This window comes from Passer domesticus, chromosome 3, assembly GCF_036417665.1.
Source record: "Passer domesticus isolate bPasDom1 chromosome 3, bPasDom1.hap1, whole genome shotgun sequence".
In the NCBI taxonomy this organism is placed as follows: domain Eukaryota; kingdom Metazoa; phylum Chordata; class Aves; order Passeriformes; family Passeridae; genus Passer; species Passer domesticus.
The window spans coordinates 106,144,122-106,216,210 of NC_087476.1; the positions used below are offsets into that span (position 1 = coordinate 106,144,122).

The 72,089-nt window shown below is 40.0% G+C and overlaps 3 long non-coding RNA genes across 4 annotated transcripts; 1 reads left to right on the forward strand and 2 right to left on the reverse strand.

The window, feature by feature from the left end:
* Window positions 1-2,383: 2,383 nt before the first annotated feature.
* On the reverse strand, window positions 2,384-33,486 carry LOC135297387 (uncharacterized). Of its 2 annotated transcripts, XR_010359399.1 has the most exons (5): window positions 32,914-33,486; window positions 19,601-19,707; window positions 9,957-14,878; window positions 6,095-6,246; window positions 2,384-2,513 (listed from the first exon to the last, which is right to left on the reverse strand). It is a non-coding gene; the product is annotated as an uncharacterized LOC135297387 (long non-coding RNA). The 2 variants fall into 2 exon arrangements; XR_010359398.1 differs by lacking the exons at window positions 2,384-2,513; window positions 6,095-6,246 and having other exon boundaries at window positions 6,457-14,878; window positions 32,914-33,467.
* A 4,448-nt stretch (window positions 33,487-37,934) lies between these two features.
* Window positions 37,935-48,061, reverse strand: LOC135298222 (uncharacterized). Its single transcript, XR_010360234.1, has 4 exons — window positions 47,995-48,061; window positions 46,685-46,869; window positions 45,479-45,801; window positions 37,935-40,040 (listed from the first exon to the last, which is right to left on the reverse strand). It is a non-coding gene; the product is annotated as an uncharacterized LOC135298222 (long non-coding RNA).
* LOC135298223 (uncharacterized) lies at window positions 46,860-48,804 on the forward strand. Its single transcript, XR_010360235.1, has 3 exons — window positions 46,860-46,904; window positions 48,062-48,109; window positions 48,676-48,804. It is a non-coding gene; the product is annotated as an uncharacterized LOC135298223 (long non-coding RNA).
* The last annotated feature ends 23,285 nt before the right edge of the window (window positions 48,805-72,089 follow it).

Sequence of the window (72,089 nt, forward strand, 5' to 3'; positions counted from 1 at the left end):
TTTGTCTGATGATAACAGGTATGATAAGAAACGTCCTTAAGCTGGTCACATCAAAAAACTTCATGGCCCGTATGTGGCATCTGATCTATGCACTTCATCAGCTTGGGACTTTCTACACATCCAACTCAGATACATTTTCACATTGCACTCAGCATGCCTTTTATGCAGCAAAAAGCTGTGAGGGCATCTCAGAGGTAGGAAAAGGGCTAGAAAAATGGTGCTGTGCTTGCACTGTCCTCTGGTTCCCAGTTTCACTCATGCCTCTCAAGTTTGCTTCTGCAGACAGCAGTGTCACGGTTTCACAGTGATCTCCCTTGAAAGTTCTCACATAGTTAAACTTTATAAATCCTGCCCTTAGATATTGAAGACACTGAATATTTACCTGGGTTCAAAGAGAGACATGCAGATGAGTATCTTTAAATTTATACAAACCATGGACACATTAGGAAGTCCACGTGATATATAACTACTGGTAGGTGAAAAACTAAGTGAGGAAGAAAATTTAGATATGAATGTCCTGCTCTTCTGCTCTTCCCCAAGCATCTGCTGTTGGCTTTGTCAAAGGCAGAGTGGTGACTTAGCTGGCTCTTTAGACTGACCCATTATGTCTGCGTTCATGCTAAAGAGCTTCATTTATTCAAGATATTCCTTACTCATGCACTTTGAATTGTTCCCCAGTGAATATGTAGAGGACCTCAGTGCCTGTATTAGTTGACTCAAGTTTGGAAGTGTGTCTCTTCTGCAGGAGCCTTGGGAAATGAAGAGCCATCACAGCAGAGGAACAGATCTGCTCATTTTGGCCTGTCAGCTGGATGAAAGTACAAAGGAAATCATTTATCCTGGCTTTTAATTGGCGGCATGAGCTATTCCTTCCCTTTTTAAGTAGACTCATCCTCCTCTCTTTGGACCTGCTGTCAAGGAGTATGAGATGGGGCCTGAGCCCTGAGTGTGTTTCTGTGACTCAAAGCTGCAGAATCATTACCCATCAGAGCATCACCCAGAGCAGGGCTGTGATGTGTCTTGCCTGTAGCCAGTATGTCACTCCCACACCCAGGTCAGGAACAGGTTCCCTCAGTGATGTCAACTGATAAATGTCATCTCCTGTCTTTGAGGCTACACCACAATGAGCCAAAGTTTTCCAGCACTGGAAATTCAGATTTAGATAGCTGAATTTGAATGTTTGTGACTCAGTCCTTTAGAGGAACTATCTGTAAGCAAATTAATTAAATATTTATTAAAAAGTTAACATCTGAAGACAATGAATAGGAAAAATTTAACCAAGATGACTTAGATGACATTATTCTGAAAATAAAAGTCTGCTCAATTGTGATTTGTGTGTTTAAATAGAAAGACCTTTAAATCATGGTTAATCTGATATAAATTATATTGGCTATCCAAGCTCCACAAAATGTCGAGGCAGGCTGCAAACATCCCTGATGTAGTTTGAACTATGGATTGCTATTTTTTTTTCCCTTAAGGAAAGGCATATTTTTTAAATTTGCTTCCCCTTTGATTGTTTTTAGCTACAGAGATCATGTTTTCATGTCCTTTTCTGAATAAAGTGAAATAAAGAGGGCCAAATTCTCATATTGGTAACTGGGATTTCTTGGGGGAATAAAAAATAAAAAAGAAAAAGAAAGGTAGATTTCTCATAAATGTTGAAGAGGGTAAAGCATTAATGGAAATCTGACAGTACAGTCCTCTGAAATAGAAAACTTCATTTTCTAATGCTAGTGTAAATTCTCTGAGGGGGTGAGGCATTTGTTTTTGCATTACAAAAAATATTCACAAGTAGTCCCAAGAGGAAGGGAGGGAGGGAGGGAGGGAGGGAGGGAGGGAGGAAGGGAGGGAGGGAGGGAGGGAGGAAGGAAGGAAGGAAGGAAGGAAGGAAGGAAGGAAGGAAGGAAGGAAGGAAGGAAGGAAGGAAGGAAGGAAGGAAGGAAGGAAGGAAGGAAGGAAGGAAGGAAGGAAGGAAGGAAGGAAGGAAGGAAGGAAGGAAGGAAGGAAGGAAGGAAGGAAGGAAGGAAGGAAGGAAGGAAGGAAGGAAGGAAGGAAGGAAGGAAGGAAGGAAGGAAGGAAGGAAGGAAGGAAGGAAGGAAGGAAGGAAGGAAGGAAGGAAGGAAGGAAGGAAGGAAGGAAGGAAGGAAGGAAGGAAGGAAGGAAGGAAGGAAGGAAGGAAGGAAGGAAGGAAGGAAGGAAGGAAGGAAGGAAGGAAGGAAGGAAGGAAGGAAGGAAGGAAGGAAGGAAGGAAGGAAGGAAGGAAGGAAGGAAGGAAGGAAGGAAGGAAGGAAGGAAGGAAGGAAAATGTTTCTGTTTCTAATTTAGATATGTGAAGAGCAAAGGACAAATCTGTCAAGTTCCTGGTCTTGACAGATCATAACATGGGAAGAGAGGAAGAAAGTGGAAAACAGCTCTTCAGCTCTCCTGGAAACAGCTATAATCAGGCTGCAGCATGAGACATGGAGACTTTTCCTTCTCTCTCTCTTGCTGGACACACCAAGCAAACCAATTGCCTGGAGGGAAAGATAACATGTGTCACCTCAATAAACTCTGAGCTTTATACCCATACTTATTTAGTTTATTCAGTTACATAGAGTAATGCTTATTGTTAAGTCATCTGCAGAATATTTAAGCACAGCCACAGCTCTGCACAGTCTTAGATCTCATGCTACCTCTGTATAAGCTGGAAAATAAGAACAATGAGCTATTTTAATATATGTAAAAGGAAGAGGAAGATGAAGGTGTCTGTTTCTGTGGCTTCTTGGAGATAGCCCTGCCACAACCGTGACTCTGCAGGGGAGACGATGGCTTGATTTCAGCACAGAGTGGGTGATTCCTGCTGAGATTACTGCTGTGGCCAGTCCAGCAATAAATGTCACTGAGGTCAGGAAGCAGGCATGAGGTGGTAATCACTTTCAGTTGCTACTGACCTGCCTGGATCCTAGCCAGAGACCTAGAAATTGAAATTTTTGCAGGCTGCTAGCAGTCCCTTTAGCTGCCTTTTACTTAACATATTTCAAGCTGTGGAACAACAGAAGATGAAAAAATCAAAGCCAAGCAGATGTTGTAGGGATGATAAAGAAAGAGGCAAGAGCAATGGGAAATTGGGTTGGCAAGTAAAAGATGTGGAGAAATATAAATCTCGAAAGGAGTAATTTCAGATGTTTGTCAGTCACAGTTTTTGGTTGTGCATCCATCCCACATAGTTTTAATATCAAAAGACCATGAGTAGTGCTTGGTTCTCAAATATATAGCTTTTTATTTAAATGCATCTGATTTTCTGATTTGCAAAGCAAAAGACTTTTTTTTGGTTGGTAATTAGTAGTGCTGTGGTGAGTCACTGCTCTACTGGTGCTTCACTCGCTCCCTTTCTTCCATAAATGCTTCTAAGAATAACTGCTATAGAAATAACTTTCATCTAGGGGAATAGCCCAAAATAGCAAATTCTATCCCTAAAAGTTATCAGACTGATTAGTCATTAGGAGAATATTAGACTGGAAAAAATAAAAGCCTGAAATTAGATAACAAATGTGTTTCTTATCAGTTTATTTTTCACTATGATTTATGCTTTAAAAGTGCAACAATTTCAGTAAGTTTATGTTCCCATAGAAAGGAAGTAGAAGGAGATTGATTTCCTTAAAATCATTTAACACCTTGCTAAAATCACATGTTGGCAACATTGTGCTTACAAGCAAATCATTCTGTCAGAAATAAAAGACTTAAATTTCATTATGTCCTAACCTTACTAACCCTGCTGGTTTGTTTTTTGTACTTTTGGCTTTGTTGGATTTTTGTTGTTGTTTGGTTTTTTAATTTTTCTTTTTTGTTTTGTTTTGTTTTTGTTTTTTGCTTGAAAAGCAGTACATCGGCCAGTACATGTATCTTCTTTGTGCCAAATTTTACAGACAGCTATAGTGCTTTAATAAGTCATGTCACTCCAGTGACACCAGCAGAACTGGCAGAAAACTTTTGCCTGAAAATCTCAACACACAAACCCCTTTTCAGTATAGTATCAATGAAAGGAGGACAGAAAGTGCTTTGTGCAGCTGAGAGAATAATGCCCAATGGACCAAACTTCTGGACTCAGCTCATCTACATGTAGTTTTGCATGGTCCTGTGCAGCTCAGTGGGATGGTCAGTCTCTAGATTCTGTGCTTTAGATATCAGAGTTGATTTGCTATTGTGACATTTGGCAACCGGCTAATCTACATGGATTTAAATTTTATGTGGCACTTTTGCTACTTTACATAGCCACTTCAGAAAGCTTGAAGGAATATAATAGGCATAGATTATTTATTTAGTCAACCAATAACTTCAGAGTTCTCTCCTCTTCCTTTGGGCTCCCACAATTAAGAAGCCCAGGTTATGCCCTCACGCGCACTGGGGTCTCAGTTCACTTGCGTGTGAGTTCAACTGTCCCTTCTTTTACAAATAGCTTCTCAAATCCAGACACAGTGTAGAAATAGCCCCATCCTCATCTTAAAAAAACAAAAGAAAACAAAACAAAACAAAAAAAACACACCCCAAAACAAACAAATAAAAAACCCAAAATAAAAAACCCAAAACAAACAAAAAAACCACCAAAAAACAAGCTGTGTAGGTCATAAAAAAATGAGTCAAAGCAGCTATCAGCTGCCATGAAAAAAGCCTCTTGGACCAGAGGAGATAGAGAAGGGGCAAATGAACAAACATGGGCAAACGTACAGTGAAGGATAGGGAGTGGTCTGTGCCATTTTTCCCTGCCACCTATGATCTACAAAATGTATGTTATGCTCCCAGGAACTGGGCAGAGGGGAAATCACAGTGAAGAGAAAGATACCCTTCTGAGTTATCTTTCTGTCTGTCTCTTCTCTGAACATACTCTGTACTGTTGACCTGCTTAGGGTGGCTGAGGGTGCCAGCACAAGTTGTCATGAATTGCTGAGTTCACCATCCCGCAGCTTGCTGTCCCCTCAGGCACACTTCAGACATGGGCTGGCACCATCCCAGGCAAGCTGAAAGCTGAGTTTAATTTCTAACATGATGATTTATTCATTGTAGCATTGGACAGTGGCGCAGACTGACAAGCCTGAAGTTCGCGCCTTGTGGTGTTTTTCAAGGCAGGTTTACAGTTCTGTGCTCCTTCAGCTTGGCAGCCTTGCTCACTGGCTTATATGCTCAGCCAGGCTAGCTGGTGATGTGATTGCATCAGTTTGGTGCTTTGCCTCTTGATTCCTAAATCACAGTGCCTGCTCCTATGGCACATTCTGATAGGGTGTCTCCTCACAGACTAAACAGGATGCTGTCCTCACAGTTTCTTCTGTGTAAGTTCCTGATACAGGAATGTATGGAATTTTGAAAATTAAGAACTAGTAGGACTGTGGGTAGTAGTTGATGATTCCCTCCAGAAAACTGAAGGACTGGTCATGGCAAGGGCACATAAGAGCAGCAGATATGCTGTGATGCTAAAAAAAATTATGATGGGACAAATAACATTTGTTTGAGGCACCAGTGGCATCTATCCCAATTAGGATAGATGGGTTATATCTAGGGAGTGAAGGGAAGTACAGTCAAGGTCACTCATTCCATCAGATTTTGTATACTGGCTGTATAAAATAGACTTAATAGGACCGTGAAGCGCTGTATCACTGTTACTATTTCATCACAGTTCAACATCTGAAAACTGGAAATTAAGACCTGTCTGCATTATCCCTGGGGTCAGCACTGACATATTTATTCTCTTTTAATTAGTCACAGCCAACTCCAGACTGGGTCAGGGGAGGCTGGAAGGGAGAATCTCAGAATGAGCATTTAAATCTTGTCTTACTGCAAGGGGATAAACAGAAGGGTATCTTTGACTCTCTGACCTCCAACAGTGTGTGGACTCTCCTAAGCATTAATTCCCACTACAGCATTTGCTGCAAATGGATACACACTCTATTAAATCTCAAACTGAGAAGGGCAGTCTGGGAGTGACAACAGAACATGTATGTAATTTTATTTTTGGTTTCAGAAAAGCTAGGCCAATCCACATGTGGATCCATTGCCCCTTCCCATTCCCACTTTTTTCATGGGAGATTCCCATGGGAGATTCATGCAGTTTCACTCCACTCACAGATTTGTACTGGTTCAGAGGTCCTGGGGCTCCTCTCAGTCAGTGGTAGACAGAGGCCACACAGCTCTCCCATCTCACCATGCCTGCAGTGAAGAACCACAGCACCAGCAGGCCATGAAGGGCAGCAGTCTCTGCAGTTGGCACAGCAGGTGCTGGAAAGGTCATTTTGCTTATTGCAATTATTGCATTCATTATAAGCTCATCCCTAATAATGATGTCATATGCAGACTCTTCACACTCTGCAGGGGAAAGGACAGGGGAGCACATAAAAGATATTGAAGTCCTCTGTGAATTTCTGTTAGGTGTGGCAAGGAGGGGACCAAGTGGACTATTCCCTGTCTCCTTTCCTCTGCATAGAGGGAAATTCTTAAGAAAAAAAATTAAGCACTACAGTGATTTGCAAAGGCAATTAGAACATAGTTTTGGTTTACGTCATCAAAAACCAACTAGAATAGGAATTTTTCACCACTTGGAAGAAGAAGATAATGAACTATTGCAGCTATCTGAAAAGAACTGGCAAAGTTGTTTTTTTTTAATTTTTTTTTAAATTTACGTGTTTCTGTTCATTTTATGTTTGCTTCCTATAAATATTCTGGCAGAAAAAAATTACTGTCAAAAATGTACTTCAGAACAGTCAATATTTAAGATTTTTACTGATAGCAGGTTTGGAATCCTTTAAATTTCTACCAAACACTTTCACAGACACATACTTATTCAGTAGTGTCACAGAAATAACATGTGAATAACATGTGAATAACATAATCCAAACTTGTTTGATTGAGGTTTTTTGGATTTTTTTGAAAACCTACAGAAAGATGATCACAAACAACCAACAGTTTTTGGAAATTATCCTTAGAGTAAGTTAAAATGAAAAGGAAGGAATATTCAAGCAGATTTGTGGACAGGAAAGAAATGGACTACATGCTCATATTAACTATTTAAATGTTCGTTGCTGGAAATTCAGATACTAAATTACTGGCAACTATAAATCTATGAAGTATCCATGTCTCAATATGTTATGTATTTTGAAATTATTCTTCCTAGTGTTTAGCAGAGAGATTTTTACTTATAAAGAAATGTTATAAATGAATGCAGGGGAAAAAAAAATTCACCCCCATAACTATTTTAGTGACACTACTTTTTCATAAATTTAAACAGTGACTTCTAAGCTACACTTTTTCTGTAGTTGTGTTACCATTAAACCACCTAATCACTGCTATTGCACATGGCACACTGGACAGCCCGCACTCTCTGTGGGTTTTCTCTGACCTTATGTGGCTTCTAGTGGTGAAGTTCTATCATTCTCTCTTATCTCATAACTGAGTGCAGACCTCACAGCAGCAGTGCTTCCTTCGGCAAACTATTGATCATGCCAGCCTCTTCTCCCTTGCTCCCTGTTCCCTTCATCTTTCCAACCTTTTTATCAATTTACTTGTTCTTTTTTTCTACTGTATTAAAACACGACTATAGGCTGAGCCGTTTATTCTTTCTTATTTTGAAACTCTTCCTGTTGAGTAGGAAAGTCTTGACAATACATGAAAAGCTACTTCAGGTGAAGAGAGGTTTCTGTACATAATAGCACATCATGCCATTTATGCCACAAAGGATCTTTGGAGCCCTCTGCAATGTAGCTTCTGACAGATTATGCAAAACAAGTGAGACAAACAACTTACACAATTCTAAAACACATGTGGCTTGCACCTAAGTCAAATTAATTCAACTAAGTAAATTAATTGAAGTTGCCAATTTCAATAAATATGTAGAGATTTGAAAAAAACAAAAAATCAGTTCTATTTTGCCACACTCATGTTTCATAAATGCAGGCACTTTCACACTTTATCATATGTATTGCCTGTTACTTTCTAGCAAATAGCCTGGAATTTAAAATAATATATGAGTTGCTAATTTATTTTAGGGTCTGTAGATCCATTTAGGGGACTGGCTACTGAAACAGTCTTATCCAGCCAGTCTGTAACTAAACTGATTAGCTGTGTACAGTGCAGACAATGACAGCACTGAATACTGTGAATTTAAAGAAGCAGCCTACTTCATAGCAAAAATTGTGGGAGTGAGCTAATACAACTTTGGGATGGATAGCAGAAATTTATTGATGTGATTTCTGGTCTAAAAATTTTTCTGACTATTGAAGTTTTTTGAGTTTTCTGCAGGTTGCCAAAAGGACAAAAACTTTAAACAAAAGTGCAAGTTCAATCTCTGTTTGACTTCCTCTCTTAAAACAAGAAAACCAAACCTTTTTTCCAGTTTCACATTGTACTTCACACTTTGTTGTGAATTTCCCCTCTCCATATTCCTGTAATTTTCTCTGTGTGATTTGGCCTGGGGGTGGAGGGGTTAGAGAAACCACTTGAAAAGAAAACCTTAGGTAAGCCGGACAACATTGTACTGCCCCAAATAAATCCTGTGCCCCCTCTCCACAGGGCAACATTGAAGGTCAGAAAAGAAGTTTCTACTGCTTTCATGGAAAAGGATCATAGAATAATTTAGGTTAGAAAATACCTTTGATAACATTGAGTCCAACCACAAATGTAACACTGTCAAGTCTATCACTAAACCATGTCTCAAAGAACCACATCTACATGTCCTTTAAATACATCCAGAGATGGTGACTTAACCACTTCCCAGGGCAGCCTGTTCCACTGCTTGACAACCATTTTAGTGAAGATTTTTTCCTAATATCAAATCTAAATCTCCCCTGGTGTAACTTGAGGCTATTTCTTCTCATCCTTTCATCTGTCACTTGGCAGAAGAGGTCGGCCCTGAGCTGACTACAGCTTCCCTTCAGGCAGCTGGTATGGTAAAACTTCCCTAAGCCTTCTTTCCTTCAGGCTAAACAACCTTAGATTCCTCAGCCACCCCTAAAAAAGAAAAAAACAAACAAACAAAACTGTGCTCCAGATGCTTCTCCAGCTATGCTGCCCTCCTCTAGGCTCCAGCACCTCAATGTCTTTCTTGTAATGAGGCATCCAAAACTGAACACAAGATTAAAGGTGTGGCCTCATCAGTGCTGAGTACAGGGGGATGATCACTGCCCTGGTCCTGCTATTCCTGTCCACACTATTCTTGATGCAGGCCAGGATGCCATTGGCCACCTGAACACCTTCTGGCTTGCAGTAAGGGGATGTCAATCACCTCCTCCAGGTCCTTTTCAGCCAGGCAGCTTTCCAGCCACTCTTCCTGTATTGCTGCACAGGGTTGTGATGACCTAAGTGCCTCATCTAGTTGGACTTCATACAATTGGCTTTGGCCCATTGATCCAGCCTCTCTGCAGAGCCTTGCTGCCCTCCAGTAGATCAGCACTGTTAACATCATCTGCAAATTGACTGAGGGTGCACCTGATCCCCTTGCCCAAATCATGGATAAAAACCTTAAACAGTAATGGCTCCAGAACAGAGTCCTAGGGAATACCACCAGTGACCAGCTGGATTTAACTCCATTCATCATAATTCTCTGGGCCAGGCCATCCAGACAGGCTTTTACCCAGAGTATACCCATCTCAGCTGTCAGCAGCCAGCTTTTCTAGGAGAATACTGTAGGAAACAGTGTCAAAATCTTTGCTAAAATCCAGGGAAACAACAGCCACAAGTCTTTCCCTCATCCGACTGGGTTACCTTCTCATAGAAGGAGATCAAGTTATCCAAACAGGATCTGGCTTTTCTCTTCCTCTCCAAAGTGACTTATTGCTTTATGGCTTTTTGACCATAAAATTAATTAATTCAGAGCCTGACTTACGACATTTCAGGTAGGAATGAGAGCTCAAATACTTCCTAATTGTCCTCAATTTATCTCTGTCTGTCTTGTTGGAAGGCTTTTATTTCCATAGATAATGTTATGGTTGACTTACTCCTGCCTTTATTCCAAGGCTTCCACAATCTCTCGTGCCATTGAAGTCAATAGGAGCTTTGCTATCAAATGAGTTGCAAGCCGGAGGCAATCCATAATTATTTAACTCCGATTTCTACATGGAACTTGCTCTGTAATGGCCACTGAATTATTATTCTCTGATAATCTGTAGCTGACTAAAGACTTGGATAGAGTATTCCTGAGCACTCCCTGTTCCCAGGGAGGTTAATCACATCACAATTGCTGCTCTTTTATGTCAGACACAGGGGATGAGATAACAAAAACCCCACAAAATTTAAGCTAAATAACAGGTCCAAAAGAGACAAAACCATAGATGGGTGTCTGCTGTGGCCAGCACAGTCAGTAGCACCAAGACTATGCACACATTTAGCATGAGGAGCAGCAGCAGCTCAGAACTCCTCCACCACCCCCCGCTGGCACAGCACTGTCTGATCACCTCCTGCCTGCATCGTGCCTGACGAACAGCCAGCTGCCTCACCCTGCGCTCAGAAACACTCGCCAAAAATTCATTTAAACCAAATGGGCCCTCATTACTCTTAGAGTCCTCTCACTGCAGCACAGCATGACGCTGGGACTAGGTATTATTTTGTTTTAATCAGTGGTGCTGATATTTGAGAGAGAAAGGGAGAGAGAGTGAGAGGATTTCACTGCAGTCTTTAATGTGGCTCTAGTGAGATGCTGTTATATATTGGGCTGTGTCTCAGTATAGGGGCTTGCTTGACAGGCCCTGTCATCATCTACCTCCAAGATTATCATTCATGCTGCTGGAAAGACAACTTTATTGGACTAAATATTGGCATGTGTCTGTGTGGCCCACACAGGTAAAGACTCTCCCTGGGCTGTGTGTCTGAGTCACTGTGCGTGGGTGTAACAACTGCACTAGTTATTATTAATCTCTCTGAAACCTCTTTACAGTGATTAAGGGAGTACTGTGTGAAAGCAATCTGCTTAGTGGGCTCTCGCCAAGGAAGACCCACTAAGCAGATTTTGTTGGATCCTCCAGCCAAACTGCTCTTTTCTTGGCAACTGAAATGTGCATAAACATAGATGTAATGTCAATTTCCAGCATTTTTGTAATGTACTTTATTCAGAGTATTTGGATGCTACACAAACCACTAATTCAAATCACAGTATTTAACATTGCCAGTCACTTTTCTGATGTGCCAATGTACATAAACAAACCTGAGCAGGAGACAAAAGGTCACATTTAAAAGATATCTAGAAGGGAAAAATAATATGATCTTTTTTGCTTCCAACCCCCTTTTTGTGAATAAGAGACTTGAGTGAGGGATTAATATAAGATGAATGGCAGGCATATGTCAGCAGGTGATGGACTCTCTGCAAATCATGGCCAGAACAACTCAGCAAATTGCCAGGGATCTGCTCAGCTTTTCTCCAGAAGGGGTAGTTGGGGATGAGAAGAGCCAAACTCTCACTGAGAAAGCCATGAAACTGACATCATGTGACAATGGCCTGTAGCTACATGGAAGTTGTGGTAACCCTGGTTTTGGAAGAAAATAATGATCACACAGAAAGTTTTAACCTATGTCTAACACTAAACAGGGCTGGTAGCTAGTTTGCCTAAGTCAGAGGAAAACTAGTAAGTTTCACCTGACCCATTTTTCTTGAGCTGTGGTACCTTTAACTTCTGTTTACTCCTGTAAAGAGTCCTTGATATAAATATATAAATCTATCCTTTAGAAAAGATCAACCTTTTCCTCTCTTCCTACATCCATTTCTAACAATAGATCAAAACTTCGGTGTACTATACTACTATGTGCCTCATAACATCTTGTCCTCACATACCAGAAAGTGACTGTCTCTGAAGCAAGTAAGCAACTTTAAGAGGCTAAATGAAGCAGAATGAAATAACAGCTAACTGAAGTTTTTCTATCTTTGTCTGTCCCAGGAGGGTTAGGCTGGAGAAAACGAAGATATCTGAAGGAAGCAAAAAACAAGAATGAAAAAGAAATCATCTCAAGAAGGGAGAAAAAAAAAAGAAGAATATTACCTCTGGCAGAATGTCAAATATATGTTTGGAGTTCAGTGTTACACTAGCCTGACTATACTCAGCTTTGAGCACCTACAGCAGTTTCTATATCATCAGTTTTGTGTCATTAAGTAATTAATGTTGAGGTGATGTGCCATTTTCTTCATATAACTTGCATTCACTACTCATCATATGGTCATCATTTCAGTTTCTATTGCATTAAAGTATTTAACAGAAGTTAGTTCCTTTCCAACTTCATATATTTAGTGTACGTGGGTTGCGGTTTGGGTTTGTTTTTTTTTTGTATTTCCAGAGAGGAAGTGATCCAAAATACCTAGAATCACAGAATGATTTGGGTTTGAAGAGACCTTGACAATCATCCTGCTCCAACCCTCCTCTCACGGGCAGGGACATCTTTCACTAGACCAGGTTGCTCAGAGCCTATTCCAGCCTGGCCTTGAGCTTCCTGGGACATTAACAACTTCTCTGGGAAAACCGTTGTCTCAGTTTGAAAAGACAGGTGTCTGCTAAGGAAGGCAGGAGCTTCTCTTGAAATGAAAAATATAAACCTCCTCCCTCTGAATGATTATAATTTTGAAATTAAAGGGCTCTCATGCAAAAAAATATGGGAGTAGGAATAACAGTTCTTTCTTACAAAAAATAAAGGTAAAAACAAAAATGCAGTAATACAAAACAACACTGACAGTCAGAATATGACCTGAGACCCTGTGGGTCAGGGTGGTGGTAACAGTCCAGTTGGATGGTGGCTGCAGTGCTCCTGCAGTGACAGATGTGGTTCTGTTGGAGCAATGATCCTGTAGAAGGGTGTAGTTTTCTTCTGAAGGCCCAGTGGTGGTGTAGATGGGCCTGGTCTTCTTCTGGGACCACAGTGAAGAAAAGGCTGCTTCTCTGGGAATCCAGTGTGAGAAGACTGGTGTTCTAAATGTCAGATTATATCCAGGTAAGAATGTTTGGCTCCTCCCCCTGGGTGGAGCATCTCACAATGAGATGATGTAATTTTGTCAGTCATGCAGTGACACTCAATGGCCCATTAACAGAAGATGTCTTCCTGGAGGGAGGATGGGTTGTGGAGGAGATAAAGAAAACTGCCCCACCTGGTTCTGACAGTTTGCAATAGCATACACACCCCCAGCCACATCTTGCATTTGCAACCTAAGACACCCGTTCAGTGCCTCACCACCCTTAGACAACTTCTTTTAATCTAAACCTACTCTCTGTCAGTTTGAAGCCATGTCCTGTCATGCTCTTGTAGACAGCCTCTCTCCACCAGTCTTGTGGTCTCCCTTCAGGTACCGGAAGGCCACAGACACATCACCCTGAAGTCTTCTCTTCTGCAGGAATTCTTTTCCCCTTTTCTCACAGGAGAGGTACTCTTTTCCTTTCATCTTCTTAGTGGCTGTCTTCTGGACTCACTCCAAAAAGTCAAAGTGTGTCCTGTCCTAAGGGCCTCAAAGCTGGATGCAGAACTGCAGATGGGGACTCATGAGAGCAGAGCAGAGAGGCAAAATCCCCTCCCTGCTTTGGATGCAGCCCAGGGTATGATTGGTTTACTGGGATGCAAGTGCACACTGCCAGGCCATGCCCAGCCTCTTATCCACCAGCACCCCCAAGCTCTTCTTGGCTGGCTCTTGATCTGTTCATCCCCAGTCTGTATTGATAGTACAGGTTGCTCTGATCCAGGTGCAGCACCATGTACTTGGTCTTCTTAAATCTCATGAGATGCCCATGCAACCACTTTTTGCACTTGTCCAGGTCCCTCTGGATGGCATCCCTTCCTTCAGGTGTGGCAACCATACCCCTCCACTTGGTGTCTGAGGGTGCACTTAGTGATGCCATATTCTTCTGCCTTCACATACATAACCATAAAATGACACTGACTAAATACATTTACATAGAGAGGGGTATTTGGCTGTATAAAACTGTGCATCCTTGAGTGACTTTCAAAAAAAGATATGTAGGCAGGTATCAGCCTGCCACTACAGCAGGCAGAGGAGCTATCCTTGCTTTACCATGTTTGATATGGTGCCAGTTACCCCATTGTAGTTTCATCTGTTTTGTCAATCTGCAACAAGAGGCTGCCTAGTGATGATCTTGCCCCTCTCTACTGCTCACAGAGGCACGTGCATTGGTGCAACAGGGTGAAACGTCTTCTCCATTGTGGCTCTGGTCCTTGCAGTAGTAAGCAAAACAATTTTGGGCAAGCCTCCTTTCTTCCTCCTAGAACATCTGCAACGTCTAAAAACAGTAAGGTCTGTTATTGGAGCCTTGAGCTGATGGTATTTAAATTAAAGACAACTTCTAAACTTCAAATAATATTAAAGAAATAGGATGATGAGAACTTGGCTGAAGGAAAAAAAGCCAAATACAGGTATGTGCAGTAATGAAATAACACTATCCAACACCAGTCCTTGATGAGTTTGCCTGTTATTGGTGGAGGAGCAGAGGAAGTGTTAATGACCCCTCGACCTCCCCAGTAAATCCACACTTGAAAAGGAGAGGATTAAAACATCTTAAAAATCATGTGCTAGAAACTGAGAAAGCTTAACATTTTCCTTATGCTGATGTCAGATGACTTTCTCAACCCCTACATCAATTATACATAACTCTATCAGGTTAAAACTGAAGGACATGAGTTCTGGTATGTTAAAGTAAGAGTTCTTGGAAAAAACTTTAGGTCTCTTGACTTAGCATGGCTCCACCTTACTGCCTTTGTCCAGGGGACTGTTATGAAACATCTGAATTGTCTACACAGATTATCAAAATCCTCTTCTCTGTTTTCACAATTTTATATTTTGTGAGTGTGGGAGTACACAAACATGTGATCATCCCAGTGGAGAAGGCCCCTTCCAGCTTTACAGACCACTTGTGCTGGGCTCAGTCATTTCTTCTTCCTGAAAATACGGTAAGAATTCATCCAAATTACTAGGTCTGCTTAGCAGTAAGAAAACAAAATAAAAAAGAATAAATACAAGCATAACTATAATCTACCTGGTGAAAGAGAAGAAATATAAAACTCTACCAAAAAGTATAAAGAAAAAAAAATTCAGTATGGTAAAAAGGAGAAGATATAATAATAAACATGCTAAATTGATGTGTGTTAACAATTATAAGGAAATATTTTCTAAGATCCAACAAAAATAAAAAAATAGATGTTCAAATTATCTAACTCAGAATCTTTCAAGAAGATTTTTGAGAGAATTCTCCAAACCCTTTTGCATGTTAATAGCAAATATCTGCATGACACCAGTAAAACCTTGTCTGATATTACAATAAATATGAAGAGGAAAAAGCATTATCCCAAAACAGCAGCAATCTGCCTCTATTCCAGTAATAAAGTTATTACTTCTGTGACTAACACAAATGACTGAGATTTTTACAGCCACTCTGTCTGCACAACACTCAGCTGCAATGAAACTGCCTTCTTACTCCAGAGAGACACAAAATTTAACTTGTAGCCATCTGAGAGCTGCTTGCACAGTGCCACATTTGTACTGGGGAGAAAACGAAAGAACAAAAACAGCCTCACATTTTTTGTTCACATGCTTTCAATTCTTGTAAAATTATATCCACTGGAGCATGGAAATGTAATTTACTATTTTACATTACTATATATATATATATATATATATATATAAAAAAAAATTGTAGCTATTATATAGATATAAATAAGTGATAAATTTGATTCCTGGGGGAAGTTCTCCATTGCCATCCACTGAGTCTGAAACCAGATGCTGCTTTCTTACCAAATTGGAGGCAGATTCAAATCTTGGTTGCCCTAAACATATTTCTGAAGTAGCATCAACTATTCCAAAGCCTTTTGGGGAATTCATATTTTCAATAGAAAAGTTATCGTCCAAACAGAAAAGTTATTTATCCCTTTGCTATTCTTTATCTATAAGATGTTTGTATTTCTAAATAAGGCACTATAATATACAAGATGTCAGAAGCAGTACACATATCTCAGTAAGGCTTCAGGACAGCAGGTGGATGAATTCTTCAAATCAACCTAGAGATTTTTTTAGGATGCTAAATATTTTTCCAGTTTGAAAACTCATTATGTTTTGCCATATGTGCAAGGTAGATGAGGGACTGAAAATGGCTTAATAGCCACATTTTTGACAAATAGCCTTTATCAACAACAGGAAAAAAACCCTAAACTATACAACATCTTAAAGACTAGCACTATTGTAAATTGTACATTGAACAAAATGGAAAGTAATTGTGTCTGTGTTTGACAGCCATCCATCTCCAGTATTTATGAGTCTCAAAAAGTCATACAGGAGTGGTTTATCTGAAATTCCTTTGAACAGCTTCTCTACTGTCTTCCAACATAAGACGACTTGGCCCAGTCCACTATGCAAGCATAGAGGAAATTGTTATTGCTTTCATTTCTTTGTGTGCTGACATCATTGTCCAGTGATATTCTTCCCTTTACACAAGGGCTTATACATCTCACCTCCACAAAAAATCATATTACAACAGGACCTTACACATAATTTAAACAAAACAATATACCCTCTTTAACTGAGCAGGATGAAGCCCCATTTCGACATTTGGAAGGCACTCAAATGTCCAAAGGTTTGGGAAGTGACTCCTGCAGATTGTGTGCAGCTGAAAGAGTGTCTTAGGGCAGCTGTTCTGAAAGAAGGATGGGGACAGCCCTGGGGCACTGGGCTGTGTGCAGCCCAGAGGGCACCAGCTCCATTGCTTCGCCTGCTGCCTGGTGAGGAAGGAACAAGAGCACCCCATAGGTACAGCAAAACTTGACAGAGGTGATGTTTTAATACTGTGAGCACAGAAAAAGTACAAAGAGCCTCTTTATGCCCCATACTCTGCTCTACACCAGTGACCAGATTCAGATCCCTTTCACTTCTCACTCTTGCAATGCAGAGTAGCTATGAGAAAGAGTGTAGGATCCTGCAGTCTGGGTTATGAAAGCAGCCAGGAGTTGTTCTTTCCAACCGGAGGGAGATACAGCACTATAGCAGAAAATAATTATAGGAAGACCCTTCCAGCTACAAAATGGTTAAAACCCCTAGGGCTTCAAACAGTTTGTTTTGTTATTTTGGAATTTCTGGGTTGTTTTTCTTTCAATTTCTAGCTTTGTTCTCAGACCATTGCTATAATCCTATATAATAGACTCTGTTCAAGTCTCTTGCTGTGTTTCATTTGCAGCTGTGTGGTGTACATAGCAATTAGCTGCTGATGTACTCTTATCTGGTCTCTAGTCTTTAGCTTGTTTTATTGTACTTTTCATTCTCCGTATGCCATAAAAAGTCAGTCAAAGTCCTAATCCCCTTACACAAAAACCAGCTTTGAATTGTGGGGCCTAACACATACTGAAATGCCTGATGAACTTTCTGTGCACTTGCCCTGGTGCGTTTGTGCATGTGTACACACGTATGTGTGTGTGCCCCTGAGAGGCCAAGAGAGGAAAAGCACTCTTTCAGACCCACCTGAGCAATACAGGAGAACATACTGTTAGAGATTTTGGCAAATGCACTAAAATGTTCAAGAAATGTTGAACATTTTGCAGATACAAATCAAATTTGTTTCTTGAACAAATGTTCAAATTTGTTCAAGAAACAAATTTGATTTGTATCTGCAAGCAATTATATTTTTCTGCAGGTGAGTTTTCATAGTAGGTATGCATATTCTTCCACAGCAATGTAAGCAAACACCAGCAGAACACCAGCCTTGCCTTAATTATTGTGATACATTTTTGTGCCTTGTAAACAATTATTTATTGACATGTTTGGATCAAGAAAGTAGTAACACAGAGTTGTGACGGATTAAAAGTTTCAAAAATTAGGAAAAAAGTAAGACTAAAATCTTAATAATGAAGAATATGGTCAACAGAATGGTTTTCATGAATGAGGTTCTAGAGAAAAATATAATATTCAAACGTACCCATGCTCAGTAATTTGGATGAACTCCTGATCTTGCTAAAGCAAGTAGTAAAATTAATTTCCTAAAGTGAGATGTGAAAAAAAGATATATTTTAGTGCAGCTTCCTTGTATTTGGGCAAGAAATATTTTTGGGGTTTTTTTAAAGGGTTTCAGTAAACCCATTGCTTTTTGGCAAAATTAAACCTGCTCTCTTACAGCACAAACTGAAAAAAATATAGTTTTTCTGGAATCCTAGATATGTTTGTGTGTGTGTGTGTGTGTGATAGAGAGAAATGTAAACAAAGTAAAGGAATTTCAAGAAAAAGGAATTAAAAAGACATTTTACATCAAGCTCTCTTTCCATTGTCTCCCTTGACAATAATTTCACAGTATCTTTGCTTTCTGCTAATGTATGGCTGTAACTTATCTTGGGGAACTTCAGCATCCGTATAGGCTGAGGTTTCAGTGTTGCCTTTCCTGCAACAAAGCATCTACCTCATAAGCTGCCCATGTTACTAACAACTCATGATGAAGATGAGGCAATGGAGGTGACTCCCTGTGTTCCTCATGGACAGAGGTGCCAGTGCCAGAGGAGCTCCTCTCTGTCAGCCTTTGGAGGGCAGCTCATCATGCTCATGTTTAATAAGCATTAGCACACTGCTCTCACCTCCCCACGTAGATGACATGCAAGCATTTAAGTTTCACAACATCTCTGCAAAAGGAAAATGTCTGTGCCACCTTTGATTATCAAGGGTAAACTTTAAGAGAGGAGTGGCTGCAGTACAATTTATTTGGCTAAAGGGGAGCTATCCATAATGGAGATACCTACTACAAACATGGGCTCCCTGAGGAGGCCAGAAAGAAACAGTTCCCTCTGAGAGATATTTATCTCAACCTAAAACCAGAATGAAGGAATGAAGTACTTCTGGTGCACTGTGCTCTATACATATTTCCTTCTCTTAATTTCTGGCTTCTTGAGGGAGACAGACATGACAGTCTCAGATATAGAGTAGAATCATCTGTGGGGAAGTAACCCTCACATAATTTCCACCCTACATACCAAACTCATAGAAAGCTGGTACTCCAAGTGAGGTTTGCATCAAGATCATCCAGGTGCCAGACACAAGCTAACCAGAAATAAATCTCTGTCCAGTAATACAGGGCACATGTGTGAACAGAGCTCTGTATATGCAGTGTGGCATACTAGGAAAAAGAAGGACAATGGGAAGAGGGGAAAGAGAAGGATGGTATTTTAGCAGTAGGACATCCCTCAGAAGCTCTTGGAAGGCTTCACCGGGGGAAATTGAGTCTCCTCTTTCAGCCTCACGCACAGCAGAATTCTATGTGTGCAATCTGGAAGCTAGGGTAAATTTATAATAAAACTTTCTACAAAGGAGGAGAGATTTAAACCCCTCCTTGCTGTTATCACAGCAGCCGAGTTTCAAAAACAGAGAGTGGAAGAAAATCAGGGAACCAATATTTAAAGGTCCTTGAGACTGTCTACTGTCCCTGCAGCCCTCAAAACAAAATAGCTGGAGAGATTTTGTGTCAGGGAGTTTGTGCTGGGCACAGCCTGGCCACTTCTCTCAGCACAACCAGGCAATAGGGATGGTCCTGGGCTGGTCCATCCATGTCTAAAACCAGGCACAAGTTGGCACTGTTTTCAGCAGATGATCCATGTACCCAAAGTAATTTCTCAGCTCTTAATCATCTCTTAATCTCACCTCAGAATCCTGGGATTCAGCTGAGCTGTTAGCAGAAGATTGCCACGCTGCTTCCTCCACCAGTGGTGTCCAATGCCAGCAGTGCACAGGTGCCCTCAGGAGTATTACTGTTTCCATAAGCAATGAGAGGAGAGGGTGAGCTTTATGAGCTGGATATTTTGTTATTTTGTGACGGTAAGAACTCAGGTGAGACAAACACAAGGTGTTCCTTAGCTATATGTCACAACATATCAACACAAGCTAAACAAGACCCAGCTTTGCCTTCATTGCCACCCCTCCATCCCTTTACCTTCTGATAATTTTTATGTAGATGAACATTAATATTTTTTTCAGCCACTTTACCTTGTTTCCTATGATTTTTTTTCTTCTTGCCTTCCCTGTTGCCAAAAGAATGTACAGTTTTGCAGATGGTTAAAACCAATTTCCAGTTTCAGACAAGTGCAGAAAAAAACTGCACGGACTTATCTTTCTCCTTCCCAGCCAAGGAGAGCTGACAGAAAGTAGGAATCATCCCACATATTTGTGTGGCCATGTACCTGGCTTTGAGGCACGGTGCAGAGTTTGTGCTCTGTTCTGATATTTGCTGGGCAAAGAGGCAAAAGGCAGTTAGACAGCTTGGTCCTCATCTCACAGCCAGACTGACAGACCATGCCTCCTGGGAGATATCAGCCTCACTCTGTCCCAGTAATGTCCCTTGCTATTCCATCCCAGTAATGTTCATTTGGAAGCAAGAGAAAGGTTGAGAAGACACCAAGGGCCACCCACCTCTGAGCCTTAGGTCCTTCCAGGCACTCTAATTCCTCCTGATTCCTTCAGACTTTTCCTATCATCATATCTGCCTGCCTTCCTGCCCTGTTTTTTCTTCTCTGCTCCTTTTCTTTCTCTCCTCATGCACCCTTCCAGCACCTCCTTCCTGGTAAAATGCAGCACAAGGAGGCAGAACAGTCTGGCACTGGCCTTTCAATATATTTAAATACCAGCAATTCACTGAGCTGGAAAATTGTAAATCTGCAATTTTATTGAAAAAGGTGGTCACCCTGTTCTTTGGAGCCATGTTCAGAGACAGCAGCATAATTAATGGACCTTTATGCAACGCAGAAGCAAAGAATGGCAAATTTATTAAGGCTGGTAAGATTATATTTTTAATTTCCAAGAAATCAACTTTCCATATCTAGTTTTGCTTATTGCTATATAAAAAGAAAGGCTGTTTAAACCATCCTGTGCAGGTGAAAACACTGTCACATAATTTATATTTTTTTCCCTTTGAACTAACACAGATGAGGACAGCAACTGACACTGAGGGATTACTAATGTCTTCTAACAGTGTGCATGAGGTGCCTACTCTGCAGTGTGTCTAGACACCTTCCTAGCATTTCATGTAACGGTGTTTCAAACCAAACCAGAGGCAGACCAGTGCTGTCAGTACAGCTCATTTTAGTTATAAAGGGCATGCTTACTTGATGTGCTGCTGGGAAAGTTAAGCAAGGCACTCAAGCCATAAAAAAACTTTCAGTTGGGCAATATAAAAGGGAAGACACAAGCCACCAAAGTGGAAAATAAAGTGAAAGGTTTCAAAGATAGAATAGAAGTCTTTCACATAGAGGGGGAGCATAAATGAAATGAAATTAAACAAAATAAAGTTTGTCATCATCCTTTTTACAAAATGTGGGTGGACTGAATTATGTAGTGAATTATGACAGTGCTGTGACTTATGTGTGCAAAGAGCTACTAGGAAGATGACATAACCCCAGTCTGGAGGATTAAAAGGCCACAGAGCTGTACAACTGGCCACAGAAATATGGAAGATGTGATGAAAGATGAAGCACCATCTTCTTAGGGGGAACTCTTCTGAATTGGACATGCTATGAACTTAGAGTGGAGCACCTCCTCCAGAATAACTAAAAGTGCATATCTCATTATTCTGACTAAGAATACTTTCTCCAAATTAGCAAAGCCACTTTCACAGGAACATGTCTTCAAGAATAAGTCCTTAAGCAACTAAGCCCTGTAAGGAAATAAGTACTCTACAGAGAGGATAGGGAATATAGCAGCTCTAGATCAAGCTCTTGGTTGTTGTTGGCTGCTTCCCTTTTCTAGATAATTAAGACTTCCCGACACCCAATTGAAATGGTTGGCTGGGGCCTGACACTTCAGTGCTCTAGGAAAGAGTTCTGCTGAATAAACATAACTGAAATGCCAGGAAAAAAGCAGACTTTCACCCTTTCTGTTCTCTTTATTCTGGCAGTTCTGTCATTCAGTCTCCATCATTCTGTCACCCATCATTCAGGGCCTGAGTCATGCGCTTAGTCCCTCATTTACACAGCAAGCCCTTCAAATATTGAGCATAGCTGAAAGGGCGTGAGCTAATGGTATCTGTAAAGAGAAACTATTAATTCAACCCCATGATATTTAAAAATATCTAGATATTTAAAAGAAGAAGAGCATCTCAATTCATTTCCCTACCTATATTAAGCTGCATAATTTATGAATATAGTCTGTGGACTAAAACAAGATCATCTGCTGTGAGCTTGAGATACCAAATTATTATTGCCTGTTATGGTCTTTACATAAATATTTGGGAAATTTTTATAATTATGCTATGTTTTGTCAAGGATTCTCTGTCCTGTTAACCCCACAGCCTCTTCAGATTATTATTTTCTGTACTCTCAGTAGTTGCATATGGTCATAGCAAACCAGGCCTGATGAACCACAGGCATTTGCACACTTGTTTCCATATCTGGGTGCAGCACTCAGTGACAGGAGCCACTCAGGCATATGGCTTGTAATAAGCTGAGCTCCAGTGAGTTGGAACCTCCTGCTTCAACAGCTATTTGGTCATTTGTTTTCTTGCTGCAGCACTTTGATTGTTTTCCTCCCTTTGACAGAATGATGAAAGGAGCCGTAGGGTTTATGTACCACCTCTACCAAATGTTACCCATATTCCAGTAGTCAGGTAGAAAATGGGGAGATGATATGGGAAAAGGTGCCCACTGACTCTAGAAGTCCTGAGGATTAAAAGTTTATATCCTGCTGGAAGAGAGACTAATGTACATGCAGTCAAAACTTCCTAAACCAGCTGTGGTGGCTTTTGTTGATCTTTCAGCCAAGGTTGTCCATGCAGCAACTGGCAGTCTCAGTTTTCTCTCTTACACCAAAACTGGGATAATTATTTTTTACAGTATATATCTTTGGTAATTATTACAGAATGTAGTTTAGAAGCACATCAGTGTAAAGGTATTTGAGTAGTTTAATCCACCTCAGTGAAAAATATCATTTACAGCAAACAGGAGACAAAGCTAGTGCAATGGCAGGATCAGAAATAAGGCTGGAATTTTTCAAACAAATATGTAGAAAAAATGTAGGCCTTCAAGCAATGCAAACATACAACAGAAACAAGCAAGAAAAAGCTAAGCCTTATCCCTGGCCTGAAGAATGCCAAGTCATATAATTTCTGAGGAGAATTCATGGGGACTTCCAGTAAATTTGGCCTTGTTTCCTTCCTCTCATGCCTATATCTTAAGCATACAAGCTGATCAAATGTTTATTGCTACTGAAGATACAGGACAACAGCTGTGTTGCCTTTTGAGCCCCAGGACAGCACAGAGAGAGTTCTACATTTGTCCTAATTGCAAGAAACTGAAAAGTTTTACATCAAACTGTTTTGCAACAGAGAGGCGAGCTTTCAGTTGCAGTGAATTATTCATGAAATGGTTCTGCTTCCCACAGAACATTTCAATTTTTCATTGAAAACCTGAGCAGGCAAACCAAGAAACTGCATGAAATACTTGAATTCTGAAAAGTCATCACCGCACTCCAGAGATCCCATTCTGTTTCTTGTTGGGGACTTTGCCTCTCCCCCAAATTTCATTTCCCAGATACACTGGCCAGGCATCAGTACTGATGAATATGTCCCCAGCTACATGAGAAAGGAATACTGTTAATTATGAAAGATGAAAAGAAGTCAAGGAATCATAACTATGTGTTTATTTGTTAGGACTTGAAAACTTTTACCACCTAATTCTGTCATTGTTTCCACTGGATAGGGAGGAAAAATGCATGAAGAGAGGGCAATGTGGAAGAAAAATGGGCATGAAACCTTTCAGCCTGCTTAACTGCAGCAGCTAGTTTGTGCAGGAAGTGAAGTGGAGCTACAAGGCCTCCAAAAATGAACAGGAGAGTCACTGAAGTATGAGAAACCAATGAGCAGAAAAAGAGGCCACTCAGTCTTGCTCAGTGACAGCCAGGATATGTCAGACAACTCTCATAGACATGTCAGCTCAGCATCTAAAAGCAAGATGCAAGTGAAAGTGAACATGTAGTGTGAAAGTGAACTTACACCCAAATAGGACCACAAAAAAGTACAAAGATTCAGAAGAAAACTCTGACATCCTCAAGCCAAAGGTATGCATTGACAAGAAATGCAACTTAAAGTCAATTGCTTAACTGTACATTCTTTCTAGAACAAATTGCCTTTGATTTCGCCAACCAGAATCTCAGCTGGTCTAACTGAGATAGCTGATTTCTGTAAAATTCATGCCCATTTGAGCCTCTTGCCCTTAGTGAAGTGGCATATTATCTAAGGTGAAAGATACATCCTTTTTCTAAAGGATGCTTAAACTTGTGTTCAAGCAGAAAATACCATGAGCTGGAAGCTTCAAAAGTGACAATGCTTCCTCTCAGCTATTGAAAAAACAGAGGTAAGAAGTCAGTTTCGTTCCTGAGATCAAAATAAAACTGACATTTAGTTTTGAAAAGACAAAGGAATCATCTGAAACAAGTGAAGACTAGGGATGTTAATGTAGGGGAGCTCTTAAATGTATCTGTAAAGAGGATCAGAGATAAACATCCAAAGGGAGTTTGACATATTTCTTGGAGGGAGAAGTTATGAATGACTGGATATGTTTGAAACTTGGTGTGATGACTTTCAGAACCAAAAGATCAAGAGATTCTTGATCAAGGGAATCTAGGAGAGGCAGAAAGAGAAGCATGGGTGAAAGAATATAAGCCCATAGCAAAATACCTTTCTCTCGGTGTTTCAAGCCCTTTTTCTCTGTGGTGGGAAGGAAAGGTCAGAAATATATGAGCACCTGTCTTTGAAACCTGGGTAGGTACCACTAATAGCATCACATAAAGTTTGATTTGGGCTCTTTTTGAGGAACAAGTCCAGATCAATTCTCATCTGAGTGGTCCTTATGTACTCATCCTTCTGTAAAAGGGAAAGTAATTGTTTGTCTGATCAGATAAGGAAATGCCAAACAGGATATACCTGATTATAGCAGAAAGCTGATCTATGGAATTAATTAGCTTCATGATTCTCTGAGTCACATAGAAAAATGGAGAAAGAAAATTATCAGATGCTGACAAGGAATATATGGGATGGTTTTGACTGCTCCAAGTGATTCCCAAGGCACAAAGTTCAGCAGTGCTTCTAGGGCTGCTCCATAAAAGCCTGGCATATGGTCTCTGCCTGGCTTAGTGGGCAAGTTTGTCTGCAGAAAACATGGATGACTTGGTCACTGATAAGAGCTCAGTGACAATACACAGTTAGAGATGCACAACTACCCTGCCTTTAAGCATTCCTTTTCCCTCAGTACTGCTCATGCAGAAACTAGCTGTAACAGCAGAGACGTGCCTAACATAGCTGGAAGGGCATGCACCACCTCCATGTCCTCCTGAGGTCTTATACAAGGCTGATGCTGTGCATGGGTGCTGCCTGCCTGGCTGACACCTGTTGGCTCTGTCCCTGTGCCAGGGCTCACTGGCTCAGCTGCTGCAGCTGCCCACGGCCACTGCTGTGCTCATCTTTGGGCAGCTGACCACAAAATGCCAATTGCTATTGAGGCAGGCAGCAAGATTTCTTTCTCTAAGACCTGAGTGCGGGCAACTGTTTCAAAATTCCATGTTGAATATTCCCCTGTGCGTGTGTGTCATTCTGTTACTTGCAGTATCTGCTTAGAAGTATTAAAACAAAATGTCTTTGTCAGTTTTGTCTTTTTGTATTTGAAAATTGCTGATGTCATTTTACTTTTGTTTGTAAATGGAAACCTGTTTGCTGCTGAGTCACAGAAGAAGGCAAGACATAATAAACATATCTCCTAATCAACCCAGAAAGTTGTGGATCACTGGAATAACAATCAGAAAGGGAGTCTTTTGTAACCAGTAATAGCAGAACAGAAGGACCCTGTTTCCTGTGCAGAATTCCTTGTCACTCACATGCTTTGACTGATGTGAGTTGCATTCCCCAAAACACAAATGTGAGAAATATCAAGAGCCAGTAGCAGATACTGCCCTTTATATGGAAACAGGAATAGAGGAAGCCAAACATTCCCCATATAGGCCCCCTAATGCAGCTGTCTGCTGGAAGAAATTCTAAAATGCAAACTGGGAAGCTGAAGCACAGAAGGATGACTTTCATATCCATGCTCTGATTTCCAGAGTGTTTATCCCTCAGTGTCAGTATTCCTAAGTCCTTCAAATGGGTTGACCAAGGCATGAAGTATTTGAACACTTGTCTGCATTTTTAAGTTTTAGGAAACTTTAGGAAAGTTTTGCTATCACTGAGACCAGCACATTTCCAATCCAGTGGGAGACAGCAGCATCACAGGAGCTGACTGTGTATCCACATGAGGTTGAGTCATTGCTATGTGATTCTCTGAGACTGAGAGGACATGTCCACTCAGTGTGTGATGGTAGAATTCTTAGAAAATTGGCAAGCTACAAAGTCCACTGAGGCATATGCCATCCTTGCAATGAGTTAATAACTATAATCAGGGCATTGAGCTAATGAATAAAAAAACCTGAGGGTAGGACCCTACTACACTGTCATTGTGGAGATTACAGGTTTGTCCAGTGGTAGCTTGAGGGAAGGAATAAGAAAACAATATATCTCTTCCTCAATATGAATTGAAGGCTTTCTTGGAACTCTAGAATGAGAGAACAATATTACCAGGTGATCTCAGCCTTTTTAGAGACCCAAGTAAACCTTCCAATGTTCTTCACCAGCACAGTACAAAATATTTTCCTCAATTTTAATGGCTTAGAAAAAGCTGCCACAAAGTCTTGCTTGTTTTCATGAGAGAAGTGGTGTTGCTGAAGTTCTGTGGAGATTAGCAAGAAGGATCATGGTGTGCTTATGGAAAAGGCTGGTCTCAACAACCCTAGCGGTGGATCAAAGCACAACAGGTGCTCAAAATGATCCCTGGAATTAAACTCTCACTACCAAGAGAAGTGTCTTCATGGGTGTTCTGGCTTGCAAATATTTTCTGTTTCTTATGGCCAGGTTTATTTTGCTGTAAAGGATTCACTGAAGCAGACAGCAAGGAAATTCACAGAGACTTCCCAAAGAGAAGAAAGTATCATTTCCAAAAGTGTAGTTGGCCACTCACCATGGCAGAAGGCTGTAGTGCTAATGTAGACTCTTTTCCATGCACAACTAGCAATGTAGTGCCTTTGAGAGGCTTACAACACCAACTATTCTCAGCTTTCTCCTTTCCTCTCTTTTTGAAGTTGCCTCACATCCAATTCAGTGCTGCTACTTCCAAAGTCCATTCCCCTGAGGAAGACCAGAAAGTCATTCTGGTTTTCCCCATTTTATTAGTAATTATTCAGGCAGTAATTGAAGGGACTTTGAATATTTGTTAAAAATACATCAAAGGTGTAGCACTGTTTTTTCTTTCTATATAACCTGCAAGGAAACAAAAACGCCCCAGATAATTGCATTCAAGTTCAGGTTATTTAGTCCCATAGCTTCCATCTGGGTATTTTTTTCTGAAGTGGTGATAGACAGGGTTTTGTTGTTCATGGCTAATTTAGTTCTCTGCATGTGTTTCAAACATTTTGCTAAGAAGCTACATTGTTTGTAATGACATTGATGGTGAAGTTTCTTCACCAACAGCCCCTCTCTGAGGTCCTACACTGTCTGAGGGGAATGGTCCCAGACTCACAATTTCATTGCAGGCCAAAAGGTACACTATAGCTCATTATCTCAGAGAAGAACTCCAGAAGGACTGAAATCTGCAAGTTTGCTCAATGCAAGCAGCAAAGAGAAGCTGATCCCCTGCCAAGCAAGAAAGTTAAAGCTATGAGAACATCAGCCTGCTCAGCCACTTGATTGCAGACTAAGCAGGAATAAACACATTTCATTCACTGCAACCTGATAGCTTCAAATAGATATTCAAAATATACGTCTGAAATAATTTTTTTTACTCACTCTAAAAAGATGTCATTGCCTTAGTGCCAGGGGAACATATTGCAATATATACATACCTTTTTCATGGCTATGACATAAATGGAAGAATAAGCACAGTATTGACAGCTGACTTATCTATTTATTTAAGAAAAATTCATGCATTGATTAGACAATCATTACCATCAACTTCTCTCAGGCCTTTCTAGCTGTTGGTAATTCTTAAAAATATGCATATATTCTTTCAAAAAAATAAATGGAAGTATGGTTTTGTTGTTCAGCGTGATTTTCCTTTGTTACAGGTTATGGCAGCAAACTGAAATAGATGCCATTCTGAACTCAAAAGAGAACTAAAATTCCAGTAATTTAAAATTTTTCTGGTGTCTGGTGCATCAAGGACCTCAGTCTACCTTGTCTGGGGCTTGATATTTTGGTTATAGTTGTATGGTTAAAACTCTTTTAGCATTTATGGCATAGAATGGGAGTTTAGGGGAAATGCCTACCACAGTCTGTCTACATCTTTCACAGTGCCTGGTGTTGGAGTATTTTAAGAATTTATTTCCTTCCAACCCAACCACACATGAAAAACAGAGGATTTTGGCTGTTCCAGCATGTCTGTTGTGTTAGGGTACTGTTCTTTTCTTACGAGCATCAGCCTGAGTCATAAATGGGGTTGATTTCATTTTTGCGCAGAAGTGGAAAAAGTAAGGAGTTTTTATCCTTGGTGTTTGGTTTTGCTTCTTTGAGAGGACAGATATTTCTGGTTTAAGATGTTTTCCAAATAGTTGGGATTCATTAACCTCTGGAGCTGTCTTTTGTGCTGGTGCCTCACCAGCCTCTAGAGCATAAAGGATTAGATTTGACTAGACATTTAACTTTCTTGACAGCTGTGACTAGTGGAGCTGAATCCCACTGTAGGTAACATCTTCTGCTGGTTTTATTAGTCAGGGCTGGGTACAACTCACTTTAGCACACTGTTCTTGCTTACCCTGCTGCGTGTTCTGTACACTTGCCACAACCAGTTAACTCTGTATGAGGCACTTTCTTTCTGTATTTTCATAAGTTTTGCTGCCTGCATCAACTGAAAACTATTAAAACCATAAAGTGCTTCAAAACAAGTGGATGTCAAAAAGAAATCTCTCTTCTAAGTGTCCCAATTGCTCCTGGCAACTATTACTTGCAGTTACAAGGCAGATAATTTAAACTTTTTCTAGATATCTCCCACATTTCCTCCTTCCTGATGGAGCTGTAGCTTCTGCTGTCCTGTTCTTCCACTCAGGGTACTTTTTTTCACAATACCCCTGTTAGCATATCTTGTTGAGTAATTTACTCAGGACCAAGGCATCTGGCAGAGGTTTGCTGCTGTCAGTGCCTATGTCCCAGCTGACTGGCACTTAGTTACAGAGGTTGCACAGGGCCAAACTGCTCTGTCTGCATTGGTTCTTGCTTATCTGGATTGGAGAATGTATTGGTTTTGTTTTTCTTTTTACTTTAGTTTTGGCTGGTTTTTTTTGTCTTTTTAAAAGAGCTAATAACAGGATGGCAAGTACTCAGATCTTGTCATGATTTCAGAGAGCAATCAGACTTCAACCTAAAAATGGGGTATTCAGGTGAAAAGGTACCTGTCCTATGGCATAGAAAACACCATTGCTGGGAGTAAAAATTCAGACTGATATCAAGAGTCTTGATATCAGTCTGAATTTTAATAATACAATTCTTACAATTTCAATACAATTTCAATAATACAAAACTTTTGATTTTCTGATTTGTGTAATGTAATGCAAATCCAAAAGGATTCTGTTGATGTAATTTCTGATGGGTCATTATTAGATGCTGATTTTAAATACAGTTGTGTTTTGACAACTTAGAGATAAATCCTATGCTTACAGAAATGATGGATTTACACAGAGTAATGTAAATTATTTTGATGTGCAGCAAACCTTAATTGTTATTCTAGTCAGGTTGCAGCACGTTTGATGTATAACTCCAGTCCTTCATTTAAATCAAAATGTGCATGTGTGTGTGCATATTTATACTTATAAATACACATGTACCCAAACTATACATAGAGGTGTGCATATTTATATGCACACCAAAACTTTACTTTTTACACACAAGTATATATGAAAATATATACACAGAAGCAGATGTATATACATCTGTGACCACTACTGATCTATAATAAAGAACTAAATATAGTAAGGGGACAAATACAATTTTTTTGTTGTTGTTGTTCTTTTTTTTTGTTTGGAAGGGTTACACACCCTGTGAATGGAGCTAAAGAAAATCAAAATTTACAGCACAGAAAGGAGATGGTTTTGATGTTTATGAATCACTACTGTCAAATTTCTGCATGTAAAATACAATAGACTGGGTATATATACACAGCAGCCCCCTTCATGTTTAAAACATTCTAGAGAGCTTAACAAGTGATAACCTAAGATAAAGCTGCTGTTGGGTCAAAGAATGAATTAAACAAGTGTTGCCTTTAGTCTTGACATGAAAGCATTTACAGAGGCAATGTTCTAAATCTCTGCTGGCAGAATATTCAGAGGTAGAAAACGATAGAGCACTTAAGATGCACAGGCCCTTTCAGCTATGGATTTATAATGATATTTCTGTAGACCATTTGTAGAACACAAAACCTGACTTGGGCAGTAAGGAAGCAATACCTCAGCTGGATATGTAGGGCCTGGAAATTAGATATGCAGCTGGAATTTTAAGAGCTAATGAAAACCTGAGAACAGTTCATCTTCTGGGGGATGGACAGAAACAGCTTCTGACTTTGTGAACCTTCCCCCCGCCCCTTGCTGCTTTCTTAAATTCATGTGACTTGAGGCTTTTTCTTGCTTATACTTTTTGCAGGTACACTTCATAATTATAGAACTGCCAGGCTGAAAGCTCCTAAATGGGTGTCACTGGTGCAATGGTTCAGTCATAGTTCATCCAAGAAACCACTTCCTTTTATCCTTAGTGAATCAGCCCAAAGCAGGGAAGAGGGGAATTTCTCTCTGTTCCCAGTCACAGAATGTAGCTGAGTAGTTTATTGTGTGGCTGTCATTGTGTGGATGGACATCTGTTAGCCAAGATTTAGAAAACTGGAAAGATCTGGGTGGATGCCCCTTCCTACACAGCATCAAAAATCTGAAGGATGGTTATGGCTTGCAGCCATAACTTCCTGCCTTGACTGATACCAACAATCAATCCAGCTCTTTGGTATGGGCCATACTCTGTTATAGTCTTGGTCTTACATTATATAAGAATGTAATTAATTAGAATTTCTCTCTTCTTGAAACTCAAATGTGTTTTTAAATAAATTGCATTCGCTTTCAAAAACTCTGTTTCAAGTGTGAAAAGCCTCCAGGAAAACCAGAGTGGATAAGAACAAAGAGAAAACTCTGAGAATGCTTAGAATTAGCCAAGACTCTGGTCCCAGGCAGAAGCCTTTCATCACTACAAATTTTTCATGTAGAATGTAGAGCTATAGACTAAATTGTCCTCGACCTGAATTTGATTTTCTGAACAATGTGTTTTAGGATCATCCCAATAAAGAGTGACTGTGGATGAATGTGAAAGAAAGTAGATTTTAACTGCTTAACTCCAGACTTGTTATCTGAATCTCCTTGGTTGACTACATTGCATCAGTGTCCTGATTTTGTTTTTCTTTCTGCAAGCTCTACAGTGCCCAGTATTCCTGTATTCCTGACTGCACACAAAACCTCTTTCTGAGCATCTACAATCCAATGAGATTCTAAAAACTACGTGAACAAACACTTGTTACAGAGTACAGCTGACCCATAGGGACAGGATCAGACACCAAACAAAACAGACAAGCACCTGTATTTCCTATGAGATACAGCTGGTTAGGAAGGGGCATGCAGGAGGCTGTGCCCTTGGCATCCTGCCAGAGACCAAGAACATCACTCCATGCTGTGCAAGGGGCCCTGACCTTGGCAGGACATGCTAGCCTAAGCACAAGGTCTCTCCCCTGGGCTTACTATACCTGCACAGAAAAATGCTGTATGAGACTAACAAAAACAGAAGAGGGCTCAAGCAGTAAGAGCACTCCTCTGCAGAGTTCAGGCCCTCTCACACACAAAAGACAACCTTTGGGCAAAAAATTGAACTTTACAAATCCATTCCCTTGTGTAGATCCCATTTGTATCCCCAAGACCTATGAAAGGTGTGGCAGCACCTTTATTCAATGCACCATTTCATTTTACGTTTATAAATGGCTTCAAGGAAGTTCACCTAAAGCACTTCCTAAGGATTGGCAGCTGATGGCAATAATTCATTAGCACTGTAGGTGAAGCAGCTGCACCACACACTTCCTGCCATGGAGATCACTTCTACACAGTATAGAGCAAACCATTCCAAGATCATGCTGCCCAGTATCACTAGATGTAAAAACTGCTCAAAAGGCTGCTGCTAATATGTACTGGAGGTTAATTGCAGGAGTTGGGAAAGCTGATGTTTGCCTGAAAACAAACATAATATACATTTGTAGTGGGAAGTTGTAAACAAGGAGGCATGCTGGGTAGGTAGCCTCAAGCTAACAGAATTTTTAAAAAATCTTGAGACTTGTCTTTACATTATTTATAGACTGGAGAAGATTCATTGTTTGTGAAACAACAGGAAGCCTTTGTGCTACATCTATTGACAAACTGAAACCTTCTTGGAGTGAAATTTGCTTTGATATCCTGTAGAGATTTCCTCCTAAATTCTGAGTTTCTTAAATATGCTGCTCTCAAGACTGCTCCTTCTCTCACATGCACATTCTCTTGCTATGCCTCGTATGGTGCGTGAAACATTTCACAGTGAACTAAACCCCATGTGGTGGGAGAGAATTATCAAGGGTGCATGGTATCTTTAAAGAGAAAATTAGTAAAACATTGATTCTTATTGACTCAAATAAAAACAAATTTCATTAAAGCACTAGCAAAGAGTGAAAAAACTGTTACGTACACAAAGTTGTGTTCTCTGCAGAACCCAGCATAAGCTACAGATGTTACTTTTATAATATTATCAGAAAGCAGGGAACAAAGCAAGAAAGAGAACTGAAAGGCTAATCCCTCCCCTAGGAAAACAAGACAAAACACTGTGTCCTAACAGAATATTCTGTACTCACTGTGATTCTTTATCCTTCGTGGCAATGCGAGAGCAGTCAGCAAAGGCTCAGTGGGCAATATTCCATTGAATGTAACTCTTCTGAAGTCCAAGATAGCACACCAGAGATTAACACAGCCCATATCAGACTCAAAACTGGGTTTGCATTTTATATATTGTGATTTATTGAACTGCAGTAGCCCCTAGAGGCTCTTAGTAGGACTGCTGTCCCATTGCATTCCATGTGTTAACAGGAAAGGACAAGGATGGAGCACATGGGCCCTCACTTGGACTTCACTGGGGTCTGGCACAAGCTCAGAAGATTTCTGTGCTTCCTTTCCAGAGATCAGTTTCTTATCCTCTTTTGTATGAGTCGCTGAGTGAGGTTCTGTGATAAAGACCCTCAAATTTGGTGGAGTTACTATTACACAAGGCTTGCTGTTTGCACCAACTCATCCTCACCTGTTGCAAACAAAAACTCCTTTGCCAGAGGGAAAAAATGACCCTGCCATGTTGTAGATGGGCTTCACAGCAGAGATCTTCTATTAGCCAATCCCAAGAGCTAAGGAAAAACAACAACAACAACAAAGAAAAGAAGGCAAAGCTAGCATACAGCTGTCAGAAAAGTACTGGGATAGTCAGACCAGAGCTTCAGTCATTCCCTCTGGACTGGGAAGAGAGATATCTTGTCATATGGAGGTGTTAAGAGAAAATTAATTAAAAACCAAGGAAAAAAATTAAAAGGAGACCAGCAGGAGTAACCCCTTTAGAACAGATGTTTTAAATTGATAGACTTCTTTTTCTTTTTATGGGGGAATTTTTTTTTTTTTTTTTTTTTTTTTTTTTTTTTTGTATTTGGAGGGGTGTGCTTGTTTCTTCTTTTGCTTTGTCTAAGTCTTGAAGCTATTCAGTTACTCAGGAGAGGATATTCATTACTAAATAGACTTTATACAATACAAAAATACCACTACATACTGCAGGGACAGGCAAAGGATGGAAGTAGCTATGACAGTAATGCTGGATCCTTGCCCATTAAATATATCTGAAAACAGCCTCTGGTGCAGCTGGCACTGGCTAATAGGCAGTTTAACTTTCTCAGCATACTGTTGAGTCCTAAATCCGCTTTGAGCACAGTAAATGGCTCTTCCCTACATGGCATCCTTATGTGTTTTATATAAGAAACATTTTCTTGTTATACTAGGTTTCTTCAAAGTATATTAAATAGTTTAGAAAACTTTCCAAAGCTTATTAGAATCTTGAAAAATCAGTAAATATATTTTTAAATTATGTTCAATACAATCATTGAAAGAAGCAATTTCTTCTATCACAGAGATTCATCCCAAGGTGGATTTACTGTAGTATATTTAAAATCCATAGGTCTGAAATTCTAAAATAACACTACTCAATCAGTTGGGAAAGGATGTGCATGACAAAATCACATGCATCAAAAGGACAGCAAAGAAGGCTCTTGTTTTCAGGAGATAATCATAAAAAGTAAGAATGACCTGGAAAAACAAGTCTTTCTGATGAATCTAATTTGTCTGAAACAATCAAGGAATTTCAGCAAGAATCATAATTTTCTCCATGAACCGAAGACTGATCCTTTCAGCACTTGACTGTGTCCTGATCCAAAGGGATTAGGGCTTCCTAGTCACCTGCCAACATCAGCTCTGCAGAGCTTTCCTCAGTGACTTCTTCTAATTCAAGTCTTTGCCTATCAACACTTACTGAAGCTCAATGGAGCTCACACCTCAATATTTTCAGTTATGGAAATTTAATGCCAATTCTGCTGCTGCCTGTGACATGAGGTCCTCAGAGGGAGATGTAGAAGGCACCTTTGTATGTGTTTTCCAAGAAGCAAGCCAAGACTGGTTTCTGCTCCTCAAAGATAGGTACTCGAAGAGGACAGAACAAACAGGAATGAGGAAGAAAAATCATCCAAGCACATCCATGGAAAGGTTGTAGTTAATGAATAGAAAGTGTGAAGAGCTTGAAGAGTAAAATCTGACTTACCACTGTGTGTTAGTGTGCCACTGCTGCAGACCTGGTACAGACATAGGAGATCGAGGTCTTAATCCAACCACAACCACTTTTTCTGTAGCAATCTTTTCTTTCAGTTAAAGAAATCCAAATAAATTCACTTTTCAACATTTTAGCCTCTAGCAGAGGCTCAGCAGTAGAGGGGAGGCAGGAACCCCTGTCAGTCTGCTGGTGTCAGACACTTTGCTAGTTGTGGAAGGGAGCACACACACTGCCTGGCAAAGATGCTCCTTGAGTATATGTTGTACAAAGCCCACTCTATGCTCCTGGACCAAATTTCATACCTTGAACCATGGGTTCAGCCAGACATTTGTTCTTGCTGGGAATATGTTATTCAGCTTTTCTTTGGGTTTGATCTACAGACCGCATGCACAAAGGTACGAGCTCAAGGCAGGAATGCTTAGAGGTTTCACTTATATGAAAACTGGGATATAATATAAAATTTCGCGTAAGGTAAGCAGTACAAATAATCATTTCTCACATCAACATGTGAAATGGGTGGTATTAATATACCACATCGAATATTTTTCTTAACTGAGAAAAGATGCCTTGGAGTGGTATTACTAATGTCAACACTGCATTGTTATGCAGATGAAGCTTTGAGCCAAAAAGTGGAGTGGTACTGTTCATACTACATTTTCGTGAAACACAGACAAATAGCCTTGCTTTTAGCATCTCTATAGGACTAACTTTTTTATCCCTAAGATCCAGAACAGCTGGAGCTATCCTTCTGATGGGTATGACCAATACAAATTTAGCAAGAGCAGTTGCAATGTACTTAGAGATGTGGGGATGACGTTAGGGTCAAGCCTCTCTGGATCCATTCTTATCTGCCTAGCACAGAAGGAAATCTAGCCTGACATAGTTTTTCAATAAACTGAGCAAATCCTAAATATTACAGTTGTACCCCCACTGCTACCCTAGTGCCTCTACTAAATTCCTTAAATACAGTTCTTTCAGAGAAATGTTTACAATAGGAGCAGAAACCATTTCCTGCAATGTGCACTTAGAACTAGCCCAGAGATAACCAAAATATCCCCAGCACCTGGTGAGCACTTCAGCCCTGCATGGTTTCCAACTCAGAGGGAATTCACAGAGCTCCAAGATTGTGCCAGTTGATTTGGTGGGACACTGCAACTTGAAATTGAGAGCAGCCTGCAATATGTAATATAATAATGTGTTTTCCTTGGGAGTTTAAATTTTCCTTCAGCCCAGGCTCTGTAGCTAGTTTGCACAATGCAATTAGCAAAATTTGTTGCTGCAATTGGAGTTTGCAGTAGTGCTTCAATCAGGATATGTGAAGCACAATCGAATCTAATTCATTTTGTCCTGACTGTATGGACTCCTCAATGCTAGTGCAAGTAAAGTATTATAAAAATCAATTTTTTTTGTCACCATAGTAAAAGCTTTACCTATGAATACATACACAAAGCATGCCAGTGTAAAAACAGCAGCCGTTTTACATGGTCATTTCTAGAAAAGCATTTAACTTCACAGAGTAAGAGAAGGCAACATGGGACAGTTGTGGATTTAATTCAGGCAAATATCTTCTGTGATAAAGTAGAGGGTGTAATCCTTAGAGAAGGGTTCTACCATTTTAGTCACAGCAGTAGAGTGGTAGGACTCTGTGTGTAGGCAAGCGATAAATTCTGAGAGCCTATTCTGAGCTATCACATTCCTATGTTCTCACTTTATACTTCTTTTTTCAGCCCTCCATGAATTAGGATGAGCTATAACATAATGTTAACTTAGATGAAGGCAGAATTTGCAGGCGGGGCATGCTGAGAGAGGTTTGTGTATTTTGGGTGGGTGCTCTGTAGCTCAAATCTATTCCTTCACTTCTGACTTGTAAATGCAAAAACATTTGTTATTCAGTTTTCAAAGACAGCATAATGTGTTGGTCTATCACACTCTGTAAGTTGGCTGTCAATAAGAACTTCTGAAACAGCCCACCCCTTCATGGCTGGAAAACACTAAATAGCAACTACCAAAATGTAAATGCTTGCCTTTTGTGTTTTTCAGGAAACAAGAAAGCAAAATTTGAACATTGCTTTTTCCAATAGAGATTCTTTTATGTGCTGACACTTACAAACTTTTTAAATATCACCACCTTCTAGTTTCATTCACTATATCACCATTAGCTTTGTGCTTTGAATAGCATGGTTAAATCATTGTGAATGCCATAGTTAAATTATTAATGTTGCCTTGGTTGCTAATCCAGTGCTGACTGCTTGTTACTTTGGATTGTGTGGCTGGCTACAGCTCATTGCCTTTTGTCCCTGTCTTCCCAGGGTACCATCTCTAACCAATTACCTAGTCTGATGCTTTCTTCTTATTCTAGCTAGCTTTTCCTTTGGCATCACACCAATAGTGCTAATAAAACCTGGACTGGACCTGGAACAGGGAAGCTGCATTTTTATCCATGGAGCAAGCCCAGCTCAGTCTGAAGCACAATAGGCTTCTCTACTTTGCCGTGTCAGACCTTGGCTGAGATACTGAAGTAGACTAAATAAAGATATTTCTGTTACTGTCACCTACACCCAGGTAGGTAAACTCATACCACATGGCCAAGGTCATGCCATCAACAATTCCTTGTAACCATGCAGGCTCTCTGGATTTGAACCAGCAACCCACAACTGAGTCTATAGCCTGCACAAATTCCTGGAGCTATCTAATGGCTTTGCCATGGATTGTTTCAGCAGTGTTCAAAATAAGTCACTTTAACCAGTGAAGTCAGTAATGGATAATTTTAATTTTCCTCTGAACCATTTAATTTTGGTTTTTATGACATTCAGTGTTGTATTGGTACATTTTTAGTATACCCAGTATTATACACAGATAATAGATAAGAACTGTTTACAATACTTTAAACAACTCATCAAAATTAAATGTCTCAGCATTGTATTTTGAATTTCCTCTGAAAAAAATAAAAAATTGGACTTCTGCAAAATACTCTGATTTATGTAAAACCATATGTTTAATGGAGAGTTGGTATTCATCGACTGCTCCAATAGCTAGAGGCACTAGTGTGATACATTTATTTGGCATACCATAATATACTTGGATGTTGTTTTATTAAGAAATATCAATTAATTAATTAGTGAATTTACATTCGAAGGTTAACCTGACATACCCAGAGCATAAAAGGCTACTTACTTTGTGAATCTGGATCTTCTCTCTTTTCTAGGGTATCCTTGGGCTTCATTTGCCTGTTCTCTGGCTGTGCTGAATCACAGAATCACAGAATATTTAGGGGTTAGAATGGCCCTTAGAGATTATCTAGTCCCAACCCCCCTTCCGTGGGCAGGAGCACCTCCCTAGACCAGGCTGCTCAAGGCCCCATCCAATCTGGCTGTGACCACTGCATCCACAACCTCCCTGGACAACCTGTTCCAGTGTCTAACCACCCTCACAGTAAAGAATTTCTTCCTAATAGCTAAGCTAAATTTCCCCCATTTCAGCTTGCAGCCATTATTCCTTGTCCTTTCACTAGAATTCCTGAGGAAGAGCCCCTCTCTGGCTCCCCTGTAGGCCCCCTTCAGACACTAGAAGGCTGCTGTGAGATCTCCACACAACCTTCTCCAGGCTGAACAGCCCCAACCCTGAGATTAGCTCAGCTGGTTAGAGCATGGCACTAACAGTGTCAAGACTGGGGGTTTAAACCCTGTTCAGGCAATGCACTTGGGAGTTTGACTCAAAGGTCCATGTGAGTCCTTTTTAATTCAGAATATTTTGTGATTCTTTCCCAGCCTGTCATTCGACATGCTCCAGACCTCTTATCAACTTTATGGCCCTCCTCTGGATTTGCTCCATGTCCTTCTGTTGGTGGCAGCAGAACTGTGTGCATTACTCCAGGTGGGGTCTCACAAGAGCAGAGCAGAGGGGCAGAATCATCTCCTTGTAGCCATACTGCTTTTGATGCAGCCCAGGACGTGGCTGACTTTCTGGGCTGTGAGCACACTGCTGGCTCATATTGGATTTTTCATCAACCATCACCAAGCCTTTCTGCTTAGGGCTGCTCTCAATCACTTCTCTGCCCACCTGTAGGTGTGTCTGTGATTACACCAGGGACACCAGGTAGGAACCTGCATGTCTCTTTGTTGAACCTCATGAGGTTTTCATGGGCCCATCTCTGAAGCATGTCCAGGTCCCTCTGGATGGCATCCCTTGTCTCAACGTGGTGACTGCACCACAGAGCATGATGTCTTCAGCAAACTTCCTGAGGACACACTTGATCCTGCTGTCCATGCCACCAGCAAAGATGTTGGACATTTCTGGCTCCAGTACTGACCCAAAGTACACCACTTGTCACTGGTCTCCATGTAGAAATGAGCTGTTGACCACAACTCTGGATATCATGGTCCATGCCTGCTTTTCAGGCCTTGGGAAGCAGAAGCACAGATGTGCCCATTGCAGTGGCCTAGATGGGAGCCTGTCACCCATGGGGCACTGGAGTCCAGGAGAGCCTAGCAATGAGAGCTCACCGCAGTGATCTCCTCCTTGCAAGGAAGTCCCCATGCTAAGAGGGTTGCTTGTGTTTCATGGCCCCATGTAATGCCTGCTTGTTCTTTTCAGGTGTCAGAAACTTGTGATCTAAGTGGAAGAGGCCTGTGTTGAAGTGATTTTCTATATATGTACTAAATATGTATTACTTTATTTATGCATACCTATATAAATGTATTTATATAAAATCCTCATTGTATTTAGACGGTTTTGCCCAACTTTGAGGGAAAAGATGTTATAGTGAAACACTAAACAGTCTTATTTGCTTTCCTAGATAATGTTGTTCCTTGGTATAACTGGGAAATAAAAATTACCAGCCTTTGTCAAACTGAGGGCAGCTAAAGTGCCAGGAAGGAGGAGAAGCCACACATTCCAGAGCAAAGAACACAAGGCTGCCTATCACCACCATCTGTGCTGCAGTAGAAAGCCACCCCAAAGCAGCCCATACCAGCCCAGCAGAGGCAGCACCCTCTCCTCACCAGCCTACTTGCAATCCCTCTGGGAAGGTTTTTCTCCTGTCCACTCTTGGCAGGAACCTCAGCAGAGGAAGCTTTACTACCAAGCTCTGTGTCGGGCAAGCCAGGCTGCTCAATTTCTGAGTTTGACCTAAAAAGAAAATTAGCAAAAGGCAGGAGACAGATGTATTGCCTTCAGCTACCACCAAAGATCCCCTGCTTGACATCTGTGTCCATACAAAGGTCTTTGCTGTAGACACTGAAGCAGATGCCAGGCCTTCTTGAATCTTTTGCAAGACAGAAGACCTTTAAAGTTGACTGCCTGCTATGTCTTAGATATACCTCTTTATCATCTTGTCTCTGTAAGAACCTGCTACTTATAAAGTATGATAGCACCAGTAAGTCAAGTGGCTCTTTGCTTTGGCTTCCTTGTGGAACATCTGTCATGGGAAGCCCATTGCTTTCAGCAGTCTTGTCAGAACAGCTTTTTTGGGAGAGAGTGAGGACAGCATTTACTTGCAAAGAGGCAGGAGCTGGGATTCATCCCAGAGGGAATATTTGTTTTGCCTACACCGCAGAAAAAGTCATTCCTGAAAAAAATGGCTTACAAGGAATAGTTGAATTAATGGTGAACTAAGTTTTCCTCAGTGACAGACAAAAGCAAAAGATTTTTGCTATATCTCAGTCAATGTTATTTGCCATCTGGTAGTAAAGAGTTCATTCCCATCTGTACCGAGAGTCCAAGTCCAAGAGTCATCCTGATCTCTGCAGTAAAAGCCATGAAGAGCCTCTCACTGGTGCCAAAGAGAGCTCTGAACTGAGGCTCCTCAGTGGCCCATTATATGCCAGGTCAGCTCAGGACAGGCCAAACGAAAGATTTGCTTTGGGACCAGAGGAGGGAGGGACATTTCTTTGACTCACTGTTTCTTAAAAAGGAGCAGATAGAACTTCATGACAGAAGGAAAGAAGAAAAAAAAATTAAAGAATTCATTAGTACATAGGATTCACTTATATTTTGGCTAAATTTTACAAGAAATCTGAAGCAAAACTATAACACTGAGTACCATCAATGAAAAAGAAGTTATAATGATAACTCATTATTTAAAGCATCATGAGTGCTCCTTGCATACCAATTTGTGCCTTGCTTTCTCAAATTTGTATCTCTTGCCTAAGTGAAATATACAGAATCCTCAGAAATAATGAAGGCTGTGCATATTTCTTAGCTATCATCAGAACAAACTTTGGAAGGCTGAGCAGAAAGAGTGAGACCCTGTCAATGGCTCTGTGGAGAAGAGACAGCAATATACGTTCACCCATTTACACATCAAAGAGTTCATGCAAGAAATAAACACTTTAAAATGTTCCAGCACTTAGGGATTTTCCATCAGAGCTCTAAACAACCACAAATTCAAATCCATAGGAAAACCAACAACACACTATAGCAACAGCTTACAAAACAGCTTTTCCTGTTTTCATCACACCTTTTTTCTTTCCACCCCTAAATGTATTACAAAAATGAAATGCATATAATGCCCCATTTTTCCCAATTCTTTCTTTTTCTTTCTTTCTTTCTTTCTGCTTGCTTGCCTCCTTCCTTCCTTTCTTTCTCTACTCAGAGTTTTTCAAAACTCAGCCCAGGTGCAAATGAAAAAAAGATCATGAAAGTCCGTCGCTGGTACTGGCTAATTTTTCTGAAAGCAAAGATTGCCGTGACAAGGAAGAATTAATAAAAACTGAGATTTGACATACAGGGAATCTTTTGTAGAATAGGAAAAAGATAAAATTTCTAAGAGAAATATGAAAATAAAATTGCTTTATTTCCAAAACATTCATATTAATTCCCTGACACAAAACTAATTGATAATTTCTATGTTTTGATGTTTCAGGCAACGTGACTGAAAGGTCCAAGAAACTTGGTCATTAAGTGAAGGTCTCATTTCATATTCAAATGCAAAAACAAACCCCTACACTATAGTTCCTGTGATAGCTTGCTCTTTTTACACATACAGTTATCAGTGACACCTGAAATATGTGACTACAGCTTTCAGTCCCTGAAGGGAGCTTGTTACAAGTATGCATGTTGATAATGGCTAACAGGTATTTATATCTTACTTCCCAGTGCCCAAAAGGGCACCTTGGTCTTTTCCTCTAAACAGCATTCAAATACAGTTAATGGATGCTAGCAGCTGCTTTGCCATTAACTTCTCTTGGGCCAAGAAGGCAATGCAGACTTTAATTATGCAGGTCATTGTGGAAAGCATTCCCAGAGCCTGGTGAGATATGTCTTGCTTATTGGAAATTTTGTGTTTTCACCTATCTGAATATGAGCCAGGGCTTTTTCCCTCTGCTATGAGGATAGGTAATTCACATTTGGGTCAAGGCATGGACTGGGGCATTTAATTAGCAGTATACCCAACTCCTGTTTAACTGTTCTTCTGAGTATTTTTTCTTCCTTCCTTTTTTTCTTCTCCTTAGGGAATAAGAATGTCTCTTGACTTAAAAATAACCTCAGTTTTTCAAGACCAACTAATCTGTGTAGCTTGGTGAGTTTATTTTCTAGGAAACAACAAAATGCAGAGCACAAATTGAATTGCTTTAACAGCTAGCAGGACAGAATCTGTGTGAAATTTCCCCCACTGTCTCAGCTGTTCTTACTGTATGCCAAATCACAGTTTCAGATGGCTGAAATAGATTAATCTCTCCAGTCTTTGATTTGGTTGCTACAGAGCCCCGTACTTCACAAAAACAAAAGCTTCTTCCACAGTCTTATATAAATTCCAGAGGATTTGGATTTACAGATTAAAAGTATACAAAATTTCAGAAAACAAAGGTATATATAATAAAAAAAAAAACATAGTCCTGTGCCAACTAACATGGCTCCTGCTACGAAGTATTTTTTGGGAAGGTAGACAGTATGATCCTATGGTTGATTCAGAAGTCCCTTTACTCTGATTTTGCACTGATAGAGAAAAAAAAAAAAGTATAGATTTGAATCCCTTAGTGTCAGGTATAAGTTCACCTGTCCAATCTGTGTATATTTCAGCCTTACAGATTTTATTTCTAAAGTACCTCTTCCTGTAGCCTGCCAAAGTTCTGACTAGCATGTGATGTCCTCTGTGTGCCTTTCCACTCACAATGCCTCCTCTGCACCCCTCCTTTGGGATAATTTAAATGCTACAAACCACAGGCACACTGGGACCTCCCAGTTCCCTCCTGTAGTCTGAAACTCTAGACGTGATGGCCAACATTAGTCCTCACACCACTGCATGGTGCCAATCCTGACACTCAGGAAGCCCACAGGATAAAGCATGCCCTGTCTTTACCAGCTTGGGAGGATAGCTGGGCATTAGAGAGCTCCCAGAGCCTGGGACTTTAACAACCTCCTCAAGATGAGCGAGGAGGAGTGGTGTTCCATGGAGCACCAGGCAAGAGCTGTAATTGCAGGGGAGTAGTACGGACTTCCCAGTAATGTGTAACCTTTGGTTCAGGAAGCATCACCAGTGCCTGTCTCTGCCCCCTGTCTTTCACAAGCTCAGGTGTGTGTCCCTTGATTGATGGACGTGTATCAGTTTCACATCAACAACCACAAGCAGCCCACACCCAGCTCCAGTAAGTCTCTGACCTTTGTCTACTGGCTATGAAGCATGTGATTTTTCCCCATATTCTAGTTTTTGGGGTGGTTTGTTTTGCAGTGTCCCTTCACCAGTTCCATTTCAAAAGGTTCATCTCAGAGCCCTCAAACAACAGTGACTTCTAATTACTATCTATCCATATTGGATTTGAACCAGTGACCCAGAGATTTGACTTGAACCAGTGACAAAGAGATTAAAGGAACCATTCCTGATCCCCATGACCCATCTCCTGAGTCCAGCAGTCCCTGAAGAATGTGATTCATTAACTGAACTGCTTCTGCTGACTGTATTTTTCCAGTGCCTCATAACCTACATGAAATTACAATATTTTTCCCATTCTCAGATACTTACTTACCCCAGTTATTTTTCTAGCTAGCCTCATAGGAGTTGTGTAAATGGCATTATCAAAATTGCATCTCCCCGATTCATTATTTCCAATTTTATAAAATAGCTGAGTTAGTAAAGACACTATCAAAGGGGTTTTTAAATAAACATGCTTAATCTTCTGGAGATTAAAAGAGATAGTATGGGTGACATATAATGATTATCTTACCCCAAAGCCATCAGAAATACAACATACAAGAAAAACACATCAAACAAATAGGCACAATAGAGAGCATTTCCATGAGAAGATAATCACACTTCAGGATTTGCTTCAACTCAGTGGCCTAAATATTGCCCTATATGTATAATAACATGAAAGAGGAATACTAAAAATTTCTAGATTTATACTTACAGTCTGCTTAAAAAATGAACTGCAACTAATATCTATACTCATTTATTTTCAAATTAATTCTTAGGAGTTCAATCTGATAACAGGCAAAAATAAAAACCATTTAGGAAGCTAGAAAACAAAAAGGAAGGTGATCAATTTCTGGCATGATGCGAATTTTGATTGATAAGAGTAAAATGATTAGGCAATGTGTCTCTAACCAGATATCAAGAAAATTACACTGAATGTCTTATTATCTTAATATTTTTCACATAAAATATATGATATGCAGAAGAAACTCATGGCCTTCCAGTGTAGAAACTCATGGGAAGCAGCATAGATTCAACTTTGTAGAGGAGGAGTTCATTTAATAAATCACAAATCCTTCTGCTATTCATCCTAGCTGCAAAGGGATAGCTGATGCAGAATAATGCCCAATTTTCATACACTGTGCTGGACTATTAGATACAGAGATGCTATTAGGTTCTGTCCAGATCCTCTGTTGGTGTAACTGGCATAAATCAACTGCAGTTAATTGAGCTATGCAGATTTACCCTGGTAGCTGGGAGAAAATCGCATATTCATTTACAGCATGCCTGAGAAGCCTGGAGAAGGGTATTTTAAGGCATACAGTATTCTTTGAAGTTAGGGACCTGATTAACTCTTTCCAGCAGATGCAGCCACTTTGTGACTAATGGCTTTTCCACTGACTATATGTGTGGACTCATATTCCATAGGGCCCAAGTTTCCTGCCAGATTTTCACAGAGACAAGACCTCACATCTACTGTGTAATTATTCTGTTAATTAAGTTTTCACACGTTTCAGTCATGTGCACTGTGACATTTCATCTGCCCCCAAATCATTCTATGAGTACAAAAAGACAAAGTAGGAACAAAAATTCAGAAATGGTACCTGTCTATATAATAACAGTAAAAATTGTGGATCATAGCTCTTGCCAGCTGATTGTCCTTATTGCCACCTGACTAGTAAGACACAATGTTTTCCAAACAGCTGAAACCAATGGCCCAAAAGAGCCATGGATTACTCAGAGAAGGTTGCTCTGCTTGAGAAAGTCTTTTTTGATCCCTCTAAAAGAATGGGCTAAAAGCCACTCTCTTTGTCTGTCCCTCCCTTCCCCATCACTTTGCTTTAATATGTTTTTCTAAAACAGCTTCAAGCACTGCAATTTCAAATCCACACCTCTAATAATGTTTGCTTACCTAGTATTACAATAAAAACCTCACCTCAAGTAAGGAGCTCCACCACAGATCCTCTTATCAGTCACCACCTATGAACAGTACATGCTGTGTTCACATCAGCATCAGGAGAGAAGTTAAGTAGTCACCTCCCTTCTGCTTGAAGCTTCAGACAATAGATTTTTACTCTGTTTGACTTCTTTCAGCCCAGGCTGTATGACAAATGCATTACACATCAAGCAGTGGGCAGGCTCACAGCTGCTGCTGGAAAAGCAGTGGTTGCTGACACTGTTTCACTCTGGGCCAGTGTCAGGTCTGTTTGACAGCTGAGAACATCAAGATTCGTCAGTGCTGGGCTGCAAGAGTTTCCCCTGTAATCAAGCACAACATTGACACTGAGTGAGTGTTGGATCAGGGCCCCAAATATCCAGAATTCTCAAAGTATATTTAAGCTTAAATTCAGGGAGGACACAGGAATATTACTTGATTTAGTTCAGAATAATATAAAAATTTAATTTTGCTGTATAGTGGTAATAGTTCTTCTCAGAAGTAGTAAAATACATCATAATCTTGTGGACATGAAAAAAAAAAAAAGCCTGAAAGAATACCAGTTGTTTTATATTCAAACACAACAGTCACATATTTGCATTGACATGAATGAACAAGGTTTCTCAGTCATTGCAATGGGAGCTTGGATGAAAGAAACAGATCTAAAGATTTATTCTACTGCCTTTTTTTAAGACTGCCTGCAAGGTACTTTGCTGCCTTTTTTTTTTTAAGCTTATCAATATGTATTTCAGAATTTCTTACTTTTATGTTTAACACATCTTTTTTAAAAGGTAGCACGATCACTTTGTAAGGATGCTACTTAGATATACAGTGGTACAAAAAGGCAGCCACAGACTGGGAGGAAAGCTTTTGAAAGCCCACGGGAAGTGACAGGGGTGGAAAGCAGATCGTTCCAGATCAAGTCAGTCCCTGGTACCTTCCCATTACACCCAGCTGGTGTTTATTGTGGCCTTTCACAGGTGTCAGGTAGTGCTCTGGACTAGGATAGATCGGTGCTAAGGACAAACCCAACATTCCATAGTCACACTACAGTCACTCATCAAAATGAGAGTTCTGAGGTCTGTTTTTCCCTTCAGAAAGCACTTGAGTTCATTTATCCCACCTTTTAATCAGGCACCACTTCTCTTTTGACTAAAGCTTAACCTAAGGGAAAATCTGAGTGCAAGCCGAGGGAAAGAATCCTACCTTTTTGTCAAAGAAAAGTGGTTTGTTCTTGATTTCAAGCATGAGGCGGTTTGATCTTAATAATATTGTGCTGTAACCTCCTCTCGAATTAGGACATTAAGAATCCTTCCACTTTTGTTTCTGCAGGTCTTCAGCAGGTGGTTCTGGTTTGAAATATGATTAGCAATCTGTACAAAAACATGGAGCTAAGAATAAAAGAGGCAATTAGGGTTACATTCAGGTGAGCACACCACTCTAAAATAGTACGGATTTTGATAATTATACAGTTCAAGGATAATACGTACCAGTGCCTCCCTTGAGAATCTTCAGTTCATCTCCTGGTCTTTATTTCTAATTAATCCTTGACTCCTTTTGTAGGTTAATACAATTAACAATAGGGATAAACTCACTGTGTATAGCCAATTAGATTTATAGAGCTTGCTTTTCTTTGACCATCAGGCGTCTGAGGAAACCCTCTTAAATCGGTCTTAATTTCAGCACTAGTCAATGACATGCATGCTCAAACACCTGCTTTTAACCATGCCGAGGGTACCAAAGAGACAAAATCAGTTTTGTTCAATATTTTTTCAAAAGACTACTACAGAAACCAACATTTGCCACCCCTGAACACTTGCTATATTCTCATCGCACTGTGACTATCCAAAACGAATAGTCAGCATGTCCTTAAAGACATAGTCTAATTTTACAAAAACTCAGGCTTATATATAAACCCAAAAATTATACAGGAAGATACTGTTTTCCTCACAGAAATGCAAAGAGAGAAAGGCTTTGTAGGCTGAAAGTATATTTGGCACGATACTGATTTATTTTCAAGTATCACCTTTTTTTTTTTCCAGCCTGCTGCTGTTTCTAGCTTTTCCAGACCTTAACAGCTGGATTTGAACCAAAACACATGGGTGCTGCTCTCACTGCTGCAATTTAGATTTTCCTCTTAATCACCCACAAATGTATATTGAAATAAAATTTTAAAAATTAAAACAGCAAAATGAGGCTGTCTGTTCTTATAAAACAATTGGTTATGCAATATAAATACTGAAAACTGAGAAACAAAAGAGTAATTTTTAAAGGGTTTTTGATCAAATCTCTATTCCCACTGTCCTCTGTCACTCTCTGTCCATGCCTTCTTGGTTCCCTTTCTCTATTTTCATAGACATCTGTAGTGGTGTGAAGGACTTAAGAGGTAAACATTTTCATTTGTGTGGTTATACATTCAAAATGTGTGGCTGCGGAGTGGAAGCCTGAAATGAAAGGGCTTATTAATAACATTTTTTATTCATACAGCAGTAAGAAAAGGCTTCATTTGTTCATACCTTTATTGCCTTTTTCTTTTCAATTACCTCTTCTAAAAGGAAGTTTAATGTCTTTTCTGGATTCCAGCAGGTCTCCAGTTAAAAAGAAAACAAGACAAAATGCTTTCAACTTCAGGTAGGTTTTCCCATGACTTTTCCCCCCATCATGTTATCTACTTAATGCTAATGAGGCAGCTAGTATGCAATAACTGGGATTGAGAAAAGCTAATTTTTGTGTGGACCAATAAAGCTTATGTCCCCTAGCCCTGGTGCCAATCCCCCACCTTGGGCTGCCTAACACCAGAATCTCCTTCCAGTCTGAGACATCAGGGGGACCTTGCACCTGGGCTCACTAGCAGGGGGACCTTGCACCTGGGCTCACTAGCAGGGCAAGCTGAGCCTTCTGGGGCAATCCTGCAGCCCTACACTTCAGTGTGCCCCACTGTGGGGTTGTGCCCCCACTGCCCTCATCATCTCCACTGCCCCAGTGGTGGTGGTGCAGCAGGAGGGCACACAGGAGCTCAGTGTGAGGTTGTGGGGCAGGCTTGATCCTACTCTAGGGGTCTTTTCACCATTCTCCTTTGCTGTGCTGCTCCTCCCTGGTTTATACTCCCAAAGTCCACAGCAGTGTTCCCTGTTTTTTCTCCAAGACCCATGTATGTGCCCATAACACTGATTGCAATCCTTTTTCTTCCGAGACAGGACACAACACCCCAGATTTTACGTGGCTGTCACAGTGAAATGAGGGCTTCTAAGCTGAGACAAGCCTCAGCTGAAATAGGAATGCAAACTCCTACCAGAATCTAGCAGAAGAGCAACAAAGAAAGGAACACATTCTACTTAAAAGAATCTTCTTTCCAGTCACTGTGTGTGAAGGATTGCCCTATGAAAATGGTTCAGAAAATTTAAAACATCTTATAATAAAGTAGGTCATGCACTTCAGGACCAATTGAAAATGTATGGTGCTCCAAAATCTAAATAAATGAATACTAAAACTTTCCATGATTCTTAGGCCTAGGCTAGTGTCAGAAATAAGATGAGTAGAAAAAAGAGGAATGCTTCCAGATAGTTTTATATAGATGGTAAATGATTGTTAACCCATAATTTCAAACTGAACGTGCAGCCCAGGGCGGAACTTCCCAGCCATTCAAAGAAAGGCTTTTCCTTTTACTATAACATTGGAGCAGATCACCAACATTAATTAATTTGTCTTCGCAGTATTTCTTGTCTTGCTCTAGTGTTCACATGACACTGACACTAATACCAGTTTACACATGTATTACAGAAGATCATCTGTATTTCAGCTTGGGGACAATGTTTCTGGTAGTTGGGTTTGCTGAATCCTAATTAACACTAGCACAAAACACTTCTCTAAAAAGTGTTCAATAATATGGTGTTTGGCTGGTATAAGAGTAAATGGCACTATTCTTTAAAATCATTATTATTGGTAAACCAATTGTCAATCAGAAGCTTCTTAAATATATTTCTGGAAAAGCAAACATTAAAAAGAGAAAAATAGGCAACTAAAAACTCTAAAAAGCACCAATCTTTCAGGTGGTTATGTAAACTCTTCAAAGGCAACTTACCTCTTCCTTGTTAAAGAGCTGCAAATGGTCTCCTGGGATCCTGGATCTTCGATGAGATTATTCAAGACATCTTTGAGACACTCTGCCCTAGAAAAAATGAATATTTTTTTGCTTTGCAAAATATATTGTTTCATGGTTCCTACATGTCAGAAGTAAGAACATTCCATTTAGAGAAGAACCATTGGATGTTTTCAGTACATCTCAATATCTTGCTGCCCTTCATCCAAACATAACTGTACACTTGTCTGGCTTGCTGATGTTGTACCTTTCTCACCTCTTCCAGAAATCTCTGTGATCAGTCTTTAAAATGCCCTGGGGCACAAATAATGGGAGAGGAAAAGGAGCATAAAACCAGCTGATTTGTGATGGGTTATTTTGCTTCCGCTCTGATTATGCTTTGTTGAGTTGTTAAAGGGTCTGTTATGGGAGAGCTTTTGATAACTACCTGGTTTTACAGAGACAGTCCAGTTTTTCTCAGCTATGGACTTATTGCAGTAGAGTTTGTACCTTGAAGTAGGGAAATGAGGGGTTAAGCAGGTATTTTCATGGCTCTGTAATTTTATCTCACCCTTTCTCCCTGTGATTTTTCTTAAGTCCGATACTTTAAGTAACTCACCTCCTCCTTGCAGTTCAGAGAGCTGTTATTTTTTGACAAAGACAACTGATTGCTGCCGGCCTCCTATTTAGTGGCTATTTCAAGTATTTATCCCAGCATATAACATTGTCTGTAAAGAAAGATATAGCTGCACATTGAGCAGCTCTGTGTCATTGCCTACTCTCTCTGCAGCTTTGTTTAATACTCCCTTATAGTAAAAGCAGGCGAACCCAGCTCTGGGAATGATTGGCATCTGACTCCATGGCTTTGGAATGCTGAACTCTGGCTTTATTGAAACTATATTATATTACATTATACTATACTATCACTATATTACATCATACTTACTTCTAATTTCTTCTAACTAACTACTGAAAACTTGTGACTGTCTGCTGACAGTCATGATACTTACATATGGATCTAATTGCTGAATGAATTAAAACACTATCACTAGAATCTAATCAAGTTACGACTTTGGGTAAATAATTTTTCAACACATTCGATATGTTCAAAAACACAGGAGCAGCAAATGAGATAAGAATTGTTTTGATCATTCTTTTATCTTCTTCTCTCCATTCTGAGGGTATGTGAATACCACACTCCCTTCCTCTTGAGTCTGGTGTGCTTAGGAAACCCAGATTCAACCTTTTGTTCTAGCAGAGATCTGACATGTCCAGCATAAGAAAGAATATCCTTCTTGTAATCAAGCCATGGGCTAGGCTGGGCCAGACCACCTTCTGCTTGTGCTTTTGCATACAGACAAGGAGGGCAAAAACAAGGACAACAATACTACTGAAGGAAGTGCCACTATCCCTTTCCCTTAGTTGCTTATTTACAAATTTTCCCATATATTAGCACAAAATGCTTATCCTGCCACATAAAGACATGGACCAGTGAGTGAATCTGGTTAATAATTGATATGCTATAAAATGAATAAAACTGGACAGAGTTTCCAACATGGCTGTTTTACTGAGAACTGGTTGAACAGAATATTTGCTTCTGGTGGGGTGATCCTGGGAAGATGAATGCCTATCAAAACCATTCTATCAATTCCTCCTCAGCTGGACAAGAGGAGAGAGAATATACCAAAAATGTACAAGGGTCAAGATAAGGACAGAGAGAGAGATCCCTCACCAGTTACTGTCATGGGCAAAACAGACTTGAGGAAAAAATTACTTTACTTTATTGATCAAATTAGAATAGGATAAGGAGAAATAAAAACAAATCTTACAACACCTTCTCCCTTTTTGCAAACCTTAACTTTACTCCTGACTGGGGGATGGGGGCTGTGGTCAGTTCATCACAAGTTGTCTTTGCCACTCCATCCTCCCCAGGGAGAGGATTCCTCACAATCTTGCCCTGCTCCAGCATGTGATCCCTCTCACAGAAGACAGTCTTCCATGAACTTTTCCAAAGTGAGTCCTTGCCACAGCTCCTTATGACCTGCTCCAGCCTGGGGCTCTTCCATGGAGTGCAGTCCTTCAGGAACAGGCTGTTCCAGTGTGGGTCCCCCATGGGGTTACAAGACCTGCCAGAAAACTTGCTCCAGCACAGGCTCCTCTCTCCATGGATCCACAGGTTCTGCCAGGAGCCTGCTCTAGTGCAGACTTCTCCACTGGGCATCCAGCTGATCCTGCATGGGGTTCTCCAAAGGCTGCAGGTGGATCTCTACTCCCTGTGGAAGAACATGTACTGCAGGGCACAGCTGCCTCACCATGGTGTGCACCATAGGCTGCAGGGAAATCTCTGCTCCAGCATCTGGAAGAAGCCCTCTCCCTCTTTCTTCACTGAGCTTGGTTGAAACAACTGCAATGTCATTTCTCACATACTCTCACACCTCTTCTTTAGCTGTAGTTTTGTTTTGCAGGTTTTTTACCCCTTTCTTAAGTATTTTACCAGTGAGACACTACCATTGTCACTGACAGGCTCGGCCTTGGCCACTGGCATGTCTGTCTTGCAGCCAGCTGGAATTGGCTCTGTCAGACCCAGGAAGCTTTAAGCATCTTTTGTCAGAAGTCACCCCTGTCACCCCTGCTACTAAAGACTTGCCACACCAACTGAATATACATAATTTCTATGCTTAAAACTACCTTTTAATTTTGGTAAGAAACTTTGAATACTATTTATATGAGATCTGGTCCTGTGGTTAAGTGTCAGAAGGAATGAAACATGAACCTTGTGAGTAAAGATTGCTTAAAGAAGCCAGTCAAAGAGTGATAATAATACGAACAAAATCCAGCACCTACTTGTTTCCTCACATTGTGGGTCACTGGAGTTCTGTGTTTCCTTTGCTATGTGGGAACAGAGATAAATGACACTGAAAGATCAAATTAATTGCTTTGCAGCCAACAATCCATCTGCTAGATATATTGGACTACGCGTTACCTTACCACCATTTCTAGAAGATGTTGCTTTCTAAATTACATTCAATTAGTTGCAATTATCCTATTTTGAACCTAAGACCCCCATCGTCAAGATATTATCCACTAAAAGAAAAGAAGTTTTGACACTAATCTCCATGCATTTTTTTTAAAGCACTACTTCTGCATAACCCAAGTAAGAATACGTCATTATACTAATCTCAGATACATTATACTATTTTCAGACACACAAATCTGAATTTACATTGAATGAACAGGTAAGATTAGTGTGTCTCATTACCACACATAAACCCTTCTGCAACTGTGTTTTACACTTGGGCAGTTAAAGTGGTAACCTTTTGAAAGGAAGAGAAAACAGTTTAAATACCAGTCAAAGAATTTAACATAATTAATGTAGTTTGAACATCTTGGCAAGATCATAAAAAATTGAATTAGTTGCTGAATGATAGCACAAATGTGGTAATCAAAAGGATTCAGTATTTCTGGAGCTTATCTATGCTCCACTGAAATACCTTAATGCATCTACATTGAATGCTGTGATTTCAGAGAAACTAAAATTAAGATTTTGCATGCCTATTTACATGCAAATTGTTGCAAAGAAATTTAATTACCAATTCTTCCAAATAATTAATTTTGGCCAGGTGTTCTTGAGCAAGTTAAATAACTATACCTGTGGTGTGTTCTATTCAAAATCAAGGTAGTTTTATATCAGAGATTTTCCAGAAAACTCAGATTATTACCTTAAATCTGAGGTTAAAGGGATTAAAATTTCATTCCATGGGAAGGATTAAGAATCTGTAATAGATCTTGGTGATTAGAAATTAGGTGCAACAGTATTTATGTTTCAAATGCCAGATTCTCACAACCTGTCAGGCGTTCAGAGTCCAGATTCTGGACTCTGTAGGGGGGACTAGAAAGTAGTAACAAACTGAAAACATGGAATCTTCTCTTGCTGTGGCACTATGCACCAGCAGTAAAGAGGGACATTCTGTTTGGAGGTTGTTCCTGAAGCACAGCCTCTCTTTTTCTTTCTCAGAATTCATTCATGTCTCCAGCCATTCATTCGTTTAATGCCATTCATTCCTTTAATGACTGGCAAAAGGAAAAAATATGTCTAGGTAACAGTGATGGTGATAACAGTAGCACATATTATTCACTTTGCATTTAACACAAAATATAGAAATGTGCTATAGAGTAAGAACTGCTGTCTTATCTCACTGTTGTCCCCCTTTTCTGTACTCCAGCATGACATCCCTATTTTTCCATGCCTTTCTCTCCATCTGTCTCTGACTCTCAGTAAATTTTCTGGATTTCTTCTGTCTGCAGGAAAATGACTTCTATATGACATGCAGAAAATACCTCTTACTCCCATATGGTATTTAGGACACCTTCCTTGGAAGTGGCAAATGTAGTTTTGAATGTCCTCTGATCCGGGAGTGAGTCAAAGCCAATTCCCAGTTCTATCCATGAGATGCTGCCTTCCCACCGTTGAAATTAAGCTGTAGTTTTGGGTGAGCCCAACACTCCCAGTGTACCCTAAATGAATTATGAAAATCTCTATTGGTCAGAACCACTGAGAATCCTGAGATAAAGTTTGGAGTTTCCCTCATAGATACTCCTATTTTCCTTCTAGCTCTGACATACATTTACATCCCAAGGATCACACAATGCTGCTGTCTTTTGAAAAGCCACCAGTTCATTAATAATTTCTAATTAACACTGTGGAGGGCCAAAAATAATTTTTAAGGATGGAGAACACCCTGCCAAAGGAAATAAAGAGACAGACTTTTTTTCCCCTGAGCTGTTTACAAACAAATCACAGTAAAAATGAAGCAGTATTGCACACTGTGTTTCACCTCAGAGTGGATGGAAACATGGATAAATGAAATAGCTTGAGTACACTCACACAGGAAGTACAAGTCAAAACTGGAAAATTCAGCCAAAGTTGAAGTCCCTGGTGATGATGAAGGCCCCTACCCTTGTATCATCTGTCGGACTGACCTTTTCTGAACCAAAGAAAATTTTTCCAGTGCTGAGTCAAAGATGTAAAAACAGCCTAGGTACAGAGAGATCCTGCCTCTAGAATCCATTCCCAGTTTCAGGCATAGTTGTGGTGGGGGCTGAAAGATCAACTGCAGCCTTGGATTCAAATTCTATTAATTTCTAATTTCTAGTAATTTCCCATTTCAGGAGTAGGAAAGTTAGTCCAGACTAGACTTCAGCTGGCTAAGATGACCCAGCTGGGGTGGCTGGTACTGTGAGGGGAGTGATACACTCAGTTCTGCCCATGCTCTGTCCCAACCCCTTTGTGCACAGGGGAAATGACACCCAATAGTGACCCGCTAAGTCAGCTCTGTGCTGGCTCTTACCACATTAGGAATGAATGCACTGGAAATGCTGTTTGCCACATTACATCCTTTCCCTTCCTTTGCTTGTGCTTCACTTTTCCTTTTTCTTTGGAGCACAGAAGAATCTCTCAGATTGATGCTGATATACATGAAATTATGTAAACTTTGTAATCTGTAACATAGAGATATATATACATACACATATATATGTTCTCATTAGCAAAGCATTTTTATTTATTCTACTTAATATTTCTTTTGCTTTGTACAGATTTCTGAATCTATTCTCAAATGTTTTTTACCTAAGTCTCAATGTCACCTTAAATTCAAATGTCAGTGTATTTGTCCAGGCCTACTTGCAGAACCAGCCAGCTGAGAAATGGAGCACAAATTCATTAGCAAATCATACCTACCAGAACTGACCTTACAACCTTCATGAATCAAAAGGAAAGACTTAGCTTGGCTGGCTTCTTCTGTGAAAAAGCAGAGGCTAACCAGCACAGTCAAAGAGAGCAAGATTTCCAAAGCACTAAATGTTGTTATCAATCATGTAACATCAAATCAAAAACAATGGAAAAAATATAGAAATAAGTCTCTGGGACTATTCCAGTGAGTCTGGCAGTTTCTTTCCAGCTTAAAAAAAATAAAAGCACAGGTAGCCTTTATTGGTGTGGAACTGTACAGTCACGTAATGACAGCCTAGACATTTTCACTCTAGAGAAGTAAACATTTTACAGCATGAAAGAAATTGCTGTAGTGACCCAGGGGAGCTACCAATGTTTCTTGGATGTGGACAATTAACCAAACCAATATAGTTAATTTTGCCACAGGTCTTAAATGATCTAGAAAGCAGACTACACACTTCACCTTAGTAGACTTAGGTACTGCAACAGAAGAAAATTTCAGTAAAACCTCAGAGCAGCCTGGGCTGCAATTGAAAAACACCTGCAGGAATAGATTTTCATGGATCTTAACACCACAACTGAATTTGTTAGCTGGGTTTGGCAGGGCCCAGCCTAGACCAGCACAGTTCAGCACTGTGATACACCCCTGTGGCACCTCTGTCACCACTAAAATATGGAGAGCCAGATACAGCTGTAACCACCTGCATGCAGTGCCTTCCCTCCTGATGTACACATCTGCGTCTAAACAGGCTGTGTCTTAAGTAAGTATTAGCTCCATACAACAGATTAGGAAGTAGAGGTCCATGGCTTATCCCAGCTTGTACAACAGGACATTGATGCAACTAGTCTCCAAAACCAATCCCTATTGAATCTTGCTTCCCACACAGCTGTGTTTACAGTGATTTTAGAGATTAGCATCTTTGTAAGCCACTCACCCTCAGAAGTAATGAAGGAGGAGAAGCACCCCTGGCTGTTCACAGCAAAAAGACCCACAGCATTCAGGCAGGTGGCACTCCAAACCTGTGCCATGGTGACCAAGGCATGCACACACCCAACCTGGTTATAATGGTAGCGATGTCCTAGACTGACAAGCAAATTGTATTCTATTTGCCAACTGTATGGCAGTTGTCTTCTGTTAATTGGGCAGTTTTCTTTATCGCTTCCACAACCAATCCTCCCTCCAGGGAGACATCTGCTGCTAACAGGCTATTGAATGCCACTGCACAACTGATAAGAACTACAGCATCCCATTGGGAGGTGCTCCTCCCAGAGGGAGGAACCAAGCATTCCTACCTGGATATAATCTTGACATTCTGGAGCACCGACACGGCTTCTCCACTGGATTTCCCAGAGGAACAGCTGCCTCTTCCACTGGATCTTCAGAGGAAGACCACACCCTTTTCTACAGGATCTCTGCTCCAACAGAACCACACCTGACACTCCAGGAGAACCGCAGCCACAATTCCAATTGGACTCCTACCAGCACCCTGACCAACAGGGTGTCAGGTCATGTTCTGACTCTGTCAATGTTGTTTTGTATTACTGCATTGTTTATTTTATTTTTTATTTTCTTCCCTATTAAAGAACTCTAATTTCCTGCTCCCATATTTTTTGCCTGAGAGCCCCTTAATTTAAAATTTGTGGCAATTCGGAGGGGGAAGGGTGTTTACATTTTCCGTTTCAGAGGAGACTCCTGCCTTCCTTAGCAGATACCTGTCTTTCCAAACCAAGACAAGTGATTTAGGCACATAACTTTGCCAGGGAGTTGTTGCGTGCTGCTGCCGCTAATGGAGGACAGGGCTGTGATGGATGCTTGCAGCCCATGCTAGCCAGCCAGCACACAGCAGAGCTACAGCAGCAAAACACCACTTGCACAGAGCCTGTGCCTTTGTCAGGAGCATTTCTTTCCTCCTTTTTAACTAGATGACAGGGACCAATTAAACTAATGAGCCTCACAAAGTATTTCCCCTGGCTAACAACAGCCTGTATTAATGTTTGCAGAAGTGCAGCATTTGGGCCGTAAGCTTTCTTATTAGATGTTAACGCTTTGCAAGATGCTTAAACACCCTATGAAATTCTCCATTTCTTAGACTAGTACCTTTGTCAGGTGTAACAGCCCCTCGTTTCCTGTAGCTGACTGTATCCCAGAGCCCTGTAGATGTGGGCACCCAAGCAGCACAGCTGTCTCTGCCCAAGACTCAGTTTCTCATAGAGGAGCCATAGAGGACACTATGAATCCCAGCCAGGCATTTCTTCTTCTGTGAATAGAGCCCAGTTTTGCAATTGTGTCATTTAGTGTTTTTGTTTGTGGAGTGGGGTTTTTTTTGGCAGGGAAATCTTAAGTTAAGAATATAATCCCTTTCAGTTTAATCTCCCTCAACCTCCTAAAACAGTTTTGGAAAGAAAGATGCAGGTTCACTCTTTCAAGATACCTTGTTTTTATATGGTAATAAATTATAATGAAAAAAATTTTTCTGTTGAACTTGACAAGCTTCTGCTTACAAAAGAAAAAGAAAATAGGTAACTATTGACTTTGGCTTGGATTCTTTCAGCTTGGTCTAATTACCAGTCTTATTATATTCCTGTAAAATGCCAGACTTTCAAATGTGTTATAAAGGCAAACAACACATGAAGAGAAATTAAACACAGCTATAACACTGGGAAAAAAGGGTTTATTAACTTTCTCAGTTCCTATTTCAGTACTCCCTCAAGCACATGCCATATTGCAATGGATACAGGCCCTGGAATTTAGATCTAGATCTGAATCTGCTTGTCTTCCAAATCAGGGCCTTTCCAGAACTGTGGCTGTCCCAAAGACCCATTGCTGAAGCTAAAACTAAGGCACAATTGCACATTCTAGCCTAATTTTTTAAAAACTTCTGAGGAATTTATTTCAATTTTTTTGCCCCTTATTAAACTCTTGGAGTGATGAGCAATCATCACTGAGGTTGCAAGACTATAACAGATTAGCTACCTCAGACCCTCCAAGTAGACCTGTGCTGTAACTTTCCTACCTACAACTTGGCTCTCTGCATCATTATTACAACGTGTCTTGGTCAGCATTGTTGCCAGGGAAATTGCCTGGGCATTTTGGGGGGAAGTTAGTTGATCCATGATCCAAGGCTCCGCCTTGGTCCTTATTTGAAGACCATGTGAAAACCAGGATGGATAAACAAGCAGACATACAAGCAGAGGTCTCAATTTATGTGGAAGGAAAGCACAGAGCACTTTCAGAATAGTCTAGCAGTTTATGCAAGAAAACCAAGCTAAAGAGAAAGGAGGCAAGAGCTCAACATACCTTTGGATATGGACATGACCATAAACTTCCAAAAGGGCTGTGATCAGACTGAAGGTGGAATAAGACAGGACTTTTTCTCTTCTGCAGTTAATAGACTAGAATCAACACACTTCTTCAGAGCAGGAACTTCCAACTCTAGAAAAAAATAGACTGAAATCAGGTTTCAGACTCTAAGGATGCAAAAGCAATATGAACAAGGCACTTTAGCAAATTTAAGAACTTCACTAATCACTTCAGTTTTTCATCTTATCTTAAGGTGTATGACTAATCCTCTATTAATCACCATCCTTTCATTGTTTCACTGCTGCTCAGCTTTAGACAGAGACTTCTAAGCACTTTGAGAGATTGCTGCTGGCAAACATTACACTGGAATGTTCCCCCTTTGTCCTCCACCTTGCAAAGAAAGGGAGTTAGGACTTACATAGAAAGTGTTCAGCTCTTAACCAAATAGTTCATTTAGAAGTCAATATAAATATCTAAACCAAAGAACCAGCATCCTGGGAAGCCAGATGTCTTTCACATCTGAAATTATATTTTAATATCACAGCAAACCCTTGCATTTACATATCACTTAATCTCTAAACAGAGCAGAACACATAAAATTATTTAACTTCATAGTATCTACATTAGCTCATCTGTTGTAAAGATGAAGATATTTACCAAGATCCTGGACCTGCAAGGAGTTAACCCAGATGACATTACTATGACACCAATGGCAAGAGTGTCTGCCACTTTGGCAAGACTATGTCCTGACTGATAATGCCAAAGACACAGAGAACAGTTATCAGTGATCAGAACAAATCTTTTAATTCCAGAAGCAGCTTCATTCAGGACATGTCCTTAAATCTGAGCATTTGCTTTTCTCTTCCAGGAACACAATACAGGGCTCCTGATTACTAGACATTTGCTCAAAACATTATTCTTGTAATTAAATATAATGTTGGAAACTTGAAGGCAATAGCTCTTTCAGCCATTCTAAACGTGATTTTATCTTGCATTTTGGTATTGCTATTGAAGTCAGTGTGAGTTTTACCATTAATTTCAGTATGATAAAGATCAAGCTCTTAATAGACATACTAACTTTTAATTGACTAAGGTAAAATAATTAAGCTATTGTTTACTTTGTACTCACCTGAATTTTTTGCAAAACAATGCCTTTCATTTTACTTCAGTCACTGCCAGCTGTTCTGAACAGTGTGTGCTTTTCCATCTAAAAGCAACATATAATGTCAATTACAAAAACTCTCCAAAGGCATTTGCCAGGCTTGAGACTTCTTTTAACAGACAGTCAGTAACAGTTTCAAGTTGCTCGCAGCATTCTGAAAGCAGCTACAGGCAATGCTTGCTTTTATTGAAGAAAATAAAATGACCACAATTATATTATAGTGCATTCTCTTATACTTAGAACTTTAAATTGGAGCTGTGCTGAAAGGAACAGATAGTGCACAGACTCTGATTTAATATACACCAATATTTGAAATTAAAACCCACAAATTGCACCCATCATCTTTACTTACACATTGGTCACTTAATAACTTTTAATGATCCTGCCAAGGCAAGACAACTAGATGGCAAACACTATATTATTGCTGTAGTCCTGTCCCAAATCCCAATTCAGGTAACCAATACTCCACCTGTGTTTTGATGTGACATGCTGCTTTCTTCACTTCAGCTTACATGCTGCTGATAAGCATTATTGAATACTTTGAGATCCTATCCTCACATCATAGCCACTGAAGTCCTCCTTACTGCAGAGTGACACCACACTGCTGCTGTCTAGGTACCTACGCTCAGTAACTTCAAGCTGAAAATTTGGCTCACTGGATTTAGATCTATAAATTACTAAATTGGTGTAATTTAATAGCAATAGGACCAAACAAATGACAAAAAAATCCCCCAAACCATGCTTTCATAGTTACTCTTGCTGAAACTCACTACGAAGAAGATGTGTTTTTGGAAAGGTAATCATTAAGAACCTGATTGCAATGCCAGTGTTTGTGGTTTGGTCGCTATTCACACTCTAAATCACAGCTTTAGTAGAAACTTGGTGGAGAAAGCTTTTTCAAACAAAAATTATATGTATCATATATATTTGAGCTGTCATCTTCAGAGCTCACCAGCCTATGAACTCCCTGAAAGGTGGATCAATTTTGAATCAAGCTTACACAAGACCCTGCAACTCTGCAGGGCATGGAACAGTTTTTGCACGACCCAAGGGGATACTAAAGGCACCAATCACCATGCAGGTATTTTCTATATTAGAGCATAATGAAATGGTATACAGGAGGCTTTACTTCAAGCAAATCATTATCCCACAATCCAGTCTAAACCTTTCCTCAACCGGTGTTTCTCTGCACACACACACAAACTTGTAAGCTCCTGTCAGCACACTGAGGCCCAGATCTACATCATTTATCCTTTTGCATTGCAGAACATTGTATGGTATGCAAAGTCTGTCTTTTCTGATTATATTCCCTCCCTGCATAATTCAGCTTTTTCAAAGGTAAATTTCTTCCAAAATTTGCATTTCTTAGTACATTTATATATTAAGAAACCCCAAAAACACCACCAAAAATTAACCCCAAAACCCAAGAAAGACAAACCCCCAAACACACAAAACAAAAGCAAAAAAACCCCCATTTTTTTTATAAACAGTTGATTGAAACTGAGGTAGGAGAGACCTGAGAGCAACAAACAAATCTCCTCCCTTTCAAAATAAAATGCAATGAAGCCTTCATATTAAGAGAAGATTCTCTGCCATTTTCTGATGCATTTGCCTAATATCCTGCTTTTCCTAGTGCTCCTCTATATTGTCCCTACTATCAATGGGGAAAAAGAGGCAACAAGCAGAAAGAAACCCCACATCATCTATTCAGAAATTTGTGCCAGGAAAAAGGATTGATTGATTTTTAAAGGTGCTTGGCTCTCTCTACTGGTCACTGAGGGAGATGAGATAATTTGCTTTGATGAGACAGTCAACTTTTACCAAGTTTCTGAGGGAAGACCCACCCCTAAAAGTCTTTCTAAAAGTCACTATTTAGACAAGCATAAGTTTCTTCAAAAAGGTGGTGGATAGATATATTAATGCAACTGCACACAGTCAGCACCACCCCTCAGCTCTGCTTTCTCCCTTTGTGCTTCTGCTTGAGAAGGACAGCCCAGTAAGACTTCTTAGTAGAGACAGCATTTCAGTATCTTGTTCATGAGGCTGAGTCCTTCAGAAGATCAGAATGTTAAAAAGAGCCTGTTTGCATTGTTTCATGAAGAAAGGATGCAGAAATCAACAATTCTCTCCTCAATACATGTTTGTACCTTAAAATAAGGCTTGTAGGAAGGCCTTGCCTACATAATTGTTAGACTGAGCTATCAAAGGTGAAAATTGCACTCTTGGTTCCCTTTCAACACATTTTTGAGGGGGGCAAGAGAGGAAGCCTTCAGAATACATTGACTGTGAAACTCCAATGAAGTAATTTTTTTATTATTCAATTTGCTTTATAACTTACTGGTTTTGGATATATGCTCCTAGCCACTGCTTGGAAAGAGCACATAGCATATGAGGTCAACAAGGAAGAAATGGCTTATATAATGCTGTTTCCTTTGATTTCCTGCAGAATCACTTAAATCTCCCTCTTCAAAGGTATCATTTGCTATTGATCTCTGCTGCAGCGGAAAGCATATCTTAGCACACGTGCTCAAAAAAGCTGAAAATTACAGCAGGGTGGTAAACAGGCATCTCCTTTTGAAAGTCAGGATGGGATTTTGCATTTCAAACTTGGTCTTTATCCAGTAAAAGAAAGAGAGGAGAAATCCCACCAGACAATGTTTAAAACCTGCAACTGAGATGCACAAAAGCCAGCCTGAAGTCTCTAGCTGGCTTGCCCACATCAGCTTTCTGAACCTGACTGTTTCATACTTTTGCTTGCAAATCTCCAACTTCCACTGAATGTGTTATGGATTCAAACACTCCCAATGCCTTCCATTTCAACTTCATATAGAAAAACTAACTACTTCTTGGCTCAGACACAGCACCTGGATTTGGTCTTTCATCTCCCAAATCACAGGGAAGAGGCTGAATCACCTGGCTGTGTTTAGTGCAAACTCCAGAACAGATGAAGAGAAAGGCTGAATACAGATTGCTGGATAAAGACACTGTTTGGTGTCAGGAAGATCCAGGACAAAAAATGTCTATTGTTTTAGCATTTTAATGCCATTTTATCATGTTTCAGAATCCAAACACTGGAGTCCTGATGATGTTGGAGTGAGTCCATATTTCTATCTAAGCATCCAGGACTCCACTGAAAAAGATCCTGTTGTGTTTTTCAATGCTTGTTCAAAGTTGAAGAGAACATGATACTAAAATTTTGTGAGCCATCTTAGTGTAGTTTTGAGTAGCCTTTTCTGGCAAATAGCATATTTATATATGTTGCATAGAGCAATACATTGTGAGTTTATTAGCAAATGGCAAAAATTCCATCAGTCCCAATATTTACATAAAAGTCACTCTTCTGCATCCAGCCTTTAACAAATGGTTTGAGGGAGCCAAGGCATTGTGAAAGGAGCTGTGCAGTTTATCCAGATCTCCCAAAACAAAAAGAGAAGAGCAGCAATTATCATCTGCTGGTGCAGTTTGTTTTGGGAGGAATTTCTTGAGCTGAGCTGGGCTGCAGACAAACAAGGGCAGGAAAAAATACCCATAGTAACTTTAAATCCTGACAAAGTGCCTTGGGGAACTTTTGTACCTTGATGAGCAGCATGAATTTTAGAAGGTTTTGTGTTTGTTGTTTGTCTTGTTCAAGATCCCTTTGGATTCTGGTGACTGTGGTTTTATTAAAACTTACCCTGTTGTTGTGAGGGCTCCCGAGCTGATGGCCTTGGGTTGAATGCATGCCTTTACAAGTGGCTTGAAATCACTCACTGTCACACTGACTCTTCTGTTTCATTTTCTGCTTACTGAGCACAGAGCGGAGATGGATGCTTTCACTGGGTCTGTCACCCGCAAAGCCTTGGAGGGAGGGCCCAGAAATAAACATGGTGATTTTTCTTTCTGTCCTACTGATCCCAGTAGAAGCCAACATTTTCCAAATCCCTCCAGAATATTCTGTGGTTAAAGGAAAGGGATCATCTCACCTATCTTTTGGCACATTAACAGCACATGCATGCTTTTTCAATAAAGCTAGAGTACAGAGAGGGCTCTTTCACTTGAAGGTAGCCAGAAGTGAGGCACATTGTGCCATTTCTCATGTCACTCCAGTATTTGCCCCCACACTTCCATATAGCCCATACCTATGCCTCTGACAGTGGGAACAGAGCCTCACTCAGTGCTAGCTTTGCTGTTCCTCAATTTATCTCACATTTTTCTTTAGTTCCTATTATTTTCCTTTGAATCTGCTTGATGCCAGTGATCAAAGCTGGCTCCCCTTTTCTTCCTCTGCATGACATCCTGTCAGTGAATGACCCTAGGGGTGAGCAGCCCACAGAGCATGCACCCATCGGGTGGCTCTATCAAACCAAGAAAAGCCAAGCAACTTCTTTAGTAGACTTTCATCAGAGGGCTGTTAAGTTCTAAAATAAAGAATAGCAGCTTTGATTTTCTCTGGGTATGTGGAGTTAAAGATCTAAAACTCTATAAAGAAAATAAAAGTGGGAGAGACCTTCAAAGATGCAAAGAAATGGGAGAACAAAGATGATTTCTCTTAGAAATGTCAAGTGAATAACCTGTTGCTCTGGATAAGACCAGGTTGGAAAAGAGCCACTCTTTACTCTGACATGATCCTTACCAAAAAAGTGCTGAATGCATGGTACCATGGGTGGTGCTACCTTTATGTTGTGCCTTCACTGCTGAGTGCTGAAGGAAAAACTGAATTTTTAAAGCATAAAGTACAGTCAGAGGGGCAAGCATGTCCCGGGGTTAGAATTGCCTTTTCCTATGTATTCCAATCCACAGAAATTCTAGATGTTTCCTTCATAACAATTCTTCTTTCTAAATATTTTTCTTAATTTATTTTTTTTAAAAAAATTGCATGGATTCTAAGATCCAGGGTAAGTTGAATTTTGTCTGACCAAAACCCCAAACCCTTAAATTCTGACCTCAACAAAAAAAGAAGGTAGCTTATTTTCTAACTTGTTCTTTTTCTTCTTTAATATACCATCTCCTTCTGGGGCAGTTGCTATTGATTGTAATTCAGGGTTTGTTAATTTAGGGATTTCTTTTTGGTGATATATTTTTAATTAAGATTAAGATAAAAGCCAAGAAATAATTTCACACTAATCATCAGGTAGCTTCCTAGTCTTTCCCCACCTGAGTCACCATTTAGAAGCACAAATTTAAAAATCTTATGTCCATTCATATTAACTTGTGTGTCCCCTAGATATATTAGCACTGTTTTAAAGCTGGTCTTAGTCATAGCAACTGCATAACTGATCATCTCTTACAGCAAAGATTTAGACCTTTTTCATAAAAGAAAATGTTCTTCATCCAGTTTACCTGGGAAAAACTAATCAAATTTAAATTATAAATTGAGTAATTGGATAATACCCCACTATTTTTTTTTCCTTTGGTAAAGGAATATCTCTCTCAAAATTAGTCATCAGGGACCAGTGGAAATGTTCATGTGTTCAGACTGAAGAATGCAGCTTTGCTGCAGTTCTAGAAAACTTGAGAGAAGAGCAGTAACTGGTGTGCAGACAGAGGAATGAGAGTCATAGAATAATATAATCATTTAAGTTGGAAAAGACGTCTAAGATCATCAAGTCCAAACATAAACCCAATACTGACAAGTCCACCACCACTAACCTAGGTTCCTAAATGCCACATCTACACACCTTTTAAATACCTTAAGGGATGGTGACTCAATCACTTTTCCCCACTTCAACCTTTTTAGTGCCTAACAACCCTTGGTGCAGAAGTTTTTTCTAATATACAATTTAAACCTCCCTGTGCAGCTTGAGGCCATTTCATCTCATCCTGTCACTTGATAATTGGGAGAAAAGACTATTCCTACCTGGCTACAACCTTTCAGTTCTAGAGAGTGCTAGGTTCTCTCAAGTCTTCTTTTCTCCAGGCTAAACAATCCCATCTTCCTCAGCTGCTCCTTATCAGAGTTGTGTTCCAGACCCACCACAGCTGCTATTCTCTGGACTTCCCCAGCACCTCAATGTCTGTCTTGTTTTGAGGGGGCCAGAACTGAAGACCAGGCTCTAGGAGTAGCCTCCCCAGTGCCAAGTACAAAGGGGCAATCATTGCCTTACACCTGCTGGTCCCAGTGCAGAAGGCCAAATTTATATTAATTGCAACTATGAAGTAGGAATAAAGATAGAATGGGGTGAAAAGTGTTGCAGGAGATACCTCTGGGGTCACATTATATGTAGAGGAAGAGAATGATCGAGATGAAGTTTTGTGACCATTTAGAAATCAAACTCAGCATACAAGTACTTTAAATAGTTCCAATATTTTTGGCTTCTTGCGTAGTCACCTGTCACCTGCTTGTTTTATTTACAAGTAAAAAAAAAAGCTCCTGCTTCAGTTCCTACCATAGCTCTACTGCAGCTGTGGAAGAGCAACTACAGTGTCTCTTTCCCCATGCATCAATGACAGAGTTGTCAGCTGAGTCCCCAGCTGCAGATTCTTTATTGGTGGTGATAATGTGAGAAGCAGAAGGAAACACAGCTTGACCTGCAGCATCCAGGCTACTGGGTTCCCAGGCTATATGAATTCCTATTCAGAAAAATAATCCCTTTATTCATAATCCCAGCAAAACTGATAATGAGATAATAAAAAAAAACAATGGGAAACCCCTGCAGTTAACCATAAGAGGTTTCATCTGACTCCACAGGATATTCAGTAAGGAGCAAAGAGATAAAAGGAGGGATCCAATTTAGTGGGATCAAATCCAACAGGATTGCACAGCAGGTGTGTGCTTTCTATATGGCAAAATATTTCAGAAAACTGTGGAAATTCATCAATTATTAGTGTGCAGTTGGTACGAGAAGAACAAAAATTTGACATATGAGATATTCTGCCTTGCTACTTGCCTCAAAAAAGATTGCCCTTCTCTGGACTCACTAGAGAAGCAAAATATCCTTCAGGTAGTGAAGTGCCCAAAACTGGACACAGTATGTGAGGTGCAGCCTCACCAATACTGAAGATCCTATTTTCAGAGATTTGCAGTCATGGACAAATTGTTTCCCACTGTTTAAAATACTATAAATCCTGACTGATGACTTGCAGTGTCTAAGAAAAAGTATTCAGGAAGCACACACTCTAAAGATGCATCAGAAGGCCTGAGTGATTTCTGACATGTCATTTCTTTAGCAAAACTTAGTACTCTTCGTTTCACACTGCAAACCTGTTCTGGCTCTGAATTCCCTGAAGAGAAAATTAAATCAACCACTAGAAGACCCCCATGTGCATAGACTGTAAGGGCAAAAACCCAGTTTCTCCCTTTCTTGAGGGGTCCCTCCCCAGAGGCATCAGTCTGAGCTATCATTCTGTTGCTGCTCCATGATAAAATTAAAGACACTGAGGGTATGAGACTGCTATGGGAAATCTGGGATCATGCCATTAAGGAAACGTGGCCTGACTGTGAGAGAGTGAAGTGTGTAGGGAATCAAGTGGGGCATCCATTGCCTTACTGGAGCCACTCGCTGAGAAGTGGCTTCAATCCCAGCAGCTAAAGCTACTGGTGGTGGGAATGTGACTGCCAGAGTGCCTCCTAAATGGTCAGACAGGGAAGTTTCCTAAAAATTCTTATCAAAGATGCTGTTAAAGAACACAAACATGCCTTAGTTTGCAGTATAAACATTCCAAGAGCATCTATACCCACAATTTGTTCCTTATGCCTGTTTCACATTTTTTCCAGCCTTCCTTAGACTAACGCAGAGATAAATCCTTTTCTGCTTTTGCGTCACTTCCTTACTGCAAGAGTAGGTCCAAGTCAGAGTTTTGTGTTTTAAACTGAAAATTTGGGAAAACTGACTTTATGCTCATAGTTTTCTGTGTTTTGGGTAAGTCACACAAATTCTATGCATCTTTTTATTATCTCCTTAAAATAAAGGCAAACCTCTGTAAAGCAACCAAAAACTACCATAGCAATATTAAAGCAGAACAGTATCCCAAAGACTTTAAGTTCCCCATGAAAAAGTTAACGGATTTTGTATCTTTCCTGTTCTGTCTAAAAATTGTTTCAAGAAAGCGACTTGGTAATGATAAATCCATATTTTCCGTACGGAAGCCTTTGCCCTTGCTGGAAGAAAAAAAGCACAAAATTGTGCCAAAGCAAAAAATATTTCAGGCTCTAATAAAACAACTTTTTGGTTTTCCCATGAACATTATGGGGAGCTACTTTTTCCCATTTAATCCAGCTGGTTTGTCCATTTCTCTGTGAGTACAAACATGCACAAGATCAATTCACATCTGTGCAGGATCTTTCTACCCACCATGTTTAATTTTTCTGTACAAGTCATAATTCAAATACATAAATAACCCCCTTTCTTCCTTTGTCTATGTTCCAAGAAACAAGTGCTTTCATTAAAAAGAGCAAAGGCTTTTCTGGGTAGCCTACACCTTTAAACTTATAAATTAATTACAGGTGGTCACTCCTGCTGTCAAGTCACCCTACGTTTCCCCAGCTGAAGCCCAAATAACACAAAATCCACTTAGTGGCCGTTATAAAGCCATGTTTTCATCTCCTCATTGGTGAATGTTGTTTATCTTTTTCAGCTTTAACAAAGTCCTTTATCATTTCGAGTGCTTCTCTAAGTCACCTTGAAATCTTCCCTTTTGCAGAGAAAAATCCATCAGCATTTGCTTTTCCTCTCTTCATTTCCCCTGAACAAATATTAGTCATTTATCTCAAACTGCCTTTTTCTAACAAGTCTCACAAAAAGTCACTCAAAAAGGTATGGCACAGATGTTCCACAGGAGAATCTTTGTTAAAAGATTTTTTACTTGCTTCTCATATTCTGAACTTTTCCAGAGCTATTTTGAGGGCTGGGATTCTGTGCTGTTGTAGGGATATATGTGTATATATATGTATGTATATCAATTGTGTCATAAATTTTTAAGTAGGTTCTTGAATGAACTCACTGGAGATTTCTCCCAGTGACTGGCCCTAAGCATTTGTCATTCATTACATTTTCACTGCCGTAACCTGCTAGAAACTTTCCAAGTTAGTTAAGACTTAGCTTAAGGCTCCTTTCACCCATGGCTGTCTCTAAACAAATTATGTGTTTTGAATTGCAAGGTGTTCCTTCCCTCCAGCCATGCAAATTGTTTCTAATACTATAACTGCAGTTGGTAGCTAGGAAGATACTCCATAATTGTTGCTTGTGATCTCCTTTTGTAAACAGTGAGCAAATGACACTTTCAGACACTAAAAGTCTGACATATATTTGGAAACTTTCAAAAATTCCTCTTGGGAGTTTTGCTAATTTCCATTCTCCTCCTTCTTTCAGAGGGGCAATTTGTGCACCATAAACATAGACATCACTGCTCACTGGAGATGCAGGAGCCTCTTGCACCTGTATTTTTCCTGTTTGATTCCTACAGGGGAAGCATGTGGACATTGCTATGGTTGCATTGTACATACATACACACCATACTGTAGGTACCATTTTAAATAGTACCACTTTAAAAAGTACTGACTACAACAACCTTCTGTGTGTAGTACAGAGACTTGTTACTTCTAACATCACTGTGTGGGATGGATGCCACATTCTAAATGACCACCACCCTATAGGCAAGAACAAAACAAACTAGATATAATTACAAACGGCTACGTACAATTAAGACTATTTTGACATCAGGTTATTCCATTTCAGGAGCTTGAAGATATATACAAACATTTACAGGTAAGAAACACAGGGAAGCCTTAGCAGACGGCACAAAATTTTGCTGGCATCTCATTTAGAAGCATGAGACTACTCCTTCCTGTAGTTTCCCAAAGAGGCTGGATAGGCCCTAAAATCAGGCAGCAGGGCTGTGTCAGCTGTCACTCAGATGTGACACCTCTCTAAGGATCTCTCCAAACTGCCACCACTGTGCCTGTGGGGACAGTGTGCCCACCACTGCAGCTGGAGGGAGACTTTTGTACACTGCCCCACAATCGCAGACACCCAAGCTGCAAGCTAAGAATAGCTCCCGTCCCTGATGGCTTGCTGAGCTCTTTATAGAAGAATATCTTGGAAGGAACCATTAATCTTCATATAATTTCCGTTCTGGAAATGGAAACCTACTTCTGAAAAAGCCGGTCATATAATTTTTCATCATATGGCTCACTTCAGTCCCTTCCATGGAAATATAACTGGTTCTTAGTGCTTTATTTTTTCCTGGTTTTTGTCTTCTTTAGTGTTTGTATGCCCTTTAACCAAGTTAAAATGGTTTCATATTCTTTAAATTTGAAAAGAAAACAAAACAAACTCTCTATTGCTACTTTTCTCTGATAATGTCTTTTAAGAAGATAATCTCATCTTCGAAACTGATTGTTCAGAGAGTTGTCCATTATTATATGTCCAAAAAAGACTCATGATTTTGTAGGTTGCAATTAAAAAAAAAATGGCAGAGGGAAGCAATCCTTTAAATAACTACAGAAATGTGCTCTCCTCTTTAGAGCACTCATAGTTGTTATCATGAGCAATGTCCAAATCATTAAACCCCTTCTGAGATCAAAGCTCTCACCTTACATTTCTTTTATCTCTAAAGACCTCTCTGATATACATGTCCTATGTGCTCTGGGGAGGTATAGAAGAGTCTCAGCATAGCCTGACTACACTAATTATCTTGAATTTCCACCAAGCTATATACACTGCAGAGAGAGCTAGATTTCATAACTCCTTTCACCTTGCAAATCTCATAATGTGTTAGGAGAGCAAAGCAGGCTTTAGTTTTAGACCGTATTTCCTTCTCAGGGTATCTTAAAGGTTCCTTGCAACACGAAGTTGAATGGGGATAACCCAGAGTCCATGGCAGCAGATAATTTAGAAATTCAGACTCCAGATGATGTCTGGTAGCAATGGCTGTATGAGATTCCCAGACTCTGGACAAGAAGCAATATTTGCCATATTTTTCCAATATTTTTCTTTTCATTGGGTTTTTAACATCCAGTGAGCTGTGTACAAAAGACACTCAAAAATTAAATCCATTTAACTATGCATTAAGAAGACACAATCTTTAGCTGAGCAGTATTCATTACCTGTGTTTTTTTGGTACTACCACCTGACAGTGAACCTGGGTTTCAGAATAAAAAATGAAGCCATGAATCTTCTGTGCAGGAAGGAAGACAACATCAGTAACTCACCTAACCCTTTAGACCACTGTTTACATTCTTCTTCTCCTACAGTCCCAGTTCATCCTACAGTCCCTTTTCACAACTATATAAATCAGTATATTTCAAGATGATTTTGAACTGGGTTCTGAGCAACCTGGTCTAGTGGAAGGTGTCTCTGCCTATGACAATGAAATTGGAACTAGATGATCTTTAAGGTCCCTTTCAACACAAATCATAGATTCTGTGATTCTATGATTAAAGCAGGACATGGCACAGCATCTAATAATGTCTGGCATTCCAGTCATAACAACCTTCTCTTTGAAAAAAGATCCTGAACAGCAACTAGACCATGAGCACAGCTTCCATGGTTTGATATAAAAAACCAGTTTTGCTTCTACCTAATGACTTCTCATTGGTTTACCTTCTAATAATTTCCTACAATGCTAACCACCGTATACTTTACCAATACCTCTAAATTATTTCTAAAGTATTCATTTTTTCCTTCTTAGATAATTATACACTGAATTAAAATCACAGTAGGACATGTATGTCTTTGCTTCTGCTTGCTGAGATTTAAGTTGCCTCTCATCTGTTGATAGATGCACGTACCATAATGTAAGCAGGATATTAAAAAGGTAATTATTTTTCTTTCCCCTCTTTAAATATCTTAACTTTTTTTTAAGGATCAGCTAACTCAAGTAGCTCTTCTTCCTTTATTAACTTGTAGCATGCTTTTGTAAGCATGACATGGCAACACAGTTAAAAAATGAACATGATGTTAAAGGTCTTTTCCAATCCAAACAAATCTATGTTTCTAAGAATGTCCACAATGAAGCTGTTCTTTAAAAAAAGACAAATCCACCGCTTAGTCTGATTTCCCCTTTCTGGTTATAGTTCTTCTGGGTTTTGTTGTTTGGGTTTTTTTTTTTTGTTTTTTGTTTTTTTTTTTTTTTTTTTTTTTTTTTTTTTTTTTTTTTTTGTTTTGTTTTTGGGTTTTTGTTTTTTTTTTTAAAGCAGGCAAATGGCAAAATGATTTAGGAGATTTCTGGAAGAACAACAATTCAAATATCTAGAACTCAGATCATGCCTATTAAAAATACTATAATGATTAGGTCAATGTGCATATCCTGAAGTAAAGTGCATTTCAAGTGACTGTGTGCTGTAGAGAGAATTCAGTTTCCTTTGGGCAGTATAGTCAGATTTCCATTAAAGATAGTATGCTAAATCTCTTACTCCACTTCCAT